Source organism: Phragmites australis, chromosome 16, assembly GCF_958298935.1.
Source record: "Phragmites australis chromosome 16, lpPhrAust1.1, whole genome shotgun sequence".
In the NCBI taxonomy this organism is placed as follows: Eukaryota; Viridiplantae; Streptophyta; class Magnoliopsida; order Poales; family Poaceae; genus Phragmites; species Phragmites australis.
This window is the reverse complement of record NC_084936.1, coordinates 17,103,828-17,175,916: the sequence shown is the minus strand read 5'-3', so window position 1 is coordinate 17,175,916 and position 72,089 is coordinate 17,103,828. Positions and strand designations below refer to the sequence as shown.

The following is a 72,089-nucleotide window of genomic DNA, read 5'->3' as shown; positions in this document are numbered from 1 at the left end:
CTCGTTCTGCTTGGTATCTCTTTTGACTCTTGTAACTGTCGACGTCGCTTGGGAATCCATATTTCCAACCCATCACCCCAATGCCTCATGTGCGACCACCGTGCGACCACACGAGTAAGAAGCTCCCCTCCCAAGAAAGAAGCACGTCGATCGATTGCTATCTCAGGTGTGACACCTCTCTCTCATAGTTGATCTAGCCGTTGTTGCCACTGTCGTTCTTTCCTTACGTACCCACTACTGCTGACTTTATGGGGGTTAGAGGGTTCTTCTTTGAGTTCCCTTTGTTCACCGCATTCAACCTCTGTGCTTCTTTCAACGACTTGTACTCCATAAAAGCTTGCAAATGAGTTGCAGCCACTTGCGGAAATCTAGCGTTGTACCTTTCTGCACATATATTCTGTTCAGTGTTCCCTTCCAGTTCTTAAATGAAATACCCATGATCAGTAGTGTCTTACGCTTAACTACTTCCATATCTGTCCCTTCATAGAGGTCGAACTTCTCTAATATCTTGGGCCACAAGATGTCGTTCTTGATCAAATCAGGAACCACGTGTGGATCACCTCATTCGCCAGTCCACAATCTGTAAGTGATGGGCACGTGATCCTTAACAGCAATCTCATAGACTGGCTTGTATGGCCCCAGAACTCTCTCAGGTGCAGTTGGCTCCCCTGCTGGTGAGACCTCCATTATCAAAAATTCATCCCGTAGTCATCTTCGAGGGACCTCAGACATGATGCCGCTCATGGGATTGCTTATTGTTGTGACCCTCAGGAGCATCAAGCATCTATTTCATGTGCACATAAGCGAAAAAAATATGAACCTATACGATAATATGTAGAACAGATGTATTCATCTACTTATGAATTATCTCATCACCTCCACATGCGTCTGTTTGTTCCAGGTTGAGGTAGTGGCTGGGGCTGCGTTCTTCAATGTTTTACAGTGCACTACATCTCCTTTTGGCAACTGGGCCAGATCAGGGGTTGGTGGTGCCATTCCTTCCTGGAAGTTCTGCATACAATGACGATGAGTGGTTTAGTAGTCTACATATAGAGAGCTGAGAAAAGAGGGAGATAGAGATAAAGCCAATGAGAGAAGGAGAGAGGCTGTCGAAAGAGTGAGATAACCGCAAAGGAGTCGATAGATAGAATACATTCACATACAATATTGTAATTGAGTACGTTAGAATCACATTTAACAAAAAAAAGTCACACCTAACGTAGCAAAATAGGCATAAAGGTAATGACAATTGACACATTGATCTTATAAGTCACGTCACCTTACATAGCAAAATAATGATGATTACAACCAGAACTAGGATTATGACAACTTTATATGTGAAATCACACTTCCTATTTTCGAAGTTAGCCAATTTTAGCTCGGCTTGGATGACGTGACTGTTGTATGCCGCAACAACTTCATGTTTGGACTTGTATCCTTTGTAACATGCTCATTTGAATCCATTAACTTGTGCGTGGTATTCCTCCTAACTGGAGAACACTCCACTTTGCTGGCCACGATGGACAACATACTATGTCATAACCGTCCTAAATTTCAGATAATAAGCACAAATGATATATTGGGCAGTGCTTTTCATACAAACTCATCATGATAGTGCATTGATCAGTACTAAAATAAACATAGCATTAGTATCTATATATTCGGGTGTGTAAGAAGAAAAGCAACAAACAAAAAAGAAATCAGTCACCAGCATCATATGCAACTATCATCCAACAAAGAGTCTATTATTTGATTGATCCGCATCAGATTATGGAGATAATTATATACGACTGAAAGCTCGACTGTGATAGTGAAAAGACGTGCAATGTGCATGTGTAATAACCATCTCAATCAAGCTTTGTAGTCATATGTATGGTAAATAGTTCTCCAATTTCATCATTTGAAAAAAAGTAAAATAAGTATGAAAACAGTGTAATTTTTAATACAACACATAACAGGAGTTGAACTATACCAAATAGGATAAAGACAAGCTTGGTAATCCAAATAGTTGTGCCTAGCACGACTCAATGTCAGTAATTCTATATCTACATGCCGTTCTCACTGCATTTGAAAACAAATAAAAAAATACAAAGCAATAAACTAGAGAAGAATCTCCACAACTTATTAGAAAAAAGATACCAATATAAGCCCATAAGGCCGTCAAATTTCTGCAAGGAAGCCACTATAATTTAGTTTTGCTGGTTTAGTCTTCAATCTGTTTAAGTTTGTATAATCAAGGCCTTCTAGCTCATTAGGAACAAAGTGACAGATACCCATCAATTTAGGCAAAATTTGAGCAAATGTGATATATAAATGCACCTTATTGCACAATGCGATATGATAGAGGTACGATGGCCGGGCATCACAGCGGCACGATGGCCGGCATCACACAGAGAAGAAGGGAGGGGCATCACATGGCTTGGCCGGAGCACCGGCTATGAAGGCTCGGCCGGGAGGGGGATGGCTACTCACCACGGCTTCGGTGGTCATCGTCGGGGAGGAGGCGGCCGGAGTTGGGAGGAGTACCGGCTGAGGAGGAGGATGGCATTGTCAAGGAGGATGGGAATGGTGTCAGGGAGGAGGACGTCGAAGGTGTCAGGGAGGAGGAGGACAGGGACAACGCGCTCAGGTTCGTGGTTCTCCGGCGGCGTGGGCTCCTCGGTGTCAGGAGGCATTTTGTCGGAGGGCACATGAGGGAAGCGGAAAATTTTTCTAAGTATCAGAGGGCGCGGGCGTCGAGCCATTTTATTGGGGAGGGCTTTCACTGCTGGCTCAATATGCTCATCGGCAGTGAAAGGATACCTTCACTGTCGGGTCAAGAGGACAACCAACAGTGAAACTACTTTCACTGTTGGCTCAATAAATCCACCAGCACTGAAAGTAGTTTCACTGCCGGCCCAATATGTCCACGCGCAGTGAAACCCGTTTCACTGCTGGTGCTGCAGGGTGTAAAAAATTTGTTTTAGTTTCACGCACATGCATAGAGAATCGAACCCACGACCTGCACCGAGTAAGATAGAACAAATCGCTGCACTACTCAAGAGTTTTATATTGAGTTTGTACTATCTATATTTAGTAATATTCTGTTGACCTAAAATTCTAATACATATTTATTTAAATTTGAACTTTCTATATACCAAAATTAAGTTTTGTATATACCTAAATTTCATGGTTCAATTTTCTAATTCAACAAAAAATTAAAATAAATATGTTCCTACATAAGTTTCTATATTGGGGCTAAAGAGGACAATCGTTAGTGAAACTACTTTCATTGCTGGCTTAATAAATCCACCGGTAGGGAAAATAGTTTCACTGTCGGCCTAATATGTCCACTGGTAGTGAAACCCCTTTCACTGTTGGTACCACGGGGTGCATAAAACTTATTTTAGTTTCACACGTGCGCGCAGAGAAATTGAAGCTTCCATAACAAAAGTGAGGTATAATTAAAAAATATAATTGGAGCTTCCTATATATCTTAATTTCATTGATAAATATTTAAATCAATTTGTCGCCACTACAAATTGAAGCTTACATAACAAAAGTGAGGTATAATTACATCTAAAACAAATTCATACATAGTAAGTAATACAATTTAGCTACTATGTCTTAATGATTCGCCCTTCATTATTATCACGACGTACATAGGGAGGTTCGTCGTTGTCTTCCATGCCACCTAGGTCGATGGTCCTCTCTGAAAGGAGGTATGCGCATCGAATTGATTGTAGTCGCCCTCATCAACAACATTCTCCACTCTGACAATCCTTCTTTTTCCTTTAAGAACCACGTGGTGCTCCTTCTTGTTAGCCGGGTCCGGGTCCTTTACATACAAGACTTGCATAACATCATTCGCAAGTACAAATGATTTTTCCCAGTATTCAACAAGTTTTTAGTCCACAGTAGTCATACCGTACTTGTCAATCTTCACATCATCTAGGAGTTTGACCCATTGGCACTGGAAAAGAGGAACCTTTAACACTCCATAGTTGAGCTCCCAGATCTTCTCTGTGAATTCGTAGTAGGTCTCCCTATTTCCATTGCAGTCGTAGGCATCTATACGGACACCACTATTTTGGTTGGAGCTCTTATTATCCTGAGCTCTTGTATAAAATGTATAGACATTTATATCAGAGCCTTGGAATATGAAGATTGTAATTGCTGGTCCATGAGCCAACACATTCAACTGAGCACATTCTATCTACTTATCCATCACCTGTCTACATAACCAAGTGCCGAAATGATCTCGATGCTCTCGCACGATCCAAATATCGGACTTCCCTGGGTTTCTGGTGCGTAGTATCTTATGGTGTTCTTTGACATACGGGTCCACTACAACTAATTATTGCAGAACTGTAAAATATGCTTATGTCAATGAAACGGGGTCATTAGTGTGGAATGAGTTTACACCTATCGTCCCTTTCCCCTATAGCCTCTCCTCATGTCTAGATACATGCACACCAATCGATTTGAGATTCATGTAGTCGACGCAGAAATCAATGACCTCCTCGTTCCTCAGCCCTCGGCCATGCAGCTTTCTGGCAGATTTTGATTACGAACATATTTCTTAAGAACTCCCATAAACCTCTCGAAAGGGTACATATGATGTAGAAACATGGGGCCAAGAATCTGTATCTCTTTCACAATGTGAATAATGATATGCACCATGATATGAAAACACGTTGGAGAGAACAATACCTCAAGCTGGGATAGAGTCTTGACCACGTCTTCCTACAGCTTATCTAGCTTGGTCGAATCGATGGCCTTCTGTGATATCGTGTTGAAGAATGAACATAGCTTTAAGATTGGGTTTCTGACCTTCGGCGGTAGAATACCTCTAATTATAATTGCAAGTATTTGTGTCATCATCACATGACAATCATGAGTCTTCATACCAGTTAATTTCAAGTCTTTCATGCTTACTAGTCTCTTTATGTTAACAGAGTAATCAGATGGAACTTTGATTCCATGCAAGCACTTGCACATTGCAATTTTCTTCGCCTTTCTCAGATTGTAGCTAGCAGGGCTAAGATATTTGTTGCCTTCTTCTATCTCTTTGGGATGTAGATCATGTTTGATTTTCAAAAATTTCAGGTCCTTCAGTGCTTGGAGTGTATTCTTTGTTTTGCCAAGTATGTCTAGTAACGTACCAGTCAAGCTATCACACATGTTCTTCTCAATGTGCATGACATCGATTGCATGTCGTACCATCAAATCTGACTGATTCATAAAAAACAGATTTTTTTTTTTAATATGGGAGCTCTAAGATTAGATTTTGAAACCAGTGTACTCCCGCGTCCCTTTCCAAGGATAACCCTAAGTCCCTTTACCATCTCATATACCTATCTCCCAGTGTGATGCTTAGGAGATGATCGAGTCTTAACTTTCCCATAAAAAGCTCTCCTATTGCTGTGGTACGAGTGATCCTTACGAAGAAATTTATGATGATCTAGGTACACTATTTTTTGGTTGATCTTTAGCCACAAGCTCTCTGTTTCATTCAAACAATGCACCCACGCAAAGTAACCTTTGACAGTCTGGTCCGATAAGTTACCAAGGGCAGCCCAATCTTGGTTGTTACAAACAACATTATGCGTAGGATGAAATTCTCTCATTTATTTTCATCTCATACTCGCGCACCATTGTTTCACAGTATTACAAGATCTTCCATTAATGGTTTTAGGTAGACATCGATATCGTTGCCAGGTTGCCTCAGCCCTGGTATCAACACCGACATCATAATGTACTTCCGCTTCATACACAACCAAGGAGGAAAGTTGTAGATGCATAGAGTCAAAGGCCAAGTGCTATGACTACTGCTCATATTACTGAATAGATTCATCACATCCGTACTCAGCCCAAATATTATATTCCTCACATCTTCTGCAAATGGCATCTTGTATTTCCTATCGATGTTTCTCCACTGCGTAGAATCAGTGAGGTGTCTCAGCATTCCATCATCCTTGCGCTACTCGATGTGCCATCCCATCAATTCGGCATGTCTTTTGTTCGCGAATAAATGCTTCAAATAGGGGACTATAGGAAAATACCACATCACCTTGATGAGAGGCATTTTCTTCTTTCCTTCACCATCGATATTATCACCGTCACGTTTGTACCATGTTGCACCACAGACGAGATACACTTCTAAGTCTGCATGCTCTCCACTATACAACATGCAATCATTTGGACATGCATGTATTTTCTGTGCTTTCAACCCCAATGGGTACACAAACTGCTTGGCGTGATATGTGTTTTCTAGCAGCAGATTTTCCTTTGAAAGAAATTTCTTAAAGAACAGTAGCAACTCTGTGAAGCTTGTATTAGACCACCCATTACTTGTCTTTAATTGTAGCAGTAAAAGCACGGTATGCAACTTTGTGTGCTCCTTCTTGCAACCTAGGAACAACAATGTTTTAGAGTCCTCTACCATACATTGAAACTTTTGAAACTCTCTTTCATTGGTGAAGTTTTCCTCCCCACCACACAACATCTACTCCAGATCATCGTCATCGTCATCAACCAACATCTGCTCTAGATCATCATCGACCAATATATCTCTGACAGGCGGCATATTGGTGTATTCGTCAGCCAGCATATTGGTGCACAAGTCTTCGTCTTCTCTGCCTATGTGTTGCCCTTCCTATACGATTTCAGCTTCACCGTGCTCAATCCAATGGGTATATCCATGCATAGAGCTCCTTGGCATCAAATGCGAATATATCTACTAGGTGGTGGAAAACTGTTCTTGTTATAGCAATCGACACATGGATAACACATATATTGACACTGTGTATTTGACTTGTGTGCCGCAGTTGCTACCAGGAAATACTCCATGCCGTTCTTGTACTCTGCGCTCACACGGCTCGTATCGTACATCCATCTTCTGTTCATCTACAATTATATCATTATTATAAATCTATATTCAAAATATCTAGAAGATTTTACAATCACCAATAAATAAATTACCTCGCCATCTCCTATCGGCAATTGGCTCGGGTTGGAGGAGTCGTCTTTTGTATGCTTTCGCATCCACTTTTGATGAGTGTTTGTTGGTACCATCCCTATATATTTTCATTATTATTCAACCCTTATATACATGATATACATATAGTGACAACTTATTAAAATTAAACAACACATTGATCCAAAAAGGGTGAAATATGCATAGATACTTGCTTTGATTCTTAGCTTTTCAATTGACAGAAAGTGAATTATGTTTAACTTAAGGGTGAGTATTTGTAATGAGCAGGGAATAAACTAACCAGACTAACAAAATTGTTTTCACCAATTTTGGACTTATCAAAATTAATTATGAATTATTAAAACTTAAACATATTTAATTAACTATAATAATTTCAGTACACATTTCATGGCTCCTAGTATTTTTTAATATGTAGAGCATGATCAAACAAATCTAAAAAAAATTGGTTTCACTATTTTTTATCAATATTTAATGTTCTATGTATTTTGAAAGGTTCAACCGATTCAATAGTTGAACAATAAATCGATTTCATAATTTCTGACTTAGCCAAATTTTTAAAACTAAAAGCACTAAAGTTCTTTGTGCACCTGGGGCTACCTAGCCACAGTCATGCTTGTGGGGCTGGCCTATTGACTTGAGTCAACAAGACCAAAGCCACGGCTAGCCTTGCTAGCGTGCTCGTGTGCGCGGTAGCACGACACCGTCGTCGGCAAACGGCAGCACAACTTGACCGGACGAGGGAACCAAGGGCATCAGTGCACCATGGGGGACTCATCTAGGGAGGTTTTAGCCAAGGGGCCTGACCAGACAGTGGTCGGTGGCGATGCATAAGGCAGTGGCGACGGGTCGCTCATGCAAAGACCCGCACCAGCATTGGGTCGAGGCTAAAATAACGTGAGCACAAGACTCGGCATGGGATGGAGGAGCTCGTCGTGTGGTCGGTCGACGCGAAGAGACACGGCTCAACGAAGAGGGGTGAAAAAAGTTGGTTGGCGTTGAGGAAGAAGGGGCTCGTGTGGGATTGGGATTCGACGGAGTGGTGGTGGGTGACCTCCTTGCTCACTTCTCGGGGCTCGGGCTCGGGCTCGGGCTCGAGGGATCTTGTTGGGACAAGGTGGATTTTGCTCGACGGCGCCGTAATGTGCTCTACTCTCTCCGTGCTTGCGTTCAGCTGAGGAGGGCCATTGTTATGTAATGTCAACATCACTATCAGCCCATACCACTAGCCAACAGTGATGTCCATCTATCATTATCGGTCGGTGACTTCAACTGACAATGATAATAGAACTAGACATTACTGCCGGCTTAAACCATCAGCCGACAGTAACGACCCTTATCACTGTCGATTCATAAGCCACGATAACTTATTCTTCCCGCGCGACTTATGAACCGGTAGTGATGCCTCATCACTACCGGCCTATTAGAAACCGATAATAATAGATCAACATATAAGACTGCTTCTATAGTAGTGACAAGTACTTAGTTACAAATAAGCATCACTACCAACCTATTAGAAACCGATAATAATAGATCAACATATAAAACTGCTTCTATAATAATAATAAGTACTAGTCGCAAATAACTAGCAAGCAACCGATTGCATGCACCCATCCATATAGATCTACCGAGAAACAGAAGAGGAAGAAGCACATGACAAAGTAAGAAAGAGGACCCGCCCCTAGTTTCTTGCAAGCTTGAACTCAGCTTGCATATGCTTGAACACTCAACAACTGTGGTTTTGCTCCCCTCTAATATAACCGAGCATCAGTTAGTCCGTTGCTGCGTCAACCTCATGTCGGGAGGACATGACTCCATTCCCTACCGCGTGGGCCCCAAACCCAGAGCGCGCCTGGCCGTGGTGGGGGGGGGGGGCTCCCATATCGCGGTCTCACCTGTCGCTGACCTTGCATGACCGATTGCTAGGACTTGGTCCTTGTCGTGCCAGGACGGTCCGGCTCCGTTACTTGCTACGTCGCATGCTTAGGTATGATTGTTCTATCATACTGGTATAAGTTAATTTTGAAAATGCTCAAATATGGCCCTTGGCATGTCGTGCTTTACTGGCTCAAGCATGGTACTACTCCATATCATCTAACAATGCTTATATATTTATCTTTTATCATCTTATATTTTTATCTCTTATGCTTACATGTACTTCATATCGTCTAACAATACCTATATATTTATCTCTTATCATCTCACACGTATATCTCTCATACTCATACATCTCTTTTAATATCTCACGCTTTGTATTAGAGAGATCAGAGAATAAACATAGGAAAATAGTTATACATATTGTGTCATGTCTTTTTTGTGCTGCCAACACATGCACGATCCAAACCATCGTGCCGTGTCGACACGTTCACCGTGCCAAAGTCCTAGACACGACATGACCCTCATATTTATGCCGTACCGATTTGACCCAATATATTTGGTATCATACTGTATTTTAGACCGTGTCAAAACTCGTGCAGTGGATGGCCTAGAAATATCACGGCTAAGTTCCAGCTCTATTGCACACCCTATTCCTACCGCAGCACTAATGACCAGTAATCCAGACTTGAATTTCATATATAAACGGTTAACAAACTAATAACAAGGGGACAAAAGGCTCAAATTTCATGATCTATCACCAATCTGTACCCGGTGACTAAAGTCTAACGTTTTCGAGTTCCAATCCTCCATATTAGCGTGCACTATCCATCGTTTGCTTTGTCTTATCTAACACTGCGAGCTCACTTACTCCAACCCCTGTAGTCCGATATGCTTTTTCTCTCTGTCTTTTTTTTTTCGTGTTCTTATTTTGTTTGTCAGGGATTTTGATACTTAAATATGCTATAGGCATGCTTTGCCATAGGTTGCATTATACGTCATTCTGGGAAGATTTGTGTTGCGGTGGTTATGATCTCTCTACTATTTGAATTTACGATTCGAAATTGCAATGACCGAGTTGAGTTGAATTTATCTAATTTCCTTAGTTAGAATATAAGTTGAAATTAAGCTATGAGTTTAAATTCTTGATCAAATGATTTGGAATAGTTACTCATACTTCTCCAATTTTGTTCGATTAAAATCATGTCTTTCTCAACAACGACAATAAACTGGCTAACAGTAAACGTCAGTATTCATTAAATTATCTCTAACGGTTTTCATTTACGAGTCTTGTTTCCTTCACGAAGGAATTCTCATTCCTTTAACGCTCCAACTATTTCTATTTACAGTTCTCTCCATCTCGAGATTCTCTCTCATTCTCTCTACATCGATATTCTCTCATTTCACTTCATGAATCCCTTCAAAGAAAAACTGCTGAAGATGAGAAGAAATAAAAGATATGATAATATAGAGAATAATCAGAAAGAAAACAAAATAACATAATATAATTGAGAATGGTCTTAGAGCCCGAAGGAAAGGGATCAAGGATATAAATGTTGAGAAACCGCTGCTACCGGGTGTAGTCCAGCGATCTCTCTAGAATGATTGCAAAAGAAGACATAAGCGTAGGGGGAAAGCTGTCTATTCTTTATTCATCTGTGTTTACAATGAGGGGTGTTGTCCCGTATATATAGTGTCAAAAACTCCTAAAAGATAGAATCGAATCTTTCAAGAGATCGAGATGGGCCCACATTCGGTTGTGAAACTCCAGGTTTCCTAACACTCCCCCTTGGGTACTTCTCGCGAAATGCATATGTCTCATCAAAACTCCCAAAAAATCTATTGGAAAAAATTGGGAGAAAGAGTATATAGCCCGCGACATGGTTACACGAATTGCCTTGTTAAAAACCTTAACATGAGAAATTTCAAGAAAACTCATCTAAGAAAAAAAGAGTACAATCCACCAAAAATGTTTCATATAATCTTCATGATTAACTTTGGGCACTTAATCTTCTTGACTAAGATTTAATTCTTAATACCAGTATTATGTGAAAAACCTCCTTCTGAAATGTGCAACTCTCTAAACCTTATCATCCCAATGCCACGAACACATCTTTCAAAACTAGATGCAGGGAGAGACTTAGTAAATAAATCTGCAAGATTTTCACATGACTTGGTATGCATTAACTTTATTTCATTCATTTTATGCAATTCATGAGCATAAAAAAACTTTGGGTTGATATGTTTCGTTAAGTTGCTTTTCACATATCCTGATTGCACTTGTGCAACACATGTAGCATTATCTTCATAGAAAATTGTAGGAGTGTTAGTAGTATTCAAACCACATGACTGCTGGATATGATTGATCACTCTTCTAAGCCATGCGCATTCTCGTGCGGTTTCGTATAAAGCTATTATTTCTGAGTGGTTCGTTGAAGTAGATACAAGATTTTGCTTCGACGATTTTCAAGATATTGCAGTTCCACCACATAAGAAAACATAGCCAGTCTGTGATTTCGCTGTATGCGGGTCTGACAGGTACCTAACATTTGCATATCCAACCAGACTTAAATCCTGATTCTTTCTATAAAATAGGTCTAGATCTTTGCTACCTTGCAAGTAGCGCAGAATATCCTTCAAGCCCTTCCAATACCTTTTAGTGAGCTCTGCACTGTATCGTGCAAGTAGGTTTACTGCAAACGCTATGTCTGGCCTAGTGCAATTAGCCAGATACATCAGCGCACCTATTACACTTAAGGATGGGAATTCCGGTCCCAATATTTCCTCCCCCTATTCTCTAGGTCTATAGAGATCTTGATCTGCTTGCAATGACCTTCCGACCATGGGGGTTTTAGCAGGAAATGATGTTTCAAAACCAAACCGCTCTAACACCTTCTGAGTGTAGTTTGACTGATGTACACAGATTCCATCTGCCACATGCTCTAGCTGCAGGCCCAAGCAAAATTTGGTTCTACCCAAATATTTCATTTCAAATTCAGATTTTAAGTAGGAACTTGCTTCTTCTATATCTTTTTTTGTACCAATGATATTCAGATTATCTACATATACTGATATTATGCAAAATCCATTCTGGGACCTTCTTATGAATACAGAGGGACAATCCGTGCTATTTGTATAGCCTCATTTTCCAAGAAATTCACTCAAACGATTGTACCACATTCTAACTGACTGTTTTAACCCGTACATTGACTTCTTCAATTGTACGCTATAAAGGTGCCTATTTCCTCTATCTTGATTTGACAATGGTATTCCTTCAGGTATCTTCATATAAATGACCGAATCCAGGCTCCCATAAAGGTATGCGGTCACAACATCCATCAATTTCATTTTAAACTCCATATTGACTGCCATTGAGATTAAATATCTAAAGATAATGCCACCCATCACCGAGGAATAGGTTTCTTCATAATCAACGCTTGATCATTGAGTGAAACCTTGTGCCACTAGTCTAGCTTTGTACCTCAAAATTTCATTCCTTTCATTCCTCTTACAAACAAAAACCCACTTATATCCGACTGGTTTAATGTGGGGAGGTGTGAGGCATACTGGCCCGAAAACCTCTCTTTCGTTCAGGGATAACAGTTCAGCTGTTATTGCCTTTTGCCGGTCTTCCCAATCTGACCTCATTCTATATTCAGCGAGCGATGCAGGCTCAGGGTCATGATCTATGACTGTGGCAATTTTATTTGCGAAGTATGTGTCGACTATTGCGGTTGCTCTATTCCAGGATTCACCTGAATTCACATAGTTTATTGCTATTTCATCATGGGCTGCACTTTCAGGTGCTTCTTCAACTTGCTCGTCATAATTTCTTACTATTGGAGCAAGGTCCTTTAGTTTACCAGAATCGATTTCAGCGCGTGCATTTTCGCTGGTTCCTTCCTGTGTGGGAAGATTCAAATCTGGTATACCTACTTCCTGAGATTCCATACCATCGCTAGGTCTCAACTGACTCCCCTTCTTTTTCTTTAGGGCATTTTTGCGATCGGTTGTGGTAAGCTCTCATTTCCCACCTTCGTCGGACGTCTCCGGCTATTTGGGACTTGAAAAATCGAATTTCTTGTCCTTTTATTATTTTTCGGAGCTCTTAGGACAAGATGAGGGGTACCTTCATTTGGTACTTCCACCCTCTCCGGTGCATTGCGTGCACGCACATGCGACTTAGTCACGCTCTTCAAATCACAAAAATGATCAGGCATATTGTTTGCTAATTTCTGCAAATCGATAATTTTCTGTACTTCACCATTTGCTTCACTAGTGCAAGGATCATGTGCCGCAATTCCTTCAGCCTACCATATAATTTCTCAACATTTTTCATCCAAGGGTATATTTCCTCCCCCTAATGACGGAAAATTATTTTCATCAAAAATGCAGTCAGCGAAGCGGGCTGTATGCAAATTTTCAGTTGTTGGTTCTAAATATCGGATTATGGATGCAGTCTCATAACCGTCATATATTCCAACTTTCCCCAAAGGTCCCATAGTGGTTCACTGTGGCGGCGGTATTGGCACATAAACCATACATCCAAATTTGTGTAAATGGAAAATCTTTGGAATTACCCCTTGCATTATTTGCATAGGTGACTGGATGTTGTAGGAGGATGATCTATAATTAGTGAGAGCTGCCGCATGTAAGACTGCGTATCCCCAACATGTAGCAAGCAGATTACAGTGCTGCAACAAAGGTCTAGCAATGAACTTTATTCTCTTTATTAACGCTTCGGCTAGTCCATTCTGAGTGTGGACGTACGGTACAAAATATTCAACTTTAATTCCTATACCAGTGCAATAATCATCGAACGCTTTAGAAGTAAATTCACCAGCGTTGTCCATTCTGATGGATTTCACGCGATGATCCAGAAAATTATTCCTGATTTGTATGATCTACGAGATCAACTTTGCAAAGGTGTGGTTGCGGGTAGATAATAGACATACATGCGACCACTTCGAGGATGCGTCTATTAATACCATAAAGTACCGAAACGGGCTAGAAAGCGGCTGAATAGGACCACAAATATCCCCCCGGATTCAGTCCAGGAATGCAGGGATTTCATCTTGTACCTTCAAGGTAGACAGTCTTATTATTAATTTTCTAGTAGCACATGCAGGGCATACAAAATCTTCATGATTCAGAAAATTCTTCACATTTATGCCATAACCTTGTGACCAGGGTGACCTAACCTATCATGCCACAGGGAGAATAATTCTGCACTACGAAACACAGTCTTCAAGGTAGTGAACACTTCAAGTGCCCTAATACAAGTGTAGTACAAGCCACTGCTCATGGAGGGAAGTTTTTCTAGTATTCTCACTTCGCTATCACGCTTAGTGATGTATAGGTACTCCCTACCATCTTCTTCACCAGTTTCTACATGGAAACCGTTAGCGCGAGTATCTTTAAAACTTAAGAGATTTCTTTGTAGATTCATGGTATAACAATGCTTCCTCAATGTGCAAAGTAGTTCCCAAAGGTAGTATGACTATGGTTCTTCCAAAACCTACTATGCATTTATCACTTCCAGTGATAGTCATCACCTTTACATAGCTATTTCTAATAGACTGAAAATACATCTTTTCTCTTAAGATGGTGTTTATGGTTCCACTATCCACAATACACACTTCCTCCATGCGGACGCCACACATATTCTATAAATAAAACATTCAATCATTCACATGCGAGGAAGTAGCAACAAGACTAAATGCTTCATTAACTATCGAAAAAAATATTGTTTGCAGCTAAGATTTTTCTTCTAAAGCTTACATTTATTCATTCAATCCTCCTAAATTCATCAACTAATTGAATGGCTAATTACTCTAATTCTAAATAGAGTATGCGAAATATTCGGCCATTTCTGCTTCAATGGCTTTCTTTTCCACTTCATTCTTCATGGTATCTTCTATGACAGTGGAGGAGTGCAAAGTAGAGGTCTCCGCATCCTTCAATGGGAGGTCTTTTACTGTCATTGCGGAAGCGTCATCCACTTCCATGTGAGATGCATCCCTTTCAACTTCGACTGCTTTGTCCTCTTCCATCCCCACTGTAATGGTGAGGTGTGCTTCTGGCTGCTCCTTCTTTTTCTTCCGGTATGCTTCCACAACATGTTTTGGTGCTTTGCAGATTCGAGACCAATGGCCCCAAACACCGCACTTATAGCATATCTGGTTCTACTCACCATATGACTTGACTTTTTTCTTTGTCTTACCATTATCATCACCAAGCTTGACTTTTCCTGCCACCACTTTCTTTCCTCCCTTCACATGCTTCATATTGCGGTTCTTGCGCGCTTTGAAAGAGCTATGATTGACTTCTAGACCACTACTCTTCCCTTGCGGCTGGGATAAAAAGTTCTTGTTTATGACTTCATCATGAACGTCATGGAGTTGCAACACATCAATCAATTCAGAATACTTCTTGTAATTTGATTGCCAGTGATTGTGTGCGGATTCTATAGCATTTGGGTGGAAAGTGGAGAGAGTCTTCTCAATTTTCTTCTCTTCTGTGATCTCTTTCCCACAGAGGTACAATATTGTGCAAATGCGGTGCAGCACGGAGTTGTACTCTCTAGCATGCTTATAGTCACAGAAATAGAGCCGGACCCATTCTTGCTCTGCGAGAGGCTTGATGGTGTACTTAAGACGCTCAAAACGCTCCTACAGTGCGTCCCATAGTGCCTTAGCGATGGTCATTGCTATATACTCATCTTTCAAAGTGGGAGAGAAATGATGACGGAGAAAATGAAGTGCCTGATCATTCTCATCCTCCATGGGAATAACTTCACTACTTGTTCCCAGGTCAATTGCAGCTTAGAGCCTTTTTTCTCCTAGTACAATCCGAACATCCGATGCCCAAGTGAGATAGTTGCGGCCATCAGCACTCAGCTCAGTGAACTCATTGTTCGTGATGCCAGCCTCTACGTATTTAAATGATGCAAGTATTACTACTAGTAAAGTTGCTTCATGTTGCTATTGGATTACTGCAAAAAAAAAATCGATATTTTCTATGATATTATGTGAATATTACTAAATTTAAATGCATAACAGGCAATTTAAACAGTAATAATAACATATAAATAAATACTGCATAATTGCAAAAACAGATGAAAAAATCAAAATTTAGAGGTACTTTTATGCAAGAAAAAGTATTCTCAGGGTTTTCTGCAAAGTCCGAGAGTTTATACGCAAAGCTTCAGGATTTATGTAATTTCTAGAAACCACAAGGTCTAATTTGCAAAAATCTTACATGTCCTTTTTCTTTTCTATTTTCGGCCCTTTCATATTCTTTATAACCGGCCCATGCATATTCTCTCTTTTCTTATTCTAGCCGATTTTCTTTTTTTTTCTATTTTCGATTTACTCCCATGAGCCGGCGTGCTTATCATTTGGAACGACCCGGCCCAACTGGCCTATCCGCATGCTCTAAAAACCAGGGAACCCTAGCCGCCACTCGGTCTAGTGGCTGCCGGCGCTCGTGCAGGAGCGACGAGCTGCAAGGCCGGCTAGTCGGCAGCGGACGGCGGATTCGAGCGATGGTGGTGGGGTGGTGCCAGTGGCCGGTACAGGGTGGCGCCTGCAGGGCAGTAGCTCGGTCACATACAGGTGAGCGCAGGCGCAGCCGCTTCGAGTAGTGAGTACGGCGGGCGACGGCTCGGCGGAGCAGCGGTTCAGTGCGGCGGTGTGCTGCCGGCTTCAAGCGACGGCAGCCAAGTGCGGTAAGGCGAGGGAGGAGGCGACGCGCTATAGGCGGCCAATGCAGGAGGGTGCTTCGGGCAGTGATTCGATGGCGTTGCTTCATGCGACGCAAGGGCGCCCGGTGGTGCAGATCGGCGACGACGACTTGTTGGTCATCGGCGACAAGGAGGAGGTGGCTGATGCGGCAACGAGGCGGTGCGTGCTTTGGGCGCCGCGTATGGCGGGCGGTGGCGTCGCTTCGGGCAGTCGCGCGTGCTGGCGGCGCGTACCCACGGGTGGCTCGGTGAAGCTACAAGGTCGCCAACTTCATGCCAGCAGTGTACTCCCCCTTCCCCTTATTTTTTTTATCTTGTGTCGGTGGCCTTCGAGCCACCATGTACGGGGACGGTTGCCGTTGGTGGCGGTGCAACGAGGTCGCCGGCTTCATGCCGGCGATGTGCTGTGGCCCCCTTGTTTCCCTTCTTCGATCTGTGCAGGGAGGGTGGTCGACGGTTTGCCGTCCGGCAGCGCACGGTGGTGGTTGCGGGCCCCACAATGGCGTGCAGATCGATCTTGCTTCACCGCGTTCATGTGCTAGATACTGTTCATGCATATGAGGGGATGCTATTGTGCATTGCATATATGTGCTACTATTTATACATACTCGACATTGTTCATGCGTACGATCATGCTATTGTTTATGCGATTCACAGATCTATTTAGACGCAGAAACAATAGTTGCAAGTATACGTACCGAATTGTTCATACCTTTCAATTCTTGCGAATGATTCGTGCCGCGTAGGGCATATAGGCTAGGCCAAAGACCTGTCCGCTTGATGTCGATACCGATGCAGTGTAGATCGGTCGTAGGTAAATTCGTTCCGCTAGCTTGATCTCTGGCAGAGCTTCATGCTGATAACGTGTTGAGAAACCGCTGCTACCGGGTGTAGTCCAGCGATCACTCTAGAACAATTGCAAAAGGAGACGCAAGCGTAGGGGAAAAGATGTCTATTCTTTATTCATCTATGTTTACAATAAGTGGTGCTGCCCCGTATATATAGTGCCAAAAATCCTTAAACGATAGAATCAAATCTTTTAAGAGATCGAGACGGACCCACGTTCGATTGTGAAATTTTATGTTTTCTAGCAATAAAAAGAGATCATCAGCCAAACTCCTTTGTTAATTACAAAATTGCCATAAAAAGCCCGTACGAACGACACAAAAACGGGGGAAAAAGTCAGAAACGAAGTCCCGAAACGGCACCGCCATGTTTCTCCGGCCAATCCCCACCTCCCTCGCCGGCGCCGGCGCCGCCACCAGCCGGAGCTCCGTCGACACTCCCTTCCCAACTCTCCCTCGTCTCCACCGCCGCATCCTCGCTCCAATCCGCGCCGACTCGGCCCCGATCTCCCTCTCCGCCTCCCCCTCGCGGCCGGCGAAGCCGCCCGCCTGCACCGCCGACGAGCTCCACTACGCCCCCGTCGACGGCACCGAGTGGCGCCTCGCGCTGTGGCGGTACAGGCCTCCCCGCAATGTATGTTTGGGCTCGTTTGATTCCGCTTCTTGGAGTTGTTAGAGTCGTGTTTGATTTGATTTGATTTGATTTGGTGTTGCGTTTGTTCGTGCGTGCAGGCCCCGGTGAGGAACCACCCGCTGATGCTGCTGTCGGGAGTCGGGACGAACGCCATCGGATTCGACCTCTCCCCCGGGGTGAGTGAGTAGGAAGTTCTTCTTGTTCCTCTTATCTTGGATAAGTTGCTTCAAATGATACTTTGAAATGTGATCTGCGTGTGCTGTTGAGTTGAAGTGTTGGAATCTGATTTGGACTGGGTAAAGTAATGGTATGCGATCAAGTTCTCAAGTTAGTTTATTTTGGAGTGTTACCGGGGCTAGTGAATTCAGGAGCAATTTTTTGAGCGGAATTTAGGAGCAATTTGTCATTGATGGGCTAGGTAGTTTATGGGCATGTCATGACACCCACTTGGTGACACGGCATATCTTTCTAACTTCAAGCATGGTCCATTATTTCGAGTTTAAAGTTTGATGTGGCGTGCAATAACAGCAGAGGTTCTACAATACAATTGAAAGCACAACGTCAAACAAATAAGGACACAGGAATTCATACAGCACTGAAGCCATCTACTTCTAAAGCCCAATGCTTCTCTCTTTCATACATTCTCTACATGATGACAAGGATGCAAATGCAGAAATGTAAGCTTTAGCAAGATTAGAAAAGAAAACGAGAAAAGTTTTTCTAGCAGCAAACAAAAGAACAATGAAATATACGCACAAGTGATTTTCAATCATGAATCATGTAGTATGATGAGAGAAATGTCCATTTGCGGCTGAAGAATCCATAGAGCGCTGAGCTGTTCATGCCACAAGTGTTATCTATATCCTCTTCACTATCTTCAATTGGAAGTTAATCAAGTTATGATGTCCATGCTTGTTGTAAAAAACCGAACTTGTCTACATTGCTCATGATTGCATTTGGCTAAATGCCCTTGCAATGCTGGTTTCCTTTGGCTAAATGCACTTGTGAGTTGTGACTTATGTACACTCCCTTTTGACCAGATATATTCATATTCCATGGTTGTTTTGATCTTCACTCTTACAAAACATGGGCAAAAATATTGGCATAGTAGAGGGTGTCTTTCCAAACTTCTGAGCCTACAACTTTTTATCATTTGTTGAGTTGCGTTTTTATTCTGTGAACCCTTAAAAATTAAAGAAATGCAGTTTAGGGGAATCATATGTGGTTCTTACAATTGATATTAAAGCCCATTGATTTCAACATTCTTTATGTAATTTTGTAGGTTCTGCAAACCTATCAGGATAAAAATATCAGTTAGTGTGATTCCTGAAGTTTTCTGTATCCTACATAAACATTGTCTAAGAGTTTGAAAGTGTGTCCTAATTGCTCATGATAGAATCCCATTAACAGTCTTGTCCAGCTCATTTTGTTCCACCTGTTCCTAGATTTGGGCCATCCATTGCCCAGTATTTGTATACTTCCTACTTTACCTTTTTCACTCCACACGGGAGGGAAAGATTTACATTCTTTTTCTATATAACTGATTGCCATCTCTGACCCGTTCTACCCTCCTAGTTTATTTGGTTGAGTAAGAAAGAAATTCACAATTCATAAGTAGTAAATGCTCATTGGTGCTCATAAGTAAGAAATGCTGAGGAATATAATATATGGACAGAGAATAAAGAAGCTAAAATTGTAATCAATGTTCTGCTAAATAGTGCCATACCTTGTTTGAAAAGTGTGTGCACAGTGGCAAAACTGAAGCAGCAATAACCTTTGCATCCTTCTAACAAGTTACTAAGATTGGTGTTATCTAGCTTGTTTTATCTTGTTCTTTTGATTTGCCTTCAGGCTTCATTCGCGCGTCACATGTCTAGCCAAGGATTTGATACATGGATAGTTGAAGTAAGAGGTGCTGGTCTGAGCATGCGTGAACATGACAATTCTGCTGCATCCGGATCAGGCACTTTGGAGGATGTCTCTGGTGGCATTCAACCTTTTGAAAAACAGAGTACATTTGAGGCGGTTTCCCTTCAAAGTTATGATGACCTTGGAATAGTTGCTTTGGATGAACCACCTTTACTGACAGAGCTTTCTAATTTTTTTGATCGAATCTCAAAGCATATGGAACAGGCTATATTAAATGAAAATTTTCATGAGATAACAGAAAAAATTTCAGTTCTGTCAGACATGGTAGAGAGCTCTGCCATTATTGGTCCAATGAGAGAAGAAAGTCTACGTCTTTTGAAGAATGTTCAAGAGCAGTTGGACTCATGGGAGCGCTTTGTGGAAACACAGATGCATCTGACTTCTGAATATAATTGGGACTTCGACCATTACCTGGAGGAGGATATACCTGCTGCGGTAAGGTGACAGGCCCTTTGGCAAACTATTAGTTGTCGAATAGTAAGCACAGTTCGTTGTTGGTTTATCTGATGAACTGAACAGTTTCTTGCTTTGCTTAAACTTTTTTAGTTATTCCATTATTTGGATAATCATGATTGTTTTTGTGAATACTGCTCATCTGCACATCTATATCATCAGGTGGAGTATATTAGACAACACAGCAAAGCAAAAAATGGGAAGTTGCTTGCCATTGGACATTCAATGGGAGGAATTTTGTTATATGCAATGTTGTCGAGATTTGGTGAGGCATTGCACTGTAGTCTGTTCTTTACTGTTTTTTGTCTGAACTTTCATGCAGCCCCCTTCTTCTTTTTTTTCTCCTTAAAGTACACATGATGTACATTCTGCTATAAATTAGAGCCATATTTTCACTTAACACATTAAAAGTAGCTTACCGTTATTTGATAAACTAGGGTTAGCGGATATATTTTGCATAGCTTTCTATGTTAATAGCAGATACTTTTGAATACCTGTTTATATTTTTTTAATGCGCTAGAATGCAATCTTCTTACTGCCTTTCTGTAATAGATTCTTTCTCACCATATCTTATTTGATTGTTTCCCCTAATCTCCAAGGTTTTGAAGGAGTTCCATCAAATTTAGCAGCTATTGTTACTTTGGCTTCTTCTGTTGACTATACAACGTCCAATTCTTCACTGAAGATGTTACTGCCTCTTGTGAGTGAGAACAAATTTGCAGCTTGACATGATGTTTATGTATGTCTTGTTTAAGTGATTCCTTCCATTGTTTTCACCAATAACAATAGGGCAATAGGCTAATGAATTTGTTTGTCAGGCTCATCCTGCACAGGCTCTTAATGTCCCTGTTGTCCCATTGGGTACATTATTGGCAGCAGCATATCCCTGAACATCTGGACCAATAAATCTTTTTTCCTGGCTTAATCATCAAATATCAGCTCAGGACATGATGCATCCAGAGTTGCTGTCCAAGCTTGTTTTCAACAACTTTTGTAAGTAATCCTTCATGACACACTGTTATCTTCATGCCATGCTATCTATCTATAAGATTTCTTCTCTGCTCTCTTGCATTCATAGAACGGTGGTTCTATTTAATTAGTTGTGATGCATCGCTGTGATTCTGGTGTATGGGGGGTGAATATTTTTTGAGTCCAATATCAGGGGTGGATATGTTCGTAGAAGTTGATATATCACATAATTTGCAGGTACAGTGCCTGCAAAGGTCGTCCTGCAACTTACCACCGCTTTCCGAGAAGGTGGCTTATGCAACCGAAACGGAACCTTCTCATACAAGGATCATTTACGGGAGTGTCAGACCCCGGTATTGGCACTGGCTGGAGATAAGGACCTCATCTGCCCTCCAGAAGCCGTATACGGTAGGGTGTGCCTGGCTTTTGTTGTCTGCAAGCTCAATTGCTTTTCTTAGCAGATTTCTAATTTCAGTTTGGTGTCGAAATCTCATTTGGCAGAAACAGTCAAACTCATTCCTAAGCACAAGGTGAAGTATAGGGTGTTTGGAAAGCCAAAAGGCCCTCATTATGCACACTATGACTTGGTTGGTGGTCGCCTGGTATGTGTTCTGTATCGTCGTACCTACTTTTCAGAGTTCCGGTTTAATCTGACACTTTTACAGAATGAATCTGTATTATCATCATAATAATACTAATACTAATAGTAATTCTGTCTTATACAGGCGACCCATGAAGTGTACCCATGTATCATAGAATTCCTTTGTCGTCATGACCGATTGTTGACTTGATTATGTGATGAAATATAGTACAGAACAATTACAGCATCAAGTTCATCTCAGAAGGTTTTTAAGCTGAGCTGAACAATATTTCCAAGGTCTCTCTCAATGATGTGAAAAGTAGAGGTAAATTTACGGCTCATTTGACATGTTCCTGTAAACAAGTGTACTGTGTGTCAGTTAGTGCTTCTCTTGTTGTGAAAATGCTAGGAAACATTGTAGATTATTACATGTACTCCCAGAGAAAATGACTGAGGTCAAAGAAATTGTATCATGGACATCTTATGATGCACCTTTTTGTTTTTTGCTGTTCTGGAAGTCAAAGGTGGATATTTTGCTCACATGCAAGTGTATGTAAAACTGGTTATATGAATGTTGTACAACTCTGCTGTATCATTCGGAAAGTAGTGAAAGGAACATTGCTTGCCTGCAAATAGAGCAATCTGATCTGTCGAGGGTCAAAAGGCTTCTGTAAGTTAATACAGTGCCATATCTTTATCGACTTTATTAATGTATCTAGATTCATGTTGAACTGAACTTCTCTTGACCCAACGACGCGTTGGTCTGTCTCACTCTCACACGGATGAGGAAGCAAAGCATTGTCCAATATGTATCTCAACTACCTGTTGCTGTGTTCTTTGTTGGAAAGCATACTGACAATGCTTTATGCTCATGATGGGAAGGGAATGAGCTCCTCCAGTCCTCCTGGATGTAACTAAGGATATGGTTTACCACTTACCACTAATAATAGCTGTGATTAGGCTTTTGTTTCCGTCTCTTTCCCCGAGTGATGATGCCCAGCCAAAGCTTTAAAAGTTACGACATCATGGGGAATTTGTTCTCCTTTTGCCTGTTGGCTAACACAAAAGGGAGCAACGTGACTATTTCTTGCCATGTGCGCTGTTGCCCAGCTCATGCTGGGGCCATTATGCAAATGATGGATGTCGTCCTCTGCAATTACATCTGAGATGGTGCCTACTTTTTTATACTCTATTATTTGCAAGAACTTCATATGAAACAGTTTAATTCTTGATTTCAATTATACAAATAACCTAAGCAAAATAGTAACAAATAAAATAGTGATATCAACATATACTATCTAAGAATTATGACCTTGAAGCTGCGAACATAATGTAAAGTGTGCTACGGTTGTAATTAGGACGACATGAAAACAATATTATAGGCGTGTTTCACTATGACAAAAGGTGAAAACTAAGAGGGAACTTGTGGTGGGACGAATCCACACCTTAAAATTGACTAGTCGTGTTCTTGTTGGGATTGATTATTAGTTCCAATTGATACAAATTTATTTATTATTGTGAGCTTGTGGGAATATCTTCCTATTTATTGATAGGTGTTTTAGTTTATAGGACCAATTGTTGCCAATGCTCTTTAAAAATCTTCTGTAACAGAGTTTTTTTTTCTGTTATTAGGAGTTTTAGTTTGTTTAAATTTTTTTTTTAGTTTTTTAAATTGCAGGTAGTTTCGAGTTTTGGGATTTGTTAAAAATAGCCAATAAATACTTGACAGTGCGCTCCTGCTAATTTGTAAAATAATCCAGCATCCATTGGCGGCTAGGATAGCGGATCGAAATCCTCTAACTCAAATGTGAGATGATGTACACTACCGTTACCGTAACTTCAAATATAAATATGGTACTGTAGCAATTAACAATTTACTATTTATGATACACTGTAGCAAAAATCGGATCTATTTACCTACCGATCGCTGGGATAGCAGGAAAGGAAAGCCATCAAATCGATCCTGCCCCGTGCCTCCTCCCCAGTCCCCACTCCACTCCACCGCCCCTGCACATCGGATCGGGATCCTCTGCAGTTGCCACTGGCAACTGCAGAGAGGCTACTGTAGCTACAGTAAAGTGCATTTAGGTCTGCTCTGAGCCGTTGATTTTATGATAGATGCATCAGATTCGCATGCTACAGTGCTCTACAGTAGTGTGCTACAGTACCAAAAACGCCTGTATATAAAACCAGATACTGTTGCTACAGTAATGCGTGATTAACTAATGCACATCACTGTAGCACCAGACTCATTTTACTGTGTAAACAGTGATCCTCTGCATTAATTATGTATTAATGCAGAGAATCCGGGTCCCTGCACATCACCGTCATTTCTCCATCGCTAAAACACCGTCTTTTCTCCATCGCTTCTCACTCCATCGCTAACGCTTATCTCCGGATTTCCGTTCCAGGTCCACCAAAGAACACGCTCCGCCTCCTTTTCACTAATTCTTCTCTTCTTTTTTCTTTTTCTTTTTCTTTTTTATTTAATTCCTATGTAGAAGATTCTTCTGCAGATATCCCGATTTGCGGGGGTAAGTGACTGTTCCTGCCCTTCTCATCCGGCAGAGTTCGTCGGAGACACCTCTCTCAGCTGCTCGCGCCGGGAACAGGAGGAGGACCACGCCGCCGTAAGCATCCTCCGTTTCCTCGGGTCGTGGTACCTCTGCGCAGGGCGCGGCCTCCCTCGTCGCGTGACTCACGTCCCTTCACATCCATCCGTCGCGGCCGCTTTTCTCCTGCTCATTGAATGTCTCCTCTTTTGGAGTGTTTTTGCAGTGCTGCCGAGGTGTCCGGGAGTTGATCCGAGCGAGCACCCTGTCCGGGAGGAGTTCGTAAGTTCTCTTGGCTCAGAGAATCCTGCTGCCTCTTTGTAATTCTCTTGCTTTTAATTTTTATATGGCCTTGCAGTAGAAGTTAGGTTTCAGTGTTGCTGACTGGAAAAGGATGGGATATTTCTGCTTGTCGTTTGTAGCTTCTGCTGTTAATCTTGTAGTTTTTGTAGTTATAAACTGGTACAATTCGTATGCATATGCTCCGATTTCCCTTTTTGTTGTGGAATTAATAGTTGCTAGCTGCTTGCACATGGTAGGATCTGTCCACAAATTGTTAAGGTTACAGAGGTGGAATTGCCAGCGCTGAGCTTGTGCAAGATGGGAGTTGGATGTGTCCCAGATAGACATTTTTCTTATTCAGTCAATTGATCTGGTGTCTCGGCTGGATTCCATGCTCCATGGACTTTTTTGAACTTCATTATAGCATCAAGAGAATCTTACACATGCAATGCTTGAGTTTAGTTGCAGTTGGGTTTATCCTAAAATTGGTGGTTATTTTGACTTGCTGCTTCTTTCCGGTACAATGGTGTTTGTAGGTCATGGTAAACTTCCCAGGACTTGAACCTTTATAGTACGTTGAATTTGTACTATGGTCATTATTAGACAACTGAAGCTTTTATCATGTTGATTCTTGTTTAAACATTTAAAATGGATTACTTCCTCCTGAGTTGCCAAAAATAGTATGTCTGTTGTATCCACCATTAGCCCTTTAAGTTACATCCAGTATGTACTATCCAGCACATTCTGTTGAAGGGTTGAAGGTGGTTAAAACTAAGGACAAACTTTACAGTGCTTTCTATCCCCATAGGGGGTTGGAGTAGAAATCTATCGTACCGTTGCTTTTATAGGGGCATTGTAGACTTTCTAATTAGATCAATCTCATTTTTCTTGATAGAATAACATGTTGATCAAATTTTGTTTCACACAATCATTTGTCGTAATTGTTGATCGATCTCGGCTGACGAGAGCACCGAACCTTTGAGCTATGTGCGCATGCCAACTGAGTCAAGGAGGAGCCTAAAAGGTCATGGGTCTAATGAGCCGGAGCAAACATCCAAAGCAAATCACCCGCACGTCTAGCAAGATGGCAAGCCGCCGTGACGAAATCCTAGTGATAGACAAGCAATTTTTTCTCTCCGCCACTATCGCCACTTCCTAATAAGGAGAAAATTTTCCATTCTACCCCCTACTCAAAATACTCCCTCGTACTGCTTGTTCGAGTATATAGATATCCTATCTATTCTGGATGATTGGATCGAAACAAATGAAGGGCCCATACTCATTTGAAGGTATCATAAAAGAACTCTAAGTTATAGGGTGCCACAATGCTTGAACCATGGAAGAAGGGTCACCACTTGCCACTACCTGAACTTAGGCAGTCCTTCATTTCTACTAACCAAAAATGGACACATAAGACATTACAACTTGATTTTCTTAAAAAATGTTTGGTCTTTTCTGGCCTTGCCCTGCTATGACTAGATTGGAGTTCATATTGGTTCGTCAGCTTCCATGATATTTTTTCTTCGAAATCTAAATATTGTTGTTGAACTGATTTTCTGATTGCTACTAACATGTAACTTCTGTTCTTTTCAGTTCAATATAATCTTTTGAAGAGTTTCAGTCTTCTAGATACTACAATCTTTATAGAATAAATTTATTCATCTCTTAATACTGAATAATAGCAAATATCAACATGCATGAGATTTCAGTCTACTTGGAGATGTCTGATGACCCCCTTCCTGTTTCTTTTGCGTTCTCCTAACATGAATTGCATCCACAGTCCACACACCTTTGTATGACTACAATCTTATACTTGTTGACTGAAGTTTCTTGTTGTGCTTTTCTATTCTAGGGGAGAATGGCTGATATCCAGTTAGGATGCCACACTATAAGGTCCCATGGCACGAGAGTGGCAAGACTACATATGTATGACTGGATTATACTTATCTGTCTTGCTGTCCTTGATGGACTGTTAAACATAATTGAGCCCTTTCACCGCTTTGTTGGACGTGACATGATGACTGACTTGAGTTATCCTCTAAAGGGCAACACAATTCCATTTTGGGCTGTTCCAGTATGTTCTTGCTTTGATATTTCAAATTTTCTATGACTTCATCTATGGAGTTAACTGTGTGTAATGCATAATTGATCTCTGAGGCATGTATTGCTTTCTTGATTACAGCTGATTGCAATTGTGCTACCCTGGGTCGTCTTTGGTGGAATTTACTTCAAAAAGAAAAATGTCTATGATCTACACCATGGCATACTGGGTATTTGTCATTCTCAATAGTTGCTGTTTATCAGGTGGCAACTTTTGTTTATCTGTTAATGCTGAACTATAAATTTGTACAGGGATTTTATATTCCGTGCTTATAACTGCTGTGATTACGGATGCAATTAAGGATGGTGTTGGTCGCCCTCGCCCAGATTTCTTTTGGCGTTGTTTCCCTGATGGCAAACCTGTAAAATTCTTCCACTCATTCCATTTTTTTTCCTTTAGCAAGTTCATTCTTATCGACAAAACTTTAAAACTCATAGAATATGAGGAAGTTACTAAATCATATATTTTTTTTAGAATTTTGATAATGTCACCACTGACGTCATATGCCATGGAGAGAAGAGTGTCATCAAGGAAGGTCACAAGAGCTTCCCAAGTGGGCATTCATCATGTAAGGAACAAAATAAACTGGTACATTATGTCCATTATGCTCCATGTGGTAATTTGACAAGTTGTAGCTTGTAACTGATTTACCATATGTTCATTGGTTCACTTTCTTGGGATGCAGCTATATCATAATTTTCTGAATTTAGACAATACTTGTGATTACTTGTCTACGTGAAACACATGTTCTTCGGGATCCTTTCTAATTTACAGGTCTTGTGTACCTCCATCATTCTCCTTGTCATTTACTTGGTCAGTGTATAGTTCTTTTTAGGCAAAAGTACAGAGTTCAATGATTCTGTTGCAGTGCTGATGCAATTGTTTTTCTACATGAGTACCACTGGATTGAATATGCTGTTGGAGTATAACGGCAACTCTCCTTGAATTTGAGAATGCCCTGTCATTCCTCTCCTTTCATGTTCGACATGTACTCAGGATGATTTAGATACTGCATTGCACAAAGTGCTTTGGACTTGCTGTTTTTGTCTTCCTACAACAGTTCTCGAAATCTTGCTGAATAGCTATGTCTGACAATGAGACGGTTATCCTTTTCATCATCCCTATGAGGCTGACACAGTACATCACGAGCTATATGAATGATACATATGAGCAGCATAAGATTTCACCTTATTAAATTTGAAATGGCCGCTGTGGAGTGTGCTGTGCAGCTGTGAGGTGTCCTCTGCAACTGATCTGGACCTTTTTGTGCATGAAACACTGACAACAGTTTCACCCACATCCGGACATCCTCTACAATGTTAACACTCTCAAGGTTGCTTTGGGTACCATGCCCGGGCGTTGTTTGTGATAGCACTCTGCAATCTAATATATCCTGATAACTATGAATAAAAATTGCTATGAAAGCTCAAAAAATGGAGTGCTTGGCAACTTAATTGATTGGTGGAATATACATATTACCATTGCTGAACTTTATGCATTCCTTACGAGTAATAATTATTTTGATCATTTTCTTCTAGCACTCATCACCAAATGAGCATGTTGTTCACTCTTTCTCAATATGGCTTTGAGAACTTCTATTTTGCTGCGATGTGGGCCATAATATGCTATCCCCCCCCCCCCCCCCCCCAATTGTTTCAGCAGAACCTGATGAATCTATTTCTGGTCTCTCATTTACTGCAGGGTCTTTTGCTGGTCTAGGATTTCTGGCGTGGTACTTAGCTGGCAAACTTAAAGCTTTTGATCGCAAAGGTCATATTGCAAAACTGTGCTTAGTATTCCTGCCTCTACTTGTTGCATCACTTGTGGCAGTTTCTCGAGTTGATGATTACTGGCATCATTGGCAAGATGTATTTGCAGGCGGCATGATAGGTTTGCATCTTTTATGCTTTTTTGTATCAAGCATTTAGAACACCTTCACACTCAGTAAGCACACATGGATTGTCGTCTCATTCTTCTTTCCTCTTTTCAGGTCTTACAGTTGCTTCATTTTGTTACCTGCAGTTTTTCCCGTATCCCTTTGATAATGATGGTACCTTTCCCCTCTTGTCCTTTATACTGATATTTTTTGGACTGTGATCTATACACTTTACAAAATGTTTCTGTTCCAATGCATTTGCAGCTATCTGGCCACATGCATACTTTCAACAGCTAGCTGAGACGCACAGCAACGGTAATGCAAATTCATTCAACACGAGACCAACAGAGTTTGAAGCTGAACAAGAAGGCCATGGTGGCATTGCCCTGAGAGACAGCAGCCCTATCCTGGACTCAATGGAGTCTGGCAGGAGGTCATGATTCCATGAAGCATGCCACTGCAAGTATCTCCAAGATGCTAATTCTTCCGTCTTTCTGAGTGAACCATGGAAGCATGACAAGTTGCACGATTGCATCATTACAATATAGCTGTTGCAGTTGGCTGTAAATGACAGAGTGAATGCTTATGTTTTTAGTGACATTTTGAATAGTTGGTTTTAGACTGCTCTGGTGTACGAACATGTTTCTTCCAGTATGTCATTATTTTTTAAGGATCCACAAAACTAGATTTGTCGTTTCTGTACACATCTATAAGTAATAGATTTGATCTGTTGAACCATGAATATACTATGGTCTATGGCCGGCAGGAATTAGGATCGGTCGGCGCAAGAACTTCAACTCTGTGTTTTTGCGGAAGAGCCATTGGGCTTTTCAGTAATGACGCAATGATCCTTTGTATAATGATGTATAAAATCTCACTAGGTTCTCTGTTCTTATTTACTATTGGGCCATTGGGCTTTTAAAACGTCTGCTTTGTTGGGCTTTTAAAACGTCTGCTTTGATGAAATGTTTGAGTTTTTTTAATATATTTTTTGGATTAAAAATTTAAATAAATAGATTCCTCGTGGAAAAAATTACAAATCTAGACGCCTGTAATCCTCTGAGAGGGCGGTTAGGCCAGCTAACCATCCCTGGGAGGGCGGGAGGCCTAACCGCCCTCTCAAAGAGCGGCAAGGGGGCTAACCGCCCTCTCAAGGGGCGGGTAGGCTCTGGGAGGACGGTTAGCCCCCTTGCCGCCCTCTGAGGGGGCGGTAATGGCCTCCCCCCCCTCCCCCCAAATACCAATTTTTGTGTATTTCATTAAAAAATAAAATAAGGCTAAGAAAATTTGGAATTAAAATTTGGAGTAGGTTATGTAATAGTCGGAGAATGAAAAATCAGTAATTAGCTTTTGCAGCATATTACGTAGGTATGCGGTGCGAACGATGACAAACATAGGGTGAAAACATTACATAAGACTATAACCACGACGACACGGCGAGAAAACGAATGTGGCATGTACGGTTCGCACTAAGACCTACTTATTAGTGCGCCGATCCTAATCATAACATGCATTTGAGAGTGGAAGTATGTCGGGTTACATTAGATATTCTTTACTAAGTGCATCTAGGATATTTTTCCTTTTGGAGGGCATCGGGACCTGCCGCCTTAGCACGGTGGGCTCTCCCGTTTCCTTGCCCTCTCAGCCTCCCGAGCCTGAGCCACGGTATGGTCGTGCGCCGCCTTACTCATGCGCTCTTCTTCCTCCCGCTTGAGTCGAAGTTCCTATTGCTGTTGCTCGTACTCCCGACGTGCGTACGCTTCCCTTCTCCACCTCATGTTCATGTCGACCCACTGCTTCTGTTTCTCATTTTGCTCATTGTCGAGCCATTGAATAAAATCACAGAGCGGTGGAGGGGATTGAACAAATAGAAGAAGATGAGCGGTTAGTAAAACAGGGTGCGAAATCGGCTGAGATGTGGTTGATATCTGTTGTTATACTGGTCGATACTCATATGTTGCATGTTGAGGCTTGTCATATTTGTAGTTGGCACACATGAAAAAGCGCAGCCCATAGGTGTATGAGATGTCATGCGACTCGCGGAGCTTGCAAAGGTCACCACAGAAAGCACATTGGTGGTTCGATACCTTGAGGTAAGCTAGTCCCCCAATGTTTCTTTGGTGGGGTTGGTGGAGCTGAGAAAGACATTGCACTTGAGGGATCTGAGAAATGAGTGGTGCATCAACGTATGGAGGTTCGACTATTTATGGTTGGGGGAGGCAGGAGCATTGGATTCACTCTTGAAGAAAGGAGTGAGTGCAGGGGCTCAGATGGTGGCAGGAGCATTGGATTCCATCTTGAAGAATGGGAAAGTTGTGTCATTGATGATGGACAGAGATTTTACATTTATTGGTACCTGTGTTGTTATTTATTGTGTGGTAAAAACTGTCCAGTGTTGTCACTTCTTGTCTAAAGCCTGCGCAAGGAGGTATGTGTTGTCACGTCATGGTTAAAGTTCAGTAGTGTGGTCACTTCGTGATTAAAGTTACACTCCCAACAGAATAAGTGAGGTGTCACTCCTTGCACAAGTAGCTTTGTAAGATATAATGACGACGATAGAATGTAGCGTGTGGTCGTGTCGGATTAAGAAATGCAACTAGGATGCCATTGTTTTGGAATATGAAATGTAGTTACGACATGCTAAGTGGACCATAAAGAGTAAACGTGTCTGAATACGTAGGAGTACATCGCGAATCGAATCTGCATATGTAAGTTACAACAAATCTAAAATTCTACTGCTGCCTCCCCCGTTGCCGTCGCCTGTGCCCCCTATTGTGGTCCCGATGCCGCTGGTTAACCCTCACGTGGCCCCTAGAGTAGGTGAGGGGGTCAGGTGGACCGACCTGTCTGGTAGGCCTAGTAAGGAGCACCGGTGTCAAGGTCTCATCCTGCGTGGGCTGTGTCCGAAGGGGAGCACTGGGTACTTGGGACTGCTGGAAGATGTCATAGTCAGGTGTGCCCCCGAAGAAGTCACGAACGAGGTCGTATGCGGGGTCCGGGCCAGCCTCATCCTTCTGACTAGGGTACGAGGACTGTGAAGTCTCTCCTGGTGTCCATGTGTACTTGCTGGAGGGGCCTACGAACAAATAATTATGTTAGATATGAACAATGTGGAAATGAAAGTAGTAGTAAAAAATATACAATTGTACCTGCGTGGTATACCGGTGCAGCAGAAGAAGGCCAGACTGGCGTGCCGTAGTATGGCTCGAACGATGCTGGTGGGGTCAGGTGTGGGGCCGCTGAAGACGGACCGGTCTCATCACCGAAGTAACCTGTGCACAATATTACCTTAATTTGCTGAATTTATTGAAAACGGGGATGAAGGGGGCGCCCAGTACCTGAGGGTGGACGCATAGGGCTCGGTCTACGAGGCTACGTCGAGGCTTGTATAGGTGCACCTAATGAAAGTTTAATAATCAAAGCACTAGTAAGAAACGAATATTTTTTAATGACGTGCGAATTAAAAATTCGTATCTATTTGCTCCGAGCCTGCATGACGTGGTAAAAGGGGTCGTGTGGGTGCCGACACCGATGAACGGCGGTGCACATCTGACCGCCGAGACAACTTGGCGTGGACACCACTAGACCTCGGAGGCGCTCCTGCTACATCTGTGGTGGATCGGCAGGAGGTAAGCTTCAAGGCGCGCGTGGTCTTGTCGAAAACCCGCTTGATGAAGCCCACAACATCCGACGCACTGAGATGCTGGCCTTGCCAGAGGCAATCCATGGCACCAGCTGCATCCTTATGTACATCATAAATGATATCGACCTGCAGATACGAACACGAAAAAAATTAAAATATACAGTTTTGTTCCTTGAGTATGGACTACTGACTTGAAAGGAAAATGTACCGCTAATGCAGCATCCTCGTCCCAATGCACCAGGTATGCCTTCGTAGTCGACGCGATTTGGGGCCGGACACCCTCAGGGGTGTACGTGACCCGTGTGTGTGTACGTGGAACGTACCATCGTAGGTAGTCGTTGAAGCTCCGCTCGTTGAAGGGACGCATCTCCTCCACGACATCCTGTAGCGCTTGGGCCCATGCTGCCATGTAAGGGGCCAAGCGATCTGCCCAGAGGTTGCGAGCCAGCTAGCCTTTGTGTGTGTACCTGCAAGTGAACCATGGTAAATGTAAGTCACAGTAAGACGAAGGTTACGAAAATTTTAATTATGCATATGTACTTATGGACGTGCATGGGAACGGTACGAATGTGGACGAGAGAAAATGCCTGGTGATGGCCAAACTGCCACATGACGCGGTGTGGTGAGTATTCCTCGACGTAGATGTTGAAGACAAGCAGTGCCTTCGTAAGCCAGTAATCCTCATCGCGGGTACACAACGGCGACAAACCCAAACTTGCACGGCCTTGGACGGCCAAGATGTTGTAAGGCTCTCATACCATGTCGTTTGAACGTAGCCTGTCGAACTGGTCCCGAAAATGCTCGTAAGCGCTGCGAGGCTGCTCATGCGCCCAGTGTGGCTGCGTGACAAACATCGTTAGAAATCATTAGAGGGAAAAAGCGTGCGAACGAAAGTGTTAATATAAAATATGTACCCGATGACGACACCACATCGAGGCCATGGTAGGCGCGTCCTCGTCCGGCTCGCCGTACCATTCCTCGGGGTACGGGGAGCGGTCCATCTCTGGCCTACCTATGGCGAAACGCTCATAGGACCACAGCTGTAGAAGAAGTGGACACCCGACAAAAGTGGCTAGTGGCTCTTTCTTTGTGCACGCGTCGCAGAGCGCCCGATACGTTGCAGCAAGGGCAGCAGATGCCCAGCTGAACTGCGGTATCTCCTCGCCATTAGCATCCGCTATCAACCTGGTGTAGGGCATAAGTGTCCTAGCAACTAGGTGGCCTTGGCCGCTGGTGAACATAACCCACCCGAACAGCCAAAGCAGATAGGCCTCCAAATGCCTGGATACCGAGTTTGCATTGGCCTGTGGGTGTATGTACACCGGCTGCCAATATGATAGGTGTGAATAATGATCATAAGTAGATACTCCAATAGTAAATGATACATTGTATTGTACCAAACCTGAAACTGTAGGATTCACTTCTTCGTTGGCCCTCTTGCATCAGACAAGAACTCAGGTATGTAGGGGGGTGCGTCCGTCTTCCGCGTAACCGGGCCAAAGCGCTGATGCATGTCGTTCATCCAGTCAGCATCCATATCAATGACCCCAACCGTAGCTCCGACGCAAGGTAGGCCTAAGAGGTAGGCTACGTCCTGCAAGGTCGAGGTCATCTCGCCGCACGGGAGATGGAACGTATGTGTCTCCGGCCTCCATCGGTCGACCAGGGCTGCTATCAGTGACCGGTCAAAGTAGAAACGACGCGCCGCTGCCTCGGGGTTCTCCGTCGATCGGGCCTCAACCAAATGGCAAAGCGGTAGGAGTCCCGCCGCTGCCAACCTAAAAGTATTGCAGTACATCAATAATATAGAATTACATCAGTGATATGGCAATTTCGTATGAAATTATCGAAGTACATGTGCTTCCATCACTCATCGATCGCAAGCAGCTCTCCAGGGCCCCGTGGTCAAAACACTCCTAGCTCCGTCTGGTGCTTGGCGGACAAGAAGCTGCGGTGCCTCTTGTCCACTGCAGGGTCCAAGGGCTCGGGGGTCGCATGGTCCGCCATATCTGCATTTGAAAGACATGTACATTAATACATTGCTAGATATAGACAGGAACAATATATATTGAATGCAAATTCACTGTACCACTATATGCAACATGAACACACTGCGACATTTACCTACAAATGAAGGTTCAAATTCTACAAATCGAGCACAATACGTCATAATACTCACCTAGACAACAGGTGCATCACCAGGTGTATTTTTTGGACAATACTTGTACGTGTGACTTGTTTCATTGCACTTACTGCGTCGCTTGACCCTAGGGCCCACCTCGGATTCATCCATATCGTTGCGAATCCGACGAGTTTGTCTTCGGCCAGGTGCGTTCTTCATCTTTTCCAAATCAGGCACATAGATTTTTGCAGGCCCTGGATTACTTGTAAAAGTGTCAACAATGCCGTAACCATACAGCTCATGATTCCAGGTGCTTAGTATTTGATCTTTCATAAAATACTTTGAAACATATTGCCTGGGAAGCATATGGTGCTCCGCACACGCAACTATGACGTGTGTACAAGGTTTATGGAGTAATTGTGGCTTCTGGCAACTACAAATGCATGTCCCACTCCTTAGCACACACTCTTGAACATGCCGCTCACGTCTTCCCCCCCTCCGACCCTTATCCTGGCACAGGACACTGAACCTGTGCTCCGTAGTCCCCTCTTGATTTGCGTGATGCATGTGGGCCTTCTCCATATACTCACATAGCATCCGTTAGTAAAGCATACGATTGTCCTCCATTATATTTTTAGCAGCTGCATACCAATCAATAAAATACTTACAAGTCCCATGCAAAATGCCTTCTACAATTCCAACAAGTGGTAGGGACCTCATTCCTCGCATGACCCAGTTATAAACCTCTGCAAGATTTGTAGTCATTACTCTATACCTTGCACCACCACTGTCGTACAACAGAGCCCATTTTTCATTTGGCTCATTACGTATCCACTGTGAGAAGCTCCTAATAGCTGAACATGACCTCCTTACTATCTGCGGAGGCAGGCCACGTTCACAAGATATATCTATATACTGCCTCCAAGTTGATGTGGCTTCAATGGGAACAAGCTTGCCAAAGTATCCATGACTAGCACGGCTTAGGACAGCTTTCAGCTTCAGCTCATGTTGCTACGGATCCAATTGGAAAAATCGCATGAGTCATTTGCACACACCCACAATGGTCCTCTCATTAGTTTTACTAAGACCCTTCATGACATGACGAAATCCAGAAAGATCTACACTGTTAGGATCGTACCTAATTTCACCCTCACCATAATATATCTAAAAAATTAATTTATCTGTCATCCCTGGAAACACCCGCAAACATAACCAATGTTAAGACCGACGAACTATATTTCTCATTATCGGATAAAATAATTTACCGACACTGATTCATACATAACAATAGGTTTTCAATAATAGTCCTAACCAAACTAACCTAGAAATATCACTCTATACAATCTATATTTACTAGCTATTCTACCGTGTGCAAATTAAACGCTACCATTTTCTAAACGCTACATCCTAAGTTCGCATATTATCATATAGTGCTACCTCCTATGTCGCACAGTACAACCCTACAATTATTATTCTATAAAATCTACATTTCCAAAACTAACATAGTAAAAATAATATTCTATATTTCACTGCTATCATACAATGTTCTAAGTAAATTTGACAATTTTCTACTAAACATAGAATTTTCTAAACCCTAAGTCATACATGTCTAAAACCTATGTAATATACTACTATTGCACTAATTAACAACAATAAAAAGAAAAAAGGACTTACCGGAAAGTGATCTTCAAATCCGTGGCTCAAATACAGCAGGGCTTCGCCAGGCTCTCTTCCTCCCCTCTTCTCTCCTCTCTTCTCCTCCCTCTTCATAATTTTTTCTTTTTTCTAAATAAAATGTGATTTTAGACTATTTTTAGCCCCTTTTATAGAGGAGGCCGGGCGGCGCGGGCGGGTAGCACCCCTAACCACTCCCTAAGAGGGCGGCAAGGACCACTACCCGCCCTCTTAGGGGGGTAAGGCCTGGCCACGGGCGGGCACCCCCTAACCGCCCTCTGAGGGTGCGGTTAAGCCTCCTGCCCTCCCAGGGGGTGGTTAGCTGGCCTAATCGTCCTCTTAGAGAGCTGCAGTCGTCTAGATTTGTAATTTTTTTCACGGGGAATCTATTTATTTAAATTTTTAATCCAAAAAATATATTAAAAAAACTATGTTTCGCATGTATCTGTTCATATGAATAAAATCCTCACAAATTTCCCTGATTTGTACATGATAGTATTTGCTAACTAGGGGAAATCTCTCTATTTTTTGGTAATAACGAAACCGCCACCATTTTTTTTTCAATTTTCCATGTGTTTTGCCTATTTTCTGTAGTTGTAATTTGCGGTTATTTAAGATCATTTTTGATTGCTGCTGGTAACAGAGGCCTTGTTTGTTTCTTGCTTCTGGTTCTGTTTTTGCTGCTGCTAGAAGATAGAAGCCAGAACAAATGGGGTTCTGGATAAGTGGTTTCTGGAGAAGTCAGTCGCCTGCTTCTGAGAAAAATAAACTAAAGCAGATAAGCTCGCTGAGAAAAGCTTTTCTGAGAAGATAAAATTTTATTGTAGAAGCTAACAATTTATTTTCAAAAGCAGTTTTTTAGACAAGTCAAAAACACAGCTTTTCAGAAAGCTTAAAAGCAGAAAACCAAACAAACAGACCTGAGAATATAAACTTCTAAATGAAACCCTTCTGTGGCAGCACGCCAGTTTGAATTTGAACTAAATCCAACCCAAATCTCCTCCTTTTATGAGCCTTGAGGCCTACAAATTTGCCGTAGCGACCGATAATAATCAAATTCGTTATGCTGGACTTCCCATTGATGAACTTCGCCATGTTTGGAATGGTCAAATGTAAGTTGCAAATAGTCCCCAAAAACTGTTGCAAGTTGCAACACATGAATACATGAACTAATGCAATGTACAATTTAATACAATTTAAGCTTTCTGAGATCTCCAAGCAAAAGAAGAATCCACTAGAAATGTATAATACTGCTAATATCTTCTCTTCTAATTTTAATAAATTAACAAACTACACTGAGATCTACATACCAATTTAGCTTCAAAATGTACAGAGACTGCTAGCAGGAGTTGAGAAAACAAACTCCATAGCCAGATACCTATCTTTGAACTACATGGATGACCTGAAGGGGATCCGCTAAAAAATAAAAAAATGAAAGGAAGAGCCAAAAGTGAGAAGAAGCTAGGCTGAGAACCAGACTAAGTCTCAAGTTCTACTAACCACACAAGGGGGCCTCATTGTGTGATGGATTTGACCAGCTCTTGGGGATCTTCTTCAAGCTCTCGAACACCGCCTTGGGAGCCTTGTAGACCCGATCGAGCCCGCTCGGAGGCGTCGAGCAAGAACTGGCGTTGAGGCACTGAAACGACAGGAGCCTTCGACTCACAATAGGGGATGGCGCCCAAGGCGACGACGGAGAGGCGCAAAGGAGGAAGAAGAAGGGTAGGATTAACAGAGCAGAAAGGGTGCCTACAAGTGTCTTGGCAGTAGCAGTCTTCATTGTTGCTGAATCTTTGAAGTGAAGAGAAGAGAAGAGAACATAAGGAGACTGATCGAATAATATTGTGTGTGGGCTGTACTTATATAGCTTCTTTGAGGCATCTCATTGGTCTCATTTTCTCATGTGAAGGTCATATGTGTGTGCCTTGACCATCAAGTATCATGTATCATTCTGCTCCGAAGAAAATAATGTACCATATATCAATTAGAAAAAAAAGAATATAAAGTTCTAGCTGCTAGCTCCTAAATGATATCGATGAGGAAGCCTATTCATAGTTGTTAATGCAACGATTCAGCATAATTACGGTGTGGCCTCATTTGTCAAAAGCTAAACGAGTGAGATCAAAAGTGCACGAGAGACAACTAGAGGTGTAGTTGTAAAGGCTAATGAGACAATTAAGATGAATAATAATTTAGCTAGGGCTCGGAGAGATGGATGTACTGGTCCGGTCCGGTCATGCACTCATGCTTCCACATGAGGGCTCTGAAGGAACAGCATGGCAACTGTACCACATGGATCATGCATGTACGCATGCCCACCAGCGAGGCCGGCTCGCCGCCAACTAACCCGGCGTGCGCAAGCGGCCGGAGGTGGAGGAGGATCTGGGTGCGTGCCGCGCCATGCCATGCACGCACTCCGATGCACGTGACGGCAAGAGGAGCAAGAACATGCATCGTCCTAGTCAGTCACAGGCTCACACAGCCCAGTGCCCATCCTAGTCACTCAAATACTACATCATTTATATATATATATATATATATGTATATATTTGGTTCCTTTGTATTTGCGTGTTTTATGCGCAAACCCAGTGTTCGAGGTTTTATATATGCTCAGTCATAGAAAACCAAATATTTGTTGGATTATGGCACACAATCGAAAATAGACGGTAAAAAACCCCCAACTTAGATCAGCCACACCCAAATTGATACACTTGCAGCGCTACTTTGTCATAGTCGCGGATGACAAAGTGGTGCTCTATGTGGGAATTTGGTCAGGGTGGGTTTTTTTTTTGTCAAATTCGGGTCACGACAAAATACGGAGCTTCTAACATTTACTATACATTGACATTGTTTGGCAGCGCCAGCGTTTTTTCTAAAAAATTCCTTATATTTGTAGAACTAATTTTGCCCTTCATTATTTGGTTCTGCCTCAGATTTGGATCACTTGTTCTTTGAAATCTTGACATGGATCTCCTAGGACACACCAGCACTGCAAATCACCTACGTATCAAAGCGAACACCACAGGTTATGAGATCATGAAGCTGCTAACAATTCTGCAAGGGCAAGAGCAAAGATGGCTGGCTGGTCACAAGATTCCTCATTTGACCATGACGGAGTTAGCTAGTGATATCAATCTGAATCTCCCTTTCTAGGCATACACTAGAAAAAGCTTGTCCTCATCATGGATGCATGTGACCTGAGAGTCACCTGAGTGGAAGCTGCACAAGTGCATCCTCAAAATCACATGACCAACTGATTTGTACCTTCAGAAAGTATTTTCTCTTTTGCATGTGCAGGTTTGTTTACTGAAGTGGCAGTGTCAGCTTCAGTCAACTGAATGTTGCAGTTGCTTCAGTAGATGTACTGCAAACTTACTGCCCTGCTTCCCAGTGAACTAGCAAATCAGGGCCATGACATCCTATAAATCATGAGTTTTAAAAGTACAGCTCTGCAACTGCAACATTCAGTTGACTGTCACCTGATAATGTTTGTCATCTGGTCGTGTCGTTAATATGGACCAACAGAAAGATCTACTGTTGTCAGTGCTCAGTGTTGGTAAGATCCAGATCCTGAAATAGATTACTTGAGCCTTCTGTGGTCCACAGATCTGTTGCAGGAACTCTCTATCCTTCACTGATGTTACTTGCAGTCCTTCACTGAAATGTTCGTTCTTTTGCATGTGGATGCAGGAGAGAGGGGTGTACAATACATGCCAAAGGACATCCTGGGAGACAATTGTGCCACACCAATTAAGAATTCTATGACTTCAATGTCAAATGTGAGAAACTAAGTTGAAATATGTCTTGATTTGCTTGTGATGAGTGATTGACATTGGTATTGATTTGGTGTGATGATCTTCGGTCTTGTTTAAGCTTTGATGTGTTGATTCTGGTGAACCCAGAACTTCCAAATTGAACCCAGAACTTCCAGGTGATTATCCGGCGTTCAGAACTTTTGTATCACTGAAGCTTCTGGTGTTCAGTTTCGATTGCATGAATGGAACTTCTGGCCTGGACCCGGAACTTCCGAGTTCATAGGAAAACCGAAACAGAGAGTCCCTGTCTGGATTGAACCCAGAACTTCCGGGTTCCCTGGATGAAGTCCGTTTATCCTGTGTTCATGATTCTTCTTGGGGATGTGATTTCAACTGAGAATTTTAATTTTGGACTAACTGGAGTTAGAGTTGAAAAAATATGTTTACTTATCTCATAGTGTGTAGGTTATGGATGCAACTTGATAATCAATAGCGGGATGATCAGGGCCAAGCGGAATGCTTGCTGCTGGACGATCGAGGAAGCCAAGCGAAGTCAAGGGTGATCCTAGCTGTACACGTGGAGGTAAAGCAAAGCATGAAAGACGGATGTAGACGATATGTTGATAAAGTCAAGCGAAAGGGATGTCAATGCAAGTGATAAGACTTGTCGGCAGTCAAGATCGCAAGATGCAGTACACGTGTTTACCTCTTAATGCTTGCTTGAGGTCAAGCAAGTGGTAGTGAGTCACGCTTTGAGAAGCATGCATGGGGTTTTGCAGTTTGGCCTCAAAACCGTGGGAATGGTAAAAGTGCGCGTGGTATCATCATGAAGCTTGCATCGAGGCGAATCTAAGTTATAAAGGCATCACGGTCGTTCGGTGAATGGAGGAGAAAAATAGACCAAAATACCCTCGGTGATAGGTAGGAGTGTACTATAAGAGAGGTATTTTTGAAATAAGCTGAAAACTTAGGGGTTAAAGAATCTAAGCTATAAATAGAGTGGGAGGACTAGTTGAGCTCTTGGAACTAGCCACTTGAGCCTCTTGAGCCATTTATATGAGAGCTTAGTGCTAGGGTTTTAGAGTAGATGAAAATAAGTGTTTAGCTTTGTAATTTGTTTAAAATATGGCTGACCTTTGCAAGCAATGAAATTTATGTTTTCTCTTGTGCTTGAATTCACCTCCTACTAGTTTCCCTTTATTGGTTCCCTTGCGAGTTTGCAAGTTTTTCGTCCTTCGATTGGGATTTTCGTTTTCATGTTTAAGTTGAAATTTCCCACCTTGTTGGAATAGTTTTTCTCGTTGTTAGAGGCATATAATTCGCCTACACACGTACACAATTAGGTATTAAATTATCTTTCCTCTTATCTATCAACTTGGAAACTTTCTTCACTCGGTGTTCATCTTTTTGATATCAAGTGTTTCTTTTCAAAGATCCAAGCCTTGTGTGGGGATGAGTTATTGTCGTGACCGGTTCAAGAAATAAACCAATCTCATGTATGCGCTGAGCACAGAAATCAATCCCAATATATAGTGACTTCATTGATGATAATCATTACAACATCCAAACTTAATCGAAGAAACCGTCTTATAAAAGTGACCTTTGAGGGTCAAACAACCAATTAAACTCTGTAGTGGAACTAAACAAACTACAAAGACTGTAATCCTTTATGACTCTTTGATGCGAGGATGTCCGATCTTCCGTAGGTAATATGATAAGTCGATTTGGTGGAGCTTTGATGTTGATGATCCAAAGACTCTGATTATAACAGATCAAGAACCCTCGCAACCACTACATCACAACTCCGTAGTTATCAACCGTGCGAAGACACAATTAACCTTGCCAAGAAGGCTTTTCCTACTAGCAAATCGAGAACACATGCAAGTACAGGTAGATGCAATCTGAATATTATTGATTACCAATAAAGTACTCGAGTTAGGGTTCAACAAACCGATAAATGATGAAACTATCTAAAACAGAATAATCTAAGTTAAACATGAGCCTAAACTATGACTGCTACTGTATATTTATAGGGGGATATAAAGAGGTCAACCTAGGGTTGTGCAGTTGTGAAAAGAGGCGTACACAACCTAGACGCTAACCTCGACACGATTACAAAACCCAATTTGGTCCAAAACAGTAGCGCAACACCTTATTTCTTTGACCCTGACTAAACTATAAGGAATATTTAGTCGAGCTCATATCCATTGAAAAGGGCTCATCGTAAGCTTTTCAGAATGTCCAAGATCATCTAAAACAGACTTCGTATAAGAGAGTTATGCTCGTTTTACTAACGTGTTGTCTTAAGACTCGACCACGATCATAACTAGAGCTTAGCCTCAAGTCTGAGCAGACTTAGCCTTCGAGGGATGACGTTTGAGTAAGGTTGTTGTGCTTCTCCCATGTTCCTAGGCAATAAAACATCACAAAAATTTAGTAGTAATCCATCCAAGGAACATGAACAGTGAGAAACAAGTTCACTTGGTGGTCTAATTGTCGTGCACGTGCTCTTGTAATTATACCTTGCATCATTTGAGTATTACTAGCGGTATTGATCGTATCCGAAGAAGTCATGGGCTCATAACTCTTCCATAGGCATCATCGATGTAGAAAGTATCTTAGAACGATCCACCTTCAGCGTACTCCTCAATACGTTCTCTAACTGAGTGTTTGGTTATAGCAAGAGTGAACACTTATCGTACTCAGCAAGTTGTGCAAGAAATAGTATGCATATGAAGTCTTGACAAGAATAAGGCTAATATGCCTCCCTTGCATAATCAGCATTTAAGTAAAAATATTTGAAAACCAATAATAATTAAGTGAATAACAAACCACCTCAAGATTCCTTCCATCTTGACTTAACCAACTAACCAGCATCTCAACCGAAAGTTACATCCACTAAAGTTGAACCCTCAATCATAGTTCCCACCACTATGACATTCCTCAACTATGATTTCCACCATCACAGTTGACTCGATTAACCAAAACATCAAGTTATAATTATGGTAGGTTTTCAGTGCCGCTCATGAACGTGAGTACGGCTGAATATTCAGTTTTAACTCTACAGAGGTTGTATTTTATCCATAAGATGTTTCATCCTGTTTTGCTGAGCATCTGTTGGCCGATGGAGAACTCTTACACACTACCAAGATGTGTGCTAGGAATCTACTACAAAGCCTTTACAATACCCCTCTCAGCACATATCTACCCGCTAAGGTTTCACTGTCACGTGATTCCACCTCAACAACGAAAGCCCCCTCTTGCGCCTTAAGGATCCCAAGACATTGTTCATTCACCGCTCTTTTGTCTGGTCTACACTATGTTGAGAGTAAGCAAATTACTTGACTAGGCTCATCTCATACCAGGCTTGTGGTTGTACTATAAACATGAAAAGATCACCCCACGAACCAGTCCTTAGATTTGAGTAGGACTACCACTTTTCCAACTATACATCTCATCATACCACCTGCTCAAATCCCTATACCATGTTGCTATAAAAATTATTCCATTATATTTTATCATTGTTGCATAGGACCATTATCAAGTTCGTGGGACAATTATCATGATTACCATCCAAAGCAAAGCTAAGCATCATCTACCTATCTATAACCTAAAACCATACAATGACGACAAGGATGATAAGGAAAAACTAGGGTAAAATCTAACTCTTGAGATTCCCAATAAATTATTAGCATGTATGTTTATAAAATAAAATATTTGTAAAACAGGGATAAAAATGATTAAGAACATAACTTGCCTTCACTGAACTCAGTTGGGTCTTCAAAATCTTGATCCTGCAGACCTTCTAGCTCCTCTTGAACATTGGCGTCTACTCGCAACATACGCAGAAAAATAACAACGCATGAACACCAAGATCCAAAAAGAACCAAACATCACACAACAAACATCATCATCACAAGATTATACTATTTCGGACAATTCGTCGAAAGAATAGGTCAGAACAGAGCTACAGTTGACATGTTATGATTTTCTAAAGATTAAAACAGGACTAAAAGATTACCTACCGATGAAATTATGTCGCTAGAAATTTTCTAGGATTTTTTCAAAGCCATCTATGATTTTCTGGGTTTTTTTGGAATTTTCTAGCATTTATTTAAATTATAAAACTATTTAACACTATTAAATAGAAATAAATATACCTATAAAACATTATTAAACACTTTCAGAAATCAATTTCCTAATTATTATTGTTTTCTAGAATTATTTTTATATTGAAACCCTATTTATTGCGCAATATGTACTATTTATGATGTGAGCAAAACAGATAAAACAATTAAAAAGAAAAACAAAAGCTGACTAGGCTGCTAACGCTGATGTAGGTTGACACATAAGCAAAAATGCTGACGTGGTCGAGTGAATGGGCAAGTGAGGTGGCGGACCAGCTGACTAGGTTTATGTAAGCCACATGTCGCGCTCGGGTTGGCCAACGAAAGGGTATGAGGGGGTTCTAATCTGCATTGTTGACTTCGGATCGAATGGCTGTCATACCTTGGCGCTCGGCTCCGGTGGAACAAAAGGGCGGTGGCGTCTCTCCTGCTGCAGCGCACGGTTGGAAACTCTCCAGAACGACGCTCCAGTGCCCCAACTACTCCGGCGAGTGGCGGAGAAGGATCGGGGAAGTACGAGGATCATACCTATGGGACACATCGACGTCGGAGAGGCTCTAGGGAGGCGGGTGATGGCGCACAGCGGCTTGAAGCTTCAGTTTCTGATGGCGATGAGCTCTGGCGACGATTTCATCTCGGCGAGTTGGGCAAAAGCTTCGAGATGATTTGGGGAGGCTCTAGGGTCGCATATATATAAGCGGAAGGCTACATAATCTCTAAATTGAATCAGATTTGAAAAGGGGTGGTGGCAGCTGCTCAAACTCGAATCTGACGATTCAACCGTGCTCGGGACTCTATCTCTTAGGCAAAAACTCACATATAGCACCTAGATTCTTTCCCCTTTTTATCCATTGCTCGCCTCTAACTCTATCTCACGAATTTGGTTTGGATTTTGGGCGACTAGCGGACTTCCCTGCATGTTCATCTCGGATTTGGCTCAGGCTTGGGCAAAAACAGCGCGGGCTTGAGCTTCTAGATGCTTGGGTGAACTCATTTGGCGGTTGGGTGCTTACTCTCTAGCTCGGACACGACAATGGTGGTGTGCGCATGCGGTGGTGCCAGCTGTTGCACTGCATTGAGCTGAAGCAAAAAGGGAGAGAAGAGAGAGCTGGCTAGGCTGGCTTGGTTGAGTGGGCCGAGAGAGAAGAGAGGAAGAGAGGAGGTGAGAGCTAGGCTTTGGGTCCAAAACATTCAAAAGCTTTTCTCCCCTTTTTTTCTATCATGTATATACACATGTATTGTTATACTTATATAGCGTATATACCACATATATTAGGCCCACCTAAATAAGCAATCGGGCAAGCAATCAAATATACTAGTCTGATTGGCGCGCGTACGCCGCGCCCATTTTTATTTTGCTGTGTAGAGCACGACAAAAGACTAAAAAAATTAAGTTCACAAATTTTGTACATTTCAATATTTATTTATAAAATTATTAATATTAAACACATTAAATTAATTATAGAGAAAACAATAGTACTTTTATGCATGCACATAGTTTTAACATGTAGATGAAAGTAAAACTAACCTAAAAAAATTTGTTTCATATTTTTTTGAGTTTTAGATATTTTTCTTTGCATTTTAGATTTTTTCACCTGATTTATTAATGTAATTAATATTCATTTCGATATTTTTCTAGAATTTTTTGGAAAGAAAATTACATATGTATATATATACGTATATACATGTATATACGTATATATATACCTATATGTATATATATATATATATACGTATATACCTATATGTATATATATACATACATGCATATAGGTATACATATATACGAATTATTTAGCTTAGCAAATTCTTTTATTTCCTTGGAAAAGTTTTATTTTTTTCTTGGTTTTAGGATTTTGGGTTGTTACAGTCATAGATTGGTATGATGTGGAATCTAGTATTCTATTCCAATCATGAGACCCACCATTGATTGGATTTTCAAGTTTGGATTTTGAATTTTTGAATCATTGTTCTGTTTAACTCGGAACTTCTGGTTCAACCTGGAACTTCTAATAAGTCAGAACTTCTAGGTTCTTCTGTATCCATTGTGATTTTTGTGTCTAGTGTTGCACTTTGTTATGATCCATTGTTGAGGTGCCTATTCACCCTCTTCTAGTCACCGTTCTCGGTCCAACAAAGTGGCAATGTTTGAACTGAATATATCCAAAATGCTCTGTTACATAGCCATATAGATGCTCTTTTACATTTTTCTTTTGCAGCATCTCTCTGAAATATTTGTACGGCTATGTGCATATCATTGTGCTGAGACCGGGATCGCCCCTTTGCTTTAAAGGAGATGCAAGTCTTGAACTCGGGCCAGCTTAGTGAGACCATGCTTAGCTAACCATTAGCACCGAGAGAGACTTCGGACAAAGATGAAATAGATTATGGGCATATTTGGTTGGGCTGAAGCTTTTCCAAAAACTATTTTTAAAAGCTGTTTTGAAAAGTTGCTTTTGAATTAGCTTTTGATGCAGATAAAATATATAATATGTATAATATCTCTTAGAACATCATCCCTCATAAGATACAAAAGCTCCTCCAGATCAGCTTCTAGCTTTTAATAATAATGACAGTTTGGTTTAGTTTCTGCTGCCTTTTGCTTCTTAGAAAACATTTCCAGAAGTGGACCGTTTGGTTCAGCTTTCTGCTTCTAAGTAGCAAAAGCCAATAGAAGGTGAACCAAACAGGGTCTAGTACACCAACTCTAGCTCGAGTCTGAGCCTTCGCGAAGAAATCGGCCACCTAAAGTTCTAAAGGCATATAATGAACCCGAATAACTTGTTCCTGCACTTGAGACCACATAAAGGAAGCATCCACACCAATGTATTTGGTGAGCTTATGTTTCACTAGGTCTCGAGCAATACTAATAACACTTGTACTATCAAAGAAAAGAGGAGTAGTTGTAGGGGGTGAAACATCAAAATCCTCAAGTAACCACTGTAACCAATTGAGCTTCGTTATCAATAAAGCCATGGCTTGCAACTTAGCCTCTACACTAGAACGGAAAACTGCGGTATGCTTTTTAGTCTTCCAAGCAATGAGATAACCACCAAGAAAAACACAGTACGAAGAAAGAGATCAGCGATCGAAGGGATCACTAGCCCAAGTAGAATAAGAATATGCACGAAGCTGTAAAGAGGTGGAAAGTGGAAAGAAAATACGGTGAGAGAGTCCCACGAAGATAGCGCATAATACGAAGAAAATGACTATTAATGGAGCTAAGTGGGAGCATAAATGAACTAACTAAGAAAGGCAAGATGAGTGACACCAAAGTAAAAAAGACTCTTAATAAGATGACAGTAGCATGTGGGATCCACAAGAGACTCACCATTAGTGAACCGAAGATGAAGATTAAGCTCCATAGGAGTCTCAACAGTGCGCTTATCACTGAGAGAAGTATGATCAAGAAGATCCTGAATATACTTCTCTTGGGACATAACTAAACTCTCATATGTAGAAGTAATATTAATCACAAGGAAGTAACTAGGAACACCCAAATCACACATAAGAAACTGCTCATTGAGAGCCTTCGCAAAGGCAATATACTTAGAATCATCCCATGTAATGATCATTTCATCAACATACAAGAGAAGAATAGTCTGGTCACGGGATAAAGTGTGGACAAAAAGCTCAGGATCATGAGCACTAGCAGAAGAACCAACAACAATGATCATAGAAGAAAAGTGCTCAAATCAGGCATGAGGGGCTTACTTAAGGCCATAAAGAGAGCGATAGAGACAACAAACTATATGCTCAAGATCGCAGCCTAGAAAGACACTCAACAGATTGAGTAGTCAGTTTGGTACGCTCATGAGGGGTGAGAAGAACGTAACAAACACAACCAAAAAAAGGCAAAGACAGGAGTAGTCAAAAATATACCCACATAGACGCTCAAGAGTAATCCCACCCTTGAGAATAGAAGAATGATGGGTGTTGACCAAGTAAGTGGCAGTGGAGATCGCCTCAACCCAAAAATGAGGTGGGATATAAGAGGTAACCATAAGGGCACGAGCTGTCTCAAGAAGATGACAATGCTTGCATTCTACGATGCCATTCTAAGCATGAGTGCCAGGACATGAGAATTTGGACAACGTGCCTTGTTCAGTAAGAAACGTACTAAGGTGCCCAGAAAGAAATTCACCAGTAAAATCATATCAAAAAAACATGAATGAGAGTATCAAACTCAGTGTGAATCATATTGGCAAAACACTTATAGATAGATAATAGGGGCATTTCCTTATATGCCACTGCAAAAACTTACAGATTCCTAATATGCCAACGATGTGTCTATGACGTGTGGGGCCCACCTCAATCACTAACAGTGGCATGTCAAGGATTTAGGTTTTATCCAGTGGCATGTGAGGAATGATCCCTAGATAATACATCTCTATGAGAAGACATAAAATAAGTCCAAATGTGGCGAGAAAAATTATCTATAAAGATAATATAGTAGCTGCGAGCCCCTTTTGAAATGAAGGGAGCTAGACCCCAAACATCAGAATGAACAAGATCAAAAGGATGTCAAGACATTGACTCACTATGATGATAAGGTAGCTAAATTTATTTACCAAGCTTATAACACTGACAATCTAAAGACACATCTCCTAAGACAGACCCCAGAAGACCATGAAAAACTAATGAAGAAAGACACGACCTATAGACATGGCCAAAACAATGATGCCACTGTTGGAATGAGCCAGTAGTTGAAAAAGTAGAAAGATCGATGGTGGCAACAGAATGAAGATGATTCTAGTCAAGCTCCTATGGATATTGGAATCATGATGCCGAGGGCAAGTACCAACCAGATCCCCTGTGTGCCGGTCCTGGACACAACAAGAGTTAGAGTCTAAGATAATACGACAACCATGATCAGTAAGCTGACCAATGAATATAAGCTACATAGTGAGTTGGGGAACATAAGCAAACATTGCAATGAAAGAAAAAAAATTTCTTGGTAGCTGAAGAAACACTAAAAGAAGTGCAAAGGGTGTCCCAACTAGTAATAGAAAGAGAAGTATCATCAGCGATAACAATATGAAGGGGAGAAACAAGAGGATGAAGCGAAGATAGATTCGAGGAATCAAAAAGATACCCCTGAGTCAAGAATCCAAGGTGAGATACCTGAATGTGCTGAAAGTGGTCTCTTAGTGCCAGAAGAGGGAGTAACAAAGCCAGGAGAACCTATCGACGAGATAGACGTAGTAACAGGTGTCGAAGCAATCTGGAAGGCTGTATAAAACTAAACAATCTCAGAGGAGAACAGAGGCTCGACACTAGCAACCAGAATAAACGTTGCATGAACATCATAATCATCCACTGAGCATAATTAGGCAACTGATCTCGGTACAGCTCCAAGGCATCCTGGTAGACGGAGACAAACTTATTATAGGCAATGGTGACGCCTTCAATAGCTGCTTTGTCAACGGAAGGCTGCATAGGCTTCGTCGAAAGAACAGAGGAAGGGAAAGCGGATAAGGAATATCGCTAGAGAGAACACCCCAAAGACGAAGCCCACACATGTGAATGTGCATATGCTACGCAAAATCGCGATAGTTGACATCATAAAAAATCATTGAGTAGCGAGAAGCTGAAATGGTGCCTAATGAAGAAGACAACATGTTTTTTGTTAACTCCTCCAGAGTCACAAGTTGGTTAGACCGACACCCGATTGCAAACAGGCAGTGTGGGCCAACGACTATAGACCACGAAGGCTTGGCCATAGGAGGGCGATGGTAGGTCCTTTCGTGGCAGATCGGGCCGCTCCAGGTGGTGATGCAACATATCAGGCATGTCCAAGCATATCAAACTACAGTGAAGGTGGATCCGACCACAGAAGAGGCGGGTCGAGCAGATCCAGCGACGACACAGGCAGATCCGACCGGGCAGAGGGACTAATACAGCCAAGCTAGGCTAGCTAGGAGGAGAAGAAACCAATCGAAGACAGAAAGCCATCAAGGAGAGATAAAGCCAGCGAGTGGGCTAAGATTGGGAAGAGTATCTATGTATGTGCCAAAAGAAAATTTAGCTCTAATACTATGTTAGAAATAACAACTTATATTTCATAGAGACCATATGCCAACATATATACATTCATAGGTAGATAATATGCAAAAAAAAAAATCCATTATAACACGGGGATATTACACAGACTAATATATATCTAACATATTCAAGAATTCCCAAGAAAAAAAAAGACAGCTAATCCGTTTCTACTTATGGACAAAGTTGCCAATCAAATCCATTACATCGACTACAACAGTTTTTTTTTGGTGCACATGTTCATGCACCGTATGAATCTTTATCGAAAAAATGCACCATATGAATAAGCACGATGTAAAAACTTTTACACTACTAACATCATATATGCAAAGTTAATGGGGCAAGAAGAATTTATTTTCATATATTAGTCAAAAATGGGAACTGGACATGTCCCAAAAGTGTGTTTCCTAAGTAGTCTCTGAGATAAGACGGACTTCATATAGATCATCGCCACCTTTTCCTGCATCATTACAATAATGTTGCAAGAGTGGGTGAGATAGAGTATACAAATTTGATAGTATTATGGAGCAAAACAAAAATTAGCACAACTCACCAATTTCTGCCTTAATGCCAGGACCAAAAAAGGAGGTGAATTTTGCCTGTACGGAACAAATATGTGCACGGCATCAACACTGAAATAATCTTACATACCTAATTCTGTAATGGATTTTGGGCAAAAATACAACATGTATTTTTTCTAACAGCTCAAGTATCCAAGATGCTACATCCCAACAAGTAATATTAAGCAGCATCCCTATATGGATGTTGTATCTTGAGTGGTCGTGTTTTTTTTAAAGGCAAATCTCAAGAGCTTTATTTATCAGCAGGTTCAGTATCTTGGGCGATCGTGTTATTTGTGCAGCAAGTTTTGTACTACTACATCCTCTAATTTTTGGCTAAACTGGTGAGTATCACACTGTAAAGGTTCTGGAAATAACTCGCTACTCGGTTTAAAAAACCCAGCTTCTAAGGGCTGAATCTTTTGAAGCAGTTGATTATCAAAGAAAATCATCTATTTCACAGACTGAAACTGCTCCTAGTATTTCTTTACTTGTAACAATATTAGTATTATTTCATGCTTCAGATTAATACAGGTGACTAAAGGAGGTATTTCACCTGTCTTTTCTCAAAATCAGATAGCTCCAATGCTTTGGCTTCAAATTCGAGTACTAAACAGTACTTCCCATCCTCAGTTACCTACAATCAAAATATTACTGTGAATCCTGTAATCAAGAACTGCGCCAAGGGAATTGAGCTGGCTATTTGGTCACTCATGGAGATAATTTGTAGGGTAACTTATATTGTTGGAATGAACGAACAGAAGATGCCAATCAACAAACATAGTCCATTGGAATGTCCAGAAGCCATAAGGACAACAGGAAAGACTGAATAAATTTTCCTTGTGCAATACCCACTTCACTTCATGAATTCAGTAACAAGACATATCAGCATTATATTTAAGGAGCATTGATAAATAACAGCTATTAAAAAGAAAGTGTTGATTAACATGCAATTGAGCTACCAACAAAACTATATTTTTCAAAGGAGCTACAATTACTTCATTAACTTTTAGCAAATAATCATTTTCCATTTGTCAGATAGAAGAGAATCATCAGTGGCATTTACGGTGTGTTTCAAAAACAAAAAAGGGGTTAAATTCATAATTTTTGAGAAAAAGGAAATATGTGCATGATATCTGTTTCCTAATCTGAATTTCATGCCCATTTTTCATGACACTCGGATTCAAGAACACTGACCTTGAAGTTTATGTTGACAGCCTGATCACTGCACTATGGAGCAGTTGATTAGTTAGAGACTTAGTACATGATTCCAAGCCACTAAAGTTTGTTCATTTATCTTTTATATTCTTTTATGGGCAGTTACTTTCAGTCATTCAACTTTGCTTGAAGTAACAGCACAAATTGTTGCAGTAACATTCTTTAACGCTACCAGTGTCAAATCCACAATAACTGGCACCACACAAATTACGTGGACAGTCTGAATCCATCTTAGATCATGTAGTTGGTAGATCCCTAAACTTTTATGAATTTGAATACTCAACTCTTCAAATGAGTACAAAATACAAATTCCAAAATGAAACGTGTGATTCACAATACGCAACATACAGAAAATACACTTCAGACTAAATCAAACAGATAGTGAACTTACTTCTTCTCGAATCTTTTGTAATATAGGTGCACTACGTCTTGAAATGCCACCACCCTGTTGTTAGGAATAGCAACTTGTATTCAATAGTAGCTTATAGGAGCAATATATAGAGTATATGAGGAGTACAGGATAAAGACTCTAGCAACCTAACCTATACATAATGGATAAAGACTATTCCTAACACTCCCCTCAAATACAAGACATATGCAATAGCATTGCATTTGAAAGAGGTGACACTAAGTAACAAACTTAGACTAATACATCCAAAAATTGTCTCTTCAAAGCTATCGTAGAATGGAGTCTTGTAATCCTGTCGAATCAACCCGAAGAAATACATAGCGAAGCACAAGAGTATAGTCATGATGATGACAACAAAAGAATGCCCTTGGTCAAGAATCGCAACTAAGCGACGATGAGTAGCAAGACAACAAAAGAAGTAGTCACTAAGGCTACGAAAAGACCGAGATGACAAGAATGCCCTAGATCACGAATTGCGAACATAACAATGACAAGTAGCGAGACAACAAATGAAGTTGTCACTAAAACTACGGAAAGATTTAGATAGCTAAGTTGCATTAATAACGACGGGAGAGAAATCAACTAATTGAAGAAAAAATATGTGAACTCGCACGTCATAGAAGAACTCAAAGAGAGACTAAGACTTGAATGTGGACACAGCGGAAAAGCAAAGACTCTAGTACAAGACTAAGACGCACAGCCTAGCGATAGCACCCCACCACACAACAACTCACAAAGCAACGAATACCTTCCCTAACCTAGCTCATAACTAGCATGCAAAGGCTCACAAAGAGAGAAGTGAAGCAGCAGCTAGAAGAGCAAGCGGAGCAGTAGAGAACCACGGATCATGGAGCTAAAGCTGCTGGCAAAGATGATGAGAAACAACGGGTGAAGCACAATGCAGTGACAACAGATATGTAGTAGATTAGCTACACAGCGGAGCAATCTGTTGAGCAACGCTGCAGATCCTCCTATTGAGCAGCACAGAGGACCAAGACACAGCAGATCAATCCATATAGCAGCGTGGCAGATCCTCCCAGCAACATATGAGCAGCAGATCCATAAAACGTCATAGAAGCATACACTTATGCGAAGGAACCCAACCAGGAGAGTAGCAACGGAGGAGTCCAACCAAGGGAGAGCGGGCGAGCTGACTGTGGGTGGGTGAGCCCAAATCGAAGACGGAGCAGGCGGGGAGGCAGCGCTGCTGAGCCGACGGGGAGGCTGTGGCGTAGATCAGTCTGGGTGGCCGTGGAGGAGCAAGGTCGGGCGGAGCCAGCAACGGGCAGAGCCATGGAGGCTACCAAGTGCCTAGACCGGAGGAGCCCAGAGGCCAGTGGAGAGCTGGCTCGCGCGACACTTGACGACACGCGACTCGACGAGCAAAGGCTCGAGCAGGCGGGCGTACGGATCCGGAGGGAAGAGGCCCCCGGTGTTGGCAGATCCAAGCAAGGGCCCGTGAGGATCCGTCCACCGTCAGCTCCCCCAAGCCCCTAATGCGGAGGCACGGAGCGCCGAGCAGAGGCAGGCGGGGACAGAGTGGGCTGGGGCGGCGCAGACACACCAGCGGCGGATCCGATCGGCCGGGGTGTCAGTCGGGCATGAGGAACCCAACGTGTTGAAGCCGACGTGATGTGTGATGAAGCCGAGTGGAAGAGGGAGACCGACAGGAAGAGAATAGATCAAAACGACAGCAAATGGATTCTACATCGGGACCAGTTGTTGCGTCCCTAAAAGAAAAAATCTAAACCTAATTGTGGTACCATGTTAAGAATAGCAACTTATATTCAATAGTAGCCGATGGAGACAATATAGAGTACATGACAATAACTCTAGTAACCTAACCTATATGTAATGGATAAAGATTCTATATTCCTAACACCTTTCAGTGTAAATAAGATAAAGCAACGAAGCCCTTACTATGAAAGAGAGACAATTAGACACCTAGTGCCAATGACCATTGGCTGAATTCGAAATTATTGATTTGAATAAAGTAAATCAATGTTTATTTCATGGAAATGGATGGAACGAAGAATTACCAAACCATATTGAAAGATTCGTTGTAGCGCTTCCTCCAGGTGTTGTTCATCACCATATCTAAAACGCGTAACATCACTTCTGACCTAGAGATAAGCAATGCTACAAGATTAATGAATGGCACTACAGAAAATTGCTGTTATTTGGTTCTATGGTTAACCTGTCTATAGGAAAAGATTGTCAATTCAGAGAACAAGGTTCGACTTTGTTCCTTGCAAATGTATGAAATTACTACCTTAACCAAAAGGCCAAGTGCAATCTCTAGTGCAAGAGCCTAAAAGGTAAAGCATCGTTATTTCAAAAGCATGTGCTGAACCATTGTGATAATTACTAATTAGTATTTCTTTTGGTATGATTAAGCATGCATTCTAATTTAATCAATCATCTTGGCCACCAAAGTGTGCCTGCCTTAGAATCGAAAATATCAACAAGTTCTGGTTGTATTAACTATCTGGGACTGTGGTTGTTAGGAGGTATGTTTATGTGATATTGTGATGTCAAAATTTAGTAAGCCGCCTCTATCAGTCTATTGCATCATGATGTAACTAAATAAGTGATAATTGATAACACTTAGATGGTGAAAAACTTGATCAAGGAGTTATCTGTTCGCCTTTGTTAGATCATCCATGTAGCTTGCTGGAAATTAACTAAGAATCTTAGTGTTATGCATTTTTATTTGATCTCCAAGACTGAAACGTGTGATATCATGCTGTATTATGATGGATAATGATAGTTAACAGCTGGTGGGTTGAAATAGCGTCATTTTCCTTTCCCATGTCTGCAGTATCTAGAAATTTCAATTATTGATGTTTAAAGCCTCATGTCGAATTCCACTCATATTAAGAACTCCACCATCAGCAAATTATTGGTTATATAGCCCAATTTACCTCTAGTGAAATATAATGGAATATAAATCATACTTAATAGTTATGTTTGGTCGGATAAATAAATATTACCTGCTGGAGAATAGGGGTGGCGCACTTTTCTCTTAGAGCAAGAGCATCTGCATAGGTTATGCAGGGCACTGGTTTCAGTTCAGCATACTGCATATACAAAATTGATGAGTCAAAACATACCACAGCAAAGAAACCGAGCACCTTCAACCTAAACTACTAAAGCATTTAACACTCAATCAAAATTTCATCAGTGCAAACTGCACGCTCAAGACTTAATTTCAATCACGAAACACTGAGGTGCATAATTTAGGTAAGACGAATAACTGTCAGAGGCACTCGTAGAGACTGAAAGTAACAGAAAATGATCCTTCCTAAAGATGTCTTTCAGTAATGTCTGCTTGTACATGTACATTGAGGAGATTTCTTGCCTTTAGGGCCATGCCGATGATTGTGAGGGGAAACCCGTAGGTCAGTAGCAGAGCGGACCACTCAGACCCGGGGAGAAGGTTGAAGTATGACCCGAATCCATACCTGAGATGCAAGGGCACATGAGCTCACACTTGCAATCTCCATGACAGAGGACTCTGAATCTCTTAGACTGATACAACAAGACTGAAAAAAAGTGTGAACTCACGACAGGAGCGAGATCCCAAGCCCCAGCCCAATCACGCCAAAGGACACCTGCAAAGGACGAGTGATTCAGCAATAAAGGAAACGATTTCAGGATCCAAGAAATAGTCTGGCCGCTCACTTTGGCGAGGGAGAACTCGTCGTCCGGGACGACGGCCTTGCTGGCCGCGGCGGCTGGCTGCGCGGCGGGAGCGGACGAGGACTCCGCGGCGCAGACGGGCGCGACGGGGCGCCCCGGCCGGCGGGACGGAAGGGATAGGGATACGCGGCTCGCCCGGAGGCGAGAGGAGGCCGGCGCCGGGAGCGCGGCGAGCGCCCGGACCGCGTGCGCTGCGCACTGCACAGACATCTCTCTCTTCCGTCTCGCGTCAGCGCAGAAGCACTAATGATTCTCGAGGATTCTCCCTGCAAAGCGAGTTTTTTTTTTCGTTGGGAGATTTTGGTTTGGAACAGGAGGAGCAGGCGAGGAGGGAGAAGGTGGTGGCTGGGGTTTTGGCGCGTGGAGAGAAGAACGAGTGGATCACCCCAAAGGAATGGAGGCCAGAAAAATGAAATCAATTGCTTGGACTAACAAAGCGGAAATACCAATAAAAAAAACAAAGTGGAAATAACATTTTCACCCTGTTAAATGATTTGTGTGACAACCACTTAGTCTCTAGACGATGTTGAAGGAATGTTAAAGAGTTAAAACTTAGAAATAGCTGCACCTTTTTATTTAGTCGGTAGATGATCAACAGGGTGAAATAACAAGCACCGATAAATATCCCTAAACCGCCGCCACACCAAAACTCTGCTACTCCTATTCCTTGTTTGGAGGTCGACATTGCAAACCTTTGATATAGGTTGTTTGCTTGATGGAGAAGAAGCCATCACACAACTATGGATATGGTAACTTCAACCATACTAACGATATGTTCTAGATAATAAGTCAATGAAGAAGAGTAGCCATATCTGGCTATCATATCTCGCAAGAGGATGAGTGAGTATATCTCGTGTAAATTTAGCACATTATTTAGTAGGTGTAATTTCTTGTCCCTCTTTTCTTAATATGGAAAACAATAGAAGAGATGCTAAAACTTATAGTTACAACTGGGTGGTGGCTCTCTTTACCGAGGTTGCTATGACGACAAGGAGGAGGCGACGTACTATGATAGTGAGCCTAGTGCTGATGAAGACTCGAATCCCGAGGAGGAGTCCAACGTGCAATCGGAGCCTGAGCCCGAGCCCAAGGAGGAGGGCTAAGGCGACAATGACGATGAAAAGTTGGACCTGGGGGATAACAGGGTCACCAAAGAGGACGACATTAGCGATAAAGAGGAGTCTGAGGCGGAGGGTGACGGCGAAGAGAGCTTTGAGGAAGAGGTCAATGTACTTTTCTTCAAAAATACAAACTCTTATTTGGAAATTGGAAAAAAATCAAAAGAACTAGTTAGACAAAAAAGAGAGCAATATATTGCCAAATAAAACTATTACCAGAAAAACTTCACAATGTGAGTAACTCAAACATTTTAGGGGAACAAAATGGAATATATCACCAGTAACAGATTTCCATGATGCCAAAAATGGTAAGAAATAAGAGAAAACCATAAGGAAAAATATCCTTGATGAAGCCTAGCTGGCCCCAAAAATCGAATTGGGCTGAAGGTTACCATTGGAGAAATAATCTCTAAATAGTTTTCCTGATGTGTTTTACAAAGTTAGTTGCCACATTCTCACCTTTTCAAAGGTTCTATTAATAAATTAGTCATAACATGTATTTTCTTTTTATAGTTTCTCAACTAAATGCTGTTAGGGAAATTTTCGTTTCTCACGGAATTAATTTTCAGGTCACATTAAATTAAGTGGCCGCAATCAATTGTTGGGTAGTGTGTGCTTGTGTTGGAACAAATCAAAGATATTGCAAGAATGGCTAAAAACACACAAAAAAAAGTGAAAGTGTATGGCGACAACAGATTGAGGCACTACTGAACAAAACTAAAACAAAAAACATGTTGGCTCTGTTGTTTTCTATACAGCAGAACAAATATACAGGGGAACAACACGAATGTCCTATACACAACAGCACAAACACACTGGGGAACAAGACAAATATAAATGTCCCTGTGTGCACAAGAAAGAAAATTACGGCAACAAATCGAAAAAAAATGCTACCAAATGACATAGTAATACATATATAGAATATATATGTATTATAATTTATAATGCTACCGAATGAAATAAACATATATTCAATATATTGGTTTTATTTGTAGACCTCGTTGTAACAAATACAGTGCTTCGAATGGAATACAAATGGATAAAGGATCTGTTAGCAAGTCATATTCAATCACACGGTTCTCTCTTCCCTAGCTTTTAGATAGCCTTATTTGTTCTGATTTTAATACACTTAGCGGACTATTGAATTTAGAATATGCTTATATGTCAGCATAGAACCTACCTGTGAAGTCACGTAAACGATCTGCATTATGTTTCTGTAACAGGACGGAATGGGGGTTCCAGTTTGGAGTAGGAAGTTGTTCCATTGATTTCTGTCTAGTTTGTGATGCAACATACTGAGGAGATTCATTAAGAGCTTAAGCTTATTTGTGACGAGGCATCATATGGATTAGACATAGTATCATAGTCACCAGAAATTTGGGTAAAACGGATTAAGGAATGCGGTCACAGGATATGGGTCGATATGTAATAAAAATGTGGTACGAAAGGGTCATACCTTCTTGGATGACAAATTAATGACGCGGAGCGTGACCCCGATTCATCCGGATCGATGCCTCATCCGGGTTTTTATTTTTCAGACGATCAAAATATATATGGCATATACATCAAAGAAAAATAAAAAAAGAAAGAAAAATAGGCTACTAACTCATTCTATCCACTATCAAGCCCAGCCCAATAGCCCAAATAAACACCACACCTGCCAATAGATGCCCTTATTCTATCGATATATGTAGCCACGACTGCTCTCTCCCTCTCTCTCTCTCCTTATCCATTCAACAGAGCAGCCAGGTGGGCGGGCGGATGCGCTGATCGGGCGCGAGGCCTGACGGGCGAGTAGCGCGTCGATCAGCCGAGAGAGCGGCACTGTGGGCGTGGTGGACTGGCGGCGCGACGGCCGCTGCGATGGGCAAGCGGCGCGGTCCTGCGGAACGAGTCCCGAAGGCACGGTCCTGGTTGCTGGTAAGCCTTCCCCACCTCTCTATACTGCAGCAAAGTCCCACGGGATATGTCCTGTGGTGAACCAGACCTACGATCTGGGTGGTTCGATCCGGGATCATGGGTCACTGCATCGACCTTACTCATGTAATTATGCACAATACACTTCAGGCACATAATAGTCTTACAGAAGTTCAAGTGGATCAAACACTTAAACAATTGAAGAGATAAAAGAAGACCATATCAAGTGGATCAAACACAATAAATGGTCGCATCCAAATAACGTTTAATAGATTAATCGATAGATAAGTTCATCGGGGAGTTACATTCCATTTTTGTTCATTGCCTCCATCTTCCACATCAAATGTACCTCAGAATGGAAGGCACATCAAAAACCTTGACAGGCTTCACCATGTACTCCTTTGCTCCTCCATCTAAGAATCTGCATACAAAGTATACATATAATATAATTCGAGTACGTAGATAACAAGTATATAAACACCTAATGCAATGACCGATAGTCACTTTTTTACTCACATAGATAACAAGTATATAGTCACCGGAGGTACTTGGTTCGGATGATGCCTGGGTGGGAAAGTAAGTAAAATGGATTATTAATGAACAAGGTTCTTAAATATTTGGAGACACTAGAGTAAATATTTACAACAACACCGTGAAATTGTCTGATGAGAAATATTGGAAGTTTTTTTCCCCAATAAAGGACTCAACTTTTACTTTCATAAATAGATTGTAGCCAGTTATATTTGGCTTACACACTACTACACAGAAGATCATCTTAGGCGGCTGTTGGGGATCATCTCCTGCCGTCTCCATACCCGAAGGCAACTACGAAGTTAGTTAGAGGTGCTGCGGGACAACCGCTGTGTTGATTGCATCTTCCATAACCGAATTGGCGTATGCGAAGCCTGATCTGCCTCGACTGTCAGGCGAAGCTCCAGTTCGCGTTCCACGCCCTTCGCTCGATGCGAAGACAAGACCAGGCCTTCGCCTGGAGGCAGCGAAGGCAGCTCGTCAAGAGGTCGGACGGAGAGGTCTTCGATACCCTTCGGTTGAAAAGCAGCTGGACAGTGAGCCCAATTGTCATGGGCACTGTTGTAATTATGGGATCATGCTTATTTGTACTATATTGCCCTCGGATATTCCGGGAATGTAGCAGGTTAGGGGGTAATATGTGTAAACCGGGTCCGTGATCGCCGGGTACAGGCTATAAATAGAGCCACAGTGTAAATATGAACGAGGACCGAGACTATTCTACTTCCAGTACACGTCACCGTAAGGAGCCTTCGCTAGTTTCACCCCCGAAGGCCCCTCTTGTCTGGGACTTCGATCCCAACAGCGGCTTAAAAATAATCAGGTGATAACCTCATCTCAGACGGTTTTTGAGCCTTTATAGATTGTGAGCCACTTTAGAATCATCATAGATACTATTTCAAAAAAAAAAATCAACAGTTTAATGCCAAAAATTGGGGGAAATTTTCTAACTAGGAAGCCCGTCCTCAGCTATTTACATATGGTCACTTGTCACGGCTCAACAAATCACACACTTTTTTGTGCACATGCGATTCTAAGGACTCGAATCCATAACCTCTTGACTCCACGTGAACCCCACTAATCAACCCACCAAACACACATTTCTAACTACAACAGGATATTATCATTTACGGCTTCTGATTGAGGCTATCTGAGATAAGTGTCTATCTTTGACTGTTCCAATTGTATATCTTATCTCAAATAATTCTTTGTTTGAACCATCTATGTCATAGATGGTTCCAAAGGAGCTATAAGAGAAAAGACATTATATGAGTTTTTTTACAGTGACAATGATAAGTTAGGATCAACTTTGCATCATGTTCCTATGCCAAAAGTTTATAAGAAAAAACATAAGAAACATCGTAACTGCAAAAAAATAAAATAAATCAAACATCAAGGTCAGGGGAAATCCAGGAGATATGGTCATTGGGCTCACCATGAACTACCTCGCCTTCCACATTAAAAAAAGGGACAATTGTAAATTTGCCACTGTTTTGAACCGTTATTGTAAATTTATCACTAAAAAATTACAACAATACCAGCAGAACTGTCATTCGAGTGGCATTCTTGCAAAAAATAAAAAATCAGTAGCAAATTTGCAAAAGCCCCTTAAAAAAAGTAAAATTGTGGCACATCCAGTCACAGGATGAGTAGGGAGATCATATTGGTTGGAGCAGCGCCGTACAGGATTGTGCTTAAGTCGAATTTATGCCCTATAGTATCCTCTTGTTGTATTTGTTTTTTTTTTCCGTTTTAACCAGCATTAAGCCAATTAGGTAATGTTTGGTTAGAGAGCGAGATGAGATAGGATGATTCCATTCATATATTTAAGGATGAAATGATTTCATTCATATATAGATACTTGTTTGATGGGTGAGATGTATAAGTCCATTTTAGTACATCAGATCTACTGTCAGTGTCACGTTCGAAGTGAGATGACTATGTTTCACTATTTTTTTAACAGCTCCATCTCGAATCTTTAAAAAATATTTTCTAATTCCTAACCATCCTATCTCAATACTTTTTATCCAAACAACTTAAAAAAAAATAGATCTACTCCATCCTATAAACCAAATACTATCTTATTTGTACGTTATTTGTGTTCCTATCTTCAGCTCACATCTTGGCATTAGTCGCTGCACATTTGGTCAAACATCTGTGACTACCTACTGTTAGATGTGACGGCTCACTGTGACATTTGGTTCCTACCGGTAAGAGTATACATGTAACATACTTGTAATTAATAATGTAACGAAGAAATCATACATATAAAATCAGTAATATTATAGTAAAAATCAAAATTTAAAATAAAATATGGTGTATAAGTTTACAGTCACCTATTATATTATTTAAGCAAACTATAGGATAGAAATTTACTATCATCTATTACAATTGTACATAATCGAAGTTATGAGCAAAAACTTAGGTAAAGAAAAAAATAAATGGTACATAGTCATCAGCAAAATATAATAGCACAACTAATCTTTCATTCCAAACGACGAACTATTGATACGTTTAACAAACTCTTGTACAACTTCAGTATGTTGTCTTTAGATTCATTCCTAATGTATTTCAATAGGTCAACCAAGAATTTCTTTTTTTTTCGTGCACATCCTGTAAGCGTATTATATTTCATTGTAATTGTAAAAAAAAAGTGCACAACCAGATGGTCAATTGCTTAATGTAAACCATAATACCGTTGAAAACATTTACAGTGCAAATCGGTGGTTGTAGTTGTTTACCGCTCCACGCGTGCATGAAGTTAATTGAAAAAAAAACCGAGTCAAACCTATAGAAGAATAAATTGTTACATCTATGTGAATAATCTAATCGATAGAACCGAAGTTGTAAGAAATTTACCAATCTTTTATCTTTGGAACACAAATTGGTACTATACGACGCCAATCACATATGTCGTCAATCCAGGGTAGGTTGTTACTTCCAGAGCTAGATTCAATTTATTGGAAATTTTAAAAGTTTTCAAAAGATAGTGCAATATGAGTTCATGTCCTTTAAACCAATCCGGTATAGTCAGTGGGTCCAATACCAATACACTTCTAGCCATCATGTTGAATGCAAATAGTATGAAATGCCCGTGCTAACATATTGATAATAGAATCTGCAAATAATAGTCACTATTGTTAGGAGAAAACTAAACCACAACATAGATAAATAATAAAGCAAAACATACCAACTTGCACTATGAAATATTGTACTTTATCCCAGATCACGTATCAAACATTTTTGCCAACAACTAGATATCAAGCTTCCTTTTATGTTTCGTCTCTCATTCAAAGTCACACAACAACTGTAATAAATAAGAGAGCTCATAAGATTATGTGTAAACATGATGATTACATGAATATATTATATCGTTCCTAGAACTGATGGTCCATATAGTGATATTGGGTGTCCATTAACAGGTTGATCTCATCGCAAGCGAACATCCTCACACCCATGTTGAAATAATCCTTGTCCATAGGCTTTTGCACATCTATTATTTCTTGAACCGTTTTTAGGCTTAAGCTAATCAGTTGAAGCTTAGAGCTCTAAATCCATTCTTTCTTATAAAATAATGTATTATTTTAGGTGCAACAATGAATAAAAATAATGTATATAAATAATACATATTATATGGAATTAGACGGCCACACTCCAAAGTCTTAGGGTGGTCTATAGATATGATAAATTTGCAAAGCTCACCTCCTAACTTGAATGCATTTGTCACCATGATGGCAATGGGACGAACACATAGTAATGATTGATCTTCAATTTGAAGTGATATCTTCGAAATTTGTCACACTTAGCAGGACTCTCTACAATCATACCATCTTCTAAACTTTTTTCTTCCTTGCTGTCATGTTTGGAATATGAACATTCTTTCCTTGTATTTAGTTTTAAGTTTAACAAAATTGCTGCTAGTTTTAGTCTTAAATTCATCATATCACGCTACAAAATTGTAATTAAAATTAATCTATTATCTGAATATAATATAATTATTTAAATATGTTGCAAATCTTTATAATCAATCTTAAAATACATGAGTCACACCATCAGATAGTGTATCTCTTGTCCAATATGAACAGACCACAAGAGATGCTAAAGTATTACAGAAACTTCATACAATTATTAATTTAATTTAATCAACCAATGAAAAGTAATTATTTTAGCAAGCAACGATGTTTTAGTATACCCGTCAGTCTGCATTGCCTCTGGGAATTTCTCTATAATAGGCCATGTTCCAACTCTAAGGTCCTGCCACTTGTGATCTTTAAGCTCTTTTAACTGTGATGCAATATTTATTTGTTTCTCCAATCCACTTATCTATTAAATGAAAATAGTAGTATCAGAGGTAAGATAATAACAAAAAAGTCTTATCATATTATAATGAAAAAAGAGTATTGAAGTTATAAATACTCACAGTAAGAGTGAGGTTATTGCGGTTCATTGTAGGCCCTAGCGAGTCGAGAACAAGTATCTCACAATTTTGGGCATTCACAACTGCTAGATACCAATAGCATTGTGTGATGTTAATTGAAATAAATACCTATAGCAAACATTTGTCGTTAGCATTAGCCACTGATATATTAACATAAAATTGATAGATATTGTGTCGATCATTACCATATCATACTTCAGATAATTATCCACCCTTTTTTCGATGGTGTCATGACTAGGATTTATTTTGTCCATTGTAAGCTCGCCATCACGCTTTAGAATGCTAGAAATGCAAGTAATTTCTAGGAAGACTTTTGCACCAGCCTTATAATGTAGATGCTCTTCAGTCCTTATACAATGGATATATGAACTTATGATATGTAGTTACAAGTTATAAATTACGATTAAATTATAGGGTTATGTTATATAATTATTTTATACAGGTGTACTTACTTCATCATTTAAGAATTCGTTAGGCTATAGAAGGCATTCGAAATGGAATTTATCTATGAATGCATCGTCGATGTCCACAAGTATTCTATTTCTAGTGATGATTTGATGGATTCGATAATAGTAATATCTTCTCCAGTACAAACATAATATATAACAAAACATACACATAAGGGACTAATATATATAGCTAAAGAGAAAGGACAACAAACGCGGTAGAAATATATATCTTGCGGGGCAACTCTAGTTATATGCGCCTTCTTTGATTTGTTATGTTGTGTTATAACTTCTAATAGTGTACAACTCAATGTATTCTTAGTCTGTTTCAATATCTTAACATCGAGACTTATACCAGTTGATTCTTTCTGATCTTAAAAGAATACATATGTGACACAAATAAATTTAAAAGTTTAATTATTACGATATAAAAAAGAGAAATATGTACATGCACGGCTCCAGCACCACTAAAACAAGAGCGGATTTTTTTTTTAGCACAATGGTGATAAACTTAGCAAGTTTACTGACTACAATCAGAGACTACAGATCATATATCAGAAGATAAAGTCAGAGCGTTCAAAGAATCTATGAATCCAATAATTTGTGGCTCATTTACTGATCAGGTTCATACTTGTAGTGCTGCTTCTGATATTTTGATGGTCTGAGACGAAATTAAAAACGAGAGGCTATTGAATTGAAACATAAAAAATAATTAATATATAGATTGTAAAGATAATATTCAGTACCGATTAGGCCAAGTCGTCTCGCCGACAGACGCCGAGTCGCCAAGTCACCACACGTCACGCAGCTGAGATTGCTCGACGCCTCCAGTCTCTGCGTGAAATACAAAAGGATACAAGTGTGAAACAATCAAACGAATGACTAATCAGTAATCACTAATGAGATTATCCCCTTAATTTGCTAGCTAATTGCTTGCATAGTTCATAGTTGCATCGATCAAGTCATCAAGAACATCGCACCTACAGTCTGCAGAACTGAACAATCCTGACACTGCCGTCTGCCCTATACGGATGGCCGGATAGGAGTCTAAAAATCAAGCGAGTAACAATTCAGATCAGGCATTCGAGCAGTCGGGCAGAGCAGATCAAGAGACGAGTCAAGACCGAGCCTGTGAGCCACCAAGGCAGCAATTTGGTGATCGACAGTTTGGCACCCCGGCATTGAGGCAACAATTTGGTGATCGACTGATCAGCACCGACCACCGAGCCTGCGAATCTGCGATGACCGATGAGGCGATGAGACCAGCAGACCGAGAGTCCGAGTCTCCGAGACGATTCGCCAATCGCCAGGTCGCTAGGACATGAAACGCCATACGCCATAGGAGACGTCGGCGCCGCCAGAGGACAGACCGAATGAATGTGGTCACGTGGATGCTTTTATAGTTTTGGGCCAAACAGATTGACGTGGATGCTTTAAGCTTTTGGCCCAGGTACAAAATACACTATATGTATATGTATATAGTGTTGTCTAAATGAGCCTGTCGGACCGGCATGGTACGAATCTGGCTAGACACGACCCGGCTCGATAGGCCCTATAACTGTAACGGGCTATGCCGTATCGGCCCATGTGTTGTGCCTTCGATTCATGGCACGGCTCAAAATTACATTGTTTTATAAGGAACTCCATATTTTTTCTTGCAACATGTAATATGCTTACTCAAATACTTTATTTCAATTATAGACTTAGTACATAATTCAAGGCTATATATATTATACTTAGCAAATCTTACAAGTTCTTATTTACTTTTCTAAATATCTTTTCAAAATATTGCCATACTAATGACCATGCACACGTGTTCTCGGTGTCTTGACCCATGAATAGAAATATGAAATTGATTTGTTGAAATGGGCAAATGGCTATTGGCTAGCAAGTAGAAAAAGAGAGATGGATGGTTGATGGGATCACTAAGAATTTGTGATGGTGGCTATTTATAGGACAAGACGAGATGTGTGTGATGGGTCACTTTAAAAAACTAAAGAAAAATCATAAAAAATAAAAAAATCAGAAAATAATAGGAACACATAATTAATTTTAAAAAAGAGCTTTATTGATAGGTTGCCTCATTAAAAATCTTTCTAGTAAAGGAAAAAAGTACAACCTAGCTCAGGAAAATTGGAAATTACACATTCTCATCTATATCTTAGATACAAATTTTTGAATGAATCTTTAAGCTTAGTGTTATCTGTAGTGTATTGCATTTGTGTTTCAGCTTGTTCCTAGTCTTTAACTATGATGAGTATTTCTACCATCTCACTTGTGGTCGGCCCATGCGTGCTGGATGGACAATGCTATGCCGAGCCAACCGTGCCATGACATGCCCGAGCGGGCGAACTAGGCTACCTTCGTGTCGTGCCTGCACGGGCCAGTCCTGCCTAGCTGGGCCCAAAATAACATAGCCTGAGCGGGCGAGCCAGTCCGCTTCCATGTCGTGCTTGCACAAGCCACCCGTGCCTAGTTAGGCTGACCCAAAATAACCACACTCAAAATAGCTCGACCCAAGCATAGCCTGTGTCCTTGAACCATGCTAGCCTAGTCGATCGGTCGAGTAGATATAGCCTATTTAAACAACACTATATGTATATTAGTATATGGGAGGGGTGTATTTTGGGGCACCCTCCTCTCCGTTTCCCCCCTCCCCGTCGCCTCCCCCTCCCCGCAGCTCCTCGCCTTCGCCTCTCGCCTCCATGAACTCAACTCTCCGCTCCTCGTCTCCAGGCTCGCCAAGCTCCTCATGATCTCCTCCTCCCGCTCTCTGCCCGTCACCAAGATCGCATCCGCCAAGCGCAACTTCAGCCTCCCGGACGACTTCTTGGTTTCGTTGGTACCGAGGTACCCCCACCTCTTCCGCCTCGTCGGCGACCCCCGGCCCGACGCCTTCGGGAACGCGTTTCTCGAGCTGGTATCTTGGGACGACAGCTGGCCAAGTCAATGATCGAATTGAGGGCTGACAACGAGGCCACTGTCGTGTAGCAGCGCTGCGGTGTGCGGTGGCGGAAAGCTCGCGTACAGGTTCTCGCCGTTGAACAGCTTCTCTAGAAGTGTCAGCAAGACGACGTCTCTGGGTATCGGCTCCCTGCACTCTTCTCTGAACCGGAACAAGTCGTGTAGAGGCGACCACGGATAGCTCGCAGCAGCCGCAGTGGTCCTGTTCGACTCAGAGACAATGGTGGAGGCGGTGAGGTACGCAGTGAGGTATGTGGCGTGCGGCTGTATGACCGTCTGAGATGGCTTTGGCGACAGCCGGGTGGACGACGACAGGATGTCAAGGGAGTATCCGACGGTGAAGACGATAAGGAAGGAGGTGAGCCGCGAGAGGTGTGGCCGGAGGAGAAGCTGTAGCTGTTGGCCTAACATGGATCTCGTGTTTTACACTTTATAAATTGGATTCTTCTATCACTACTACACAAAACGTCATCATAGGCGGGTGGTAACACCTTTTCACAGGCGTTTAGCGCACTCGCCTGGGACCGAAGGCCTGTGAAAATGAACGATTTCCACAGGCACAAAATAGGCCGCCTGTGGAAAACCATTTCCACAACAGTTCCTTAAGTAAACCACATGTGAAAATCTATTTCCACAGGCGGTTGATTTAAGAAACCGCCTGTGGAAATCTATTTTCACAAGCGGTTCCTTAAGCCAATCGCCTGTGGAAATGGATTTTCACAGGCGGCTCACTTTAGCTGCCACCTATAGATATAAAGATTTTCACAGGAGGTTTCGTAAGAGAACCGCATGTGGTATGTATTTTTTCAAAAAAATGAGCATATATTTTATTCCCTCTAGATTTCACACAGTTTCAATATAAATTTCAACATCACAGATTTCAATAGCATGAAAGATTTCACAAAATTCAATATTTAACACAAGTATAATAATATTCACAACATCACAAGCCTATATTGCTAAGAGTTTTCCTCTCCCACTCACAAAGCTTCGGATGGCTAGCTAATTCGCCTTCATGATCAAAGAATCTGCCACTCTTGTGGATGACTTTGTGTATAATAAATCGGCACATGTCACGTTGGACGTTTTGGATATCTTCGTCTGTGAGAGATTGGATGGTACGTTGGATCATCCGTGCCTGGAATGAAAACACAACTAAAAGAGTTAAAACACTACTGACAATAAAAACATTACCAAATAAGAATATACAGACGCAATGATGACTTACATCCTCAGGGTTTATTATGTACCTCTCATTTACCTAAGAAATTGACAAACATAGTATCACAAAGAACGCTATTGAAACCTATATATGGATTTTGGTCTCATCGACAAGGCAAAGAAGCAAGTTCTTACTTTGTTTGTGGAGTTCCATTCAGCCAGTTGGCTCAGCTCAGCAATAATATTTGACACGTATTTTTCTGATTGAAGCTTGTTTGAGGAAGGAGGCGACTGGTAGAGAAAGAACTGTTTGAAAGTATATGAAGGCTTGTACTGCATGGCAACCAGAAACTTCAAGAAAGCTGCCAGCTTATTTTTGGATTCCACTTCGACTTTCACAACTTATGAGTAATTTCCATATGATACTTTCATCTTCTATACAGTCCTCACAAGTATCATCTCATTGGACCGTGTATCTCTGAAACAAAAGGTATTTAGATTTTGCCCAGTCTGCTCTGTCGTGGTTTTCTCACTAACAAGACATTCGACAGGTGGTAGATGCACCAGAAATCCTTGCCGTGATTGGCAAAGTACCTCACCTCTCTGAGTTTCTCAACTCCCTGTACAATTGCCAGTACAAGTCATTTTTTGCTGCATTCTGTAAGTGAGGATATATAAATAACTTGTCCGCACTCTTGTACTATTGTAAGATAATAATGTGCAAGCTTGTGTGGCTTATATTAGTATATGGTCAATAATTATTTTCAGCTGGCTTGACGGAGCAGATCAAGTTAGACCGTTATCTTCAGCCTCATTTCCGCTACTACATAAGGGAAGTGCGCACTGTTGTCTATTCACAATACTTGGAGTCATACAAGAGTGTTACGATGGAAGCAATGTCTGCTGCATTCGGTGTGACTGTTGATTTCATAGACCAGTGAGTATTGTTGCCCTGTTGCTGTAATCGATCTATGTGATTCCCATATACCTACACTCCTTTTCTCGTACTTTGCTGTATTCATAAGCTTTTCCTATCACTTGTTGTAGGGAATTGTCACGGTTCATTGCCGCTGGGAAGCTTCACTGCAAGATTGACAAGTTGCTGGTGTTCTGCAGACGAACCGACCTGATGCGAGGAATGCTTTCTACCAGGCTACCATCAAGCAAGGGGACTTCTTGCCGTACAAAAGCTTTCACGGGACATCGATTTGTAAGAATTGCTGTTTATGTTGGAGCTCCTTCGACGCCCTGCAAATGCTCCCCCATACAGGAAAGGTTGATCAACTTATTCACCTAGGCTCCCGTAGGACATGACCATTGCTCACCTTGAGAGAGAGGGGGGGGGGGGGGGGGGGCGGGAGGGGAGGGGAGAAAGTTTATGTTCTAAACGTGAATTTGGTACATGTATCCCAAGGGTTTATAGAATGAGAAAAGCGCAGATCCGTCTCATGAACGTTTATTCTGTTGCGGATCTGTTCTTTCACTTCGACTCTCATATCGGTGGTTATGTGCATTGCTTCTTAAGTGCTATGCCCTTTTGACCTACATAAAGTGATCTGATATGCAACACCTTCATTAACTACCAGTGGAATTTTTGCACTTCACCAAGGTGTGACATTTTGTTTCCAAAAACCTGCTTTCGCCGACGAAATTTCCAGCAAGGTAGTTCAGTTGCAAGACCATACCATCTCAATTTTGTGCTGTATAGCCACTCCACTTTTCAACTATCAAGAAATGAAATCAATATACAGCTGTAATGCTCACCGGAATTTGCGAGATTTAGTGACAAGGAATCAACTAGTCAGTCTCATGGAGGTTACACATTGTCTCTTTGCAAATATTTAAAGCTGGAGAAATCACAGAGCAACTCTAGTCTGGGACACGGCAAAATCACAGTTGTTGCTTCGTCTCTGCAAGATGTAAATGGAAAATCACGCAATTAGATCAAATATTTTATGCCTACAGAATGAAGACAATCGTTTAAACAAATAAGTGATGCTGCATTGGTGAAACAAGTCTGAATGTACTCACTAAGGCCCTGCTTTGACTTCTGCTTCTTTCGTCTCTTTGAGCGGAACTTCTCTCCTTCCCCTTCTGCTTCGTCTGCATCCTTGATGACAGCAGACCCTGTGATCTGCGCAAAGGATTCTTTGGCTATAACAGTTACTTCACCGAAGTCCTTCACCTTGTCAACCACAATTTTGAGCTCGTCCTTCTTTGGAAGCTGAGATAAATAATCTTACTGTTAATGACTTGCCATAATGCTCAAAAGATGTCTACTGAAAAATTTAAGATTTGCTATCAAAGACGCATTTTTTTAGATGATCAAAGATGCTATTTTCATTCTCATGTGGAAGTTACTTCTGCATGGGAGAACTTTCCAAGACACTATTTCATGAGCTACTATCTAAGTATGCAATGATTATTTGAAATTTGTGAGATCATGTGCTAAAAAATTAGCAAATGGATATTTGGCATAATTGTGATATTGGTGAAAATGCAAAGTGATTTGTGAAAAAGTAGCATAGTTATAGATAATATGTATGCGATGATGTGTATATGATGATGATGCTCGCAGTAGCATGATAATGTTTGTGTTTTTGATATATACAACATACTCGTGTGAGTGTTGTTGTGCAGATTGACGACGAGTTAAGTTTTCGAAACTTGTGCTCGGAGTTGTTTGTTTGTTCATGTGTAGGTGTTGTCCTGAGGGAGGATGTAGTCGGTGATAGGACCGGGACTAGATTCATCGAGGAATTAAGGTAAGATGGTCAGAGGTCACGCGAGACATTCGGACTAGAGAGCGGTGCATGTGAAGATAATCACACTATGAGACGTAAACAAGAGCTATACGAACTATGGTGTGATAGAGATAAAGTGCACCATGAGATATGATCTATGGTACGGAGCGTCATGTGATGGCACGAAATATTTTATTCTAAGCATGCATGTGTGTGCGTGTTATAACGAGGAAAAGGGAATTGGTTTCGGTCGGCTGCTGGTGTAGCCTGTGAAGGAGTACGTGGCAGCTGGAATCGAGGTAGGCTAACGCGAGGCTGGAAGCCCGAGAGGCTTGGTGGAGCACGGCCCGTAGGACGGTGTGGCCTAGGAGCTGCTGCGTAGAAGGTGAAATTTATATATATATATATATATATATATATATTTTAAATATTTTAAGATTATATATCTGTTTGAAAAATAATGATGTCTATTTTACTGTCGCTCGTTCAACGGACGAGAACAAGATCTCGCCCGTTGAGACTTTGTGGGTCCTGGTTGCCAGCGAATTTAATAATCAAAGAGAGAAATATCTCACCCATTTAGCGGGCGAGAACTTGATCTCGCCTATTGAATGGGCGAATCCTTCACGGCTGCGACGCCGCGTGAGCCCACCTAAAAGGTATCGCCCATTTAGCGGGTGAGATCTTTTGAGTATTTAGGCT

General features: G+C 41.4%; 2 protein-coding genes and 2 pseudogenes across 5 annotated transcripts; 3 read left to right on the top strand and 1 right to left on the bottom strand.

Annotated features, from left to right (window-relative positions):
* Positions 1-17,743: 17,743 nt before the first annotated feature.
* LOC133896384 (uncharacterized) lies at positions 17,744-22,743 on the top strand (annotated as a pseudogene).
* A 1,569-nt stretch (positions 22,744-24,312) lies between these two features.
* LOC133895463 (lipid phosphate phosphatase 2-like) lies at positions 24,313-29,558 on the top strand. Of its 3 annotated transcripts, none has more exons than XM_062335791.1 (10): positions 24,313-24,416; positions 24,522-24,635; positions 24,784-24,839; positions 26,692-26,913; positions 27,022-27,109; positions 27,192-27,301; positions 27,415-27,508; positions 28,642-28,830; positions 28,931-28,990; positions 29,081-29,558. In XM_062335791.1, exons 4-10 carry the CDS (start codon positions 26,698-26,700, stop codon positions 29,254-29,256), a joined length of 933 nt encoding a protein of 310 aa, XP_062191775.1. In that variant the 5' UTR covers positions 24,313-24,416; positions 24,522-24,635; positions 24,784-24,839; positions 26,692-26,697; the 3' UTR covers positions 29,257-29,558. The 3 variants fall into 3 exon arrangements, with proteins under 3 accessions (XP_062191775.1, XP_062191776.1, XP_062191777.1); XM_062335792.1 differs by having other exon boundaries at positions 24,318-24,416; positions 24,574-24,635; XM_062335793.1 differs by lacking the exon at positions 24,313-24,416 and having other exon boundaries at positions 24,423-24,635; positions 24,784-24,877.
* A 20,722-nt stretch (positions 29,559-50,280) lies between these two features.
* LOC133895435 (uncharacterized) lies at positions 50,281-56,431 on the bottom strand. 2 transcript variants are annotated; one of them, XM_062335742.1, is made up of 10 exons: positions 56,051-56,431; positions 55,934-55,980; positions 55,728-55,830; positions 55,360-55,446; positions 54,406-54,489; positions 52,349-52,402; positions 51,937-51,969; positions 51,296-51,376; positions 50,733-50,778; positions 50,281-50,639 (listed from the first exon to the last, which is right to left on the bottom strand). In XM_062335742.1, the coding sequence occupies exons 1-10, from the start codon at positions 56,276-56,278 to the stop codon at positions 50,587-50,589; spliced, it is 816 nt and encodes a 271-aa protein (XP_062191726.1). In that variant the 5' UTR covers positions 56,279-56,431; the 3' UTR covers positions 50,281-50,586. The 2 variants fall into 2 exon arrangements, with proteins under 2 accessions (XP_062191726.1, XP_062191727.1); XM_062335743.1 differs by lacking the exon at positions 51,937-51,969 and having other exon boundaries at positions 56,051-56,427.
* A 12,363-nt stretch (positions 56,432-68,794) lies between these two features.
* Positions 68,795-69,981, top strand: LOC133895093 (26S proteasome non-ATPase regulatory subunit 6-like; annotated as a pseudogene).
* The last annotated feature ends 2,108 nt before the right edge of the window (positions 69,982-72,089 follow it).

What these genes read in the sequence shown, in the direction of transcription:
- LOC133895463 (XM_062335791.1), top strand. Translation starts at nt 26,698, where the DNA reads ATGGCTGATATCCAGTTAGGATGCCACACTATAAGGTCCCATGGCACG. An exon ending in TCTACACCATGGCATACTGG is followed by an intron (nt 27,110 to 27,191) that starts GTATTTGTCATT and finishes AAATTTGTACAG; the next exon opens with GGATTTTATATTCCGTGCTT. An exon ending in GTATCCCTTTGATAATGATG is followed by an intron (nt 28,991 to 29,080) that starts GTACCTTTCCCC and finishes ATGCATTTGCAG; the next exon opens with CTATCTGGCCACATGCATAC.
- LOC133895435 (XM_062335742.1), bottom strand. Translation starts at nt 56,278, where the DNA reads ATGTCTGTGCAGTGCGCAGCGCACGCGGTCCGGGCGCTCGCCGCGCTC. An exon ending in CCACCCCTATTCTCCAGCAG is followed by an intron (nt 54,490 to 55,359) that starts GTAATATTTATT and finishes GCTTATCTCTAG; the next exon opens with GTCAGAAGTGATGTTACGCG. An exon ending in TACAAAAGATTCGAGAAGAA is followed by an intron (nt 51,970 to 52,348) that starts GTAAGTTCACTA and finishes ACTGCTCCATAG; the next exon opens with TGCAGTGATCAGGCTGTCAA.